Genomic DNA, 72,089 nt, shown 5'->3' with positions numbered 1-72,089 from the left:
TGCCCACAACCCCGACCTGCAAGGGACCATCCTCGGGGATAGCCGCCAGTCCCATGAGAGGCTCCGCCATGGACATTCCCCTGGGCTCCTCACGATTCTTCGCGAGTTCGACCTGGTCCGCGAAGCCCAGGTGTCTCAACCGGCGCATCTCAACTGGCTCGAAGGGTTCATCGAGGCAGCTGTTGAAGATTACCTTCAACTCTGCCTCGGTGAACCCCGAGTAGCGCACGGTGGACAGGAAGTCCATGGCGAAGTCCTTCACAGGGGTCCCCCTCTGGCGGAAGCCGAACAGGACGTGAGCCTGGCGGCTCCTGTACGCCTCATCCGACTCCATGCCTGCTGGGTTCGGTGGTGGTTCGTGGATTCTGTCAGGATTTGGCAGAAGAACCCAAGCGCAGGCAGGCAGTGACAGGGTTAACGAAAAACAATACTTTATTTATTAACAAAACACAAAACAACACACCCTCGATGGGGAAAACAGAACAGCGATAATACAAAACAAAAGACTTCCCACGAGGGGCCAAAACAAAAGCAAGAACAGCAAACAAACCAAACTAAAGAACACTAAAACAACTTACTAACAAAACCGGATTACAGACAGGACAAGGCAAGACGATGGCAAGAAGCTGCACATAACATACGTATACGCAACGCACAATCCACGAACACAAGACAAAGAAACAAGAGGGTATTTATAGGGAAGACAAACGAGGGATAACGACATGGGGTAGGTGTGGGACATTAAACACTCAGGGAAAGATAACGAGGAAACGAGAGGAATGGGGTCAATGACAAGACACTGGAGAGAACGTATATTATTGTCAAACGGACAATAATATGTTTCTCTCCACACATAACCAAAGACTTTGTCATGGCTCTGCTAAAGGACCAAGAAAAACATGACTAAGGAAGCAGAGCCATGACAGTTACGCCATTATTTACTGACTTAGAAACCGCATGACTCTGTGTCTCGTTTCGGAAGGTTGTGTCCTCCTGAGGTCTCATTTAAAGCCTGTTACATCATCGAGGCTGTCTCGTTTAATAAAAGCAGGTAGGAGACTCCGTATGCACCCTAATAATGCGACCTACTTTCACAAGAATTTGGAGGACACATGAGGTATATCCTTCGTTGCTAGAGATAACCCACAATACTTTGCGTCGACCAACGTCTGTTATTTGAATAAACGGCAGCAGCTGCACATTCAATCAAATATGGGGTGTTTATTTGTGAACAGTTTACAATTTGTGTCACGTTTTATTTTTTATCTTGTCAGGCATATGTAGTAATTAAGTTTACAGGTGTTTTAGTAATTTCTTTACATTTTAAAACAGTAAGGCAAAAAAATGCTTTTGGCATTGTTTAGGGTAGAAAGTAACCAACTTTTTACCTCTTAAAATCATGTAGAAATCATTTTAATTAATGTGACAGGTGTGTGAGTGCAACGTGTGGTCATAGCAACAAAGTACTTACTGTTTCCTTTTCTGCCAGTATGTCCTACGAAGGACGTCTCATTTACTTCTAAGTTGAGGATTCTCCATATACCTCATCTTTTAGAGGGTGAGAACTCCAGAGGACACAAACCTCTGAAATTGGCTTTTGTTAAATCCGTCTAATTTGTTTAAATTTCCAGTTAGAAAGGTATATCGGTGGTCAACCAAATTTTGATGCTGAATCAACATTCACTATTAATTCGGTCAGTACATTGGAACGTTTTACATCGGAAATAAAACATTCAATATCGAGATGAGGTTATTACAGAGCCCGTCTGGTCACCCTTCTGTCACGAACGAGGGGAGACAGAACCCAAACGCAGGCAGGTGAAGGGTTAACACAAATGACTTTAATAATAACAGGAACAAAAAACCCACGATGGGGAAAACACACAGAAACTAAAATAAGAACTAAAATCCTTCCCGAACGGGGAATAATGTACACACAAAGAATAGTCCAAATAATAAATCCAAACATGAAATAATAGTCCAGGAAAACACATAATCCACGATGAATAAAGAACAAGGACATGGAACAAGGAGCACGCATACAATAACATAAACAATGAACCGACAAGGACTGGGAATAAAGACAGGACTTATAAAGGGGAAAACTAACGAAGGATAATATGACAACGAAGGATAATATGACAGGGATGGTGACGGGCAGGTGACAAGACTTAACATAAATGGGAACTGGCGGGAAGATGATTGGGACAGGTGAGGGAGATGAAACACTAACGGAAAAACAAGGGGGCGGAGTTAAACGAAAGACAGGAGGACACAGCGAAATGTCACAACAAACCGCCATGTGTCTCCACACAAGACAAAACATATACACACAAGACATGGTACTGTCACAACCCTGTCCACAAGACATGAACACTCCAAATAGGAAGGACAGGACCCTGACACCTTCGGAGAAAAAAAAAACAAGACCCGCAAATCCGTGGCCACAGTTTTGTAATTCATTCCCTCAGTTTAAAAATCCATACTCACAGATTCTAAAACTGTTCCCATAGTTTACAAAACCGTGCTCTCGGATTAATAAACTGTACAAACAAGTTTACAATCCGTGCTCTTGGTTTTGTAAACCGTCCCCTCAGTTTTTGAAATCTGTACCCACCAATTCATAATCTGTGCCCGCGCTTTCGCAATCCGTTCGCACAGTTTTGCAAACTGTAGCCTACTCGCGGAATTGAAGCCTCTGTCAACAGAACAAGCTCCTTCCTACAGGATCATTAACAAATATTGTATACAGTTTAATTTTTGATTATATTATAAATGGTCTTAATGTGTTTACACACGAGCGCATGGCGCATATAAAGAATGCTTTCATTGCCGCGTTTCACTGGCATAAAGTTGGTTTGACATTAAACTTTCGATATTTGTGAATTTAGGGACCATCTCTAAAGTTACATAAAATAGAATTTTCCAACTTCAAAAGCATTTAAAGGGAATGTTTTATAGCCACAAAACTAACTGTACAGTGTTCATGTGTGTGTCAGCTATTATGCTTTTAGAACTTTTAGATTATTGAGTATTCAAATAAACCATCAAATCATATGCACATATTCCTATACGTATATTGAGCTTTAAATAATGCTATATTTGTGCATGAGACTATTATACACATAGGAATGTTTGCATGTGATTTGACGGTTTATTTGAATACATATCAATAATCTAAAAGGTGTGCATTCTATCTGACACACACATGAACACTTTACAGTTAGTCAGGGAAGTCATTGCCTTTAAATGCTATTGAGATTTAAAATTTTTATATTTATGTATGAACCCATACAGCAGTGAAACACATAGGAATATTTGCATTTGATTTAATGGTTTATTATAATGAATATAAATAATCTAAAAAGTGTGCATTATATCTGACACACATGAACACTGTACAGTTAGTTCCCTTTCTGTCGGTCTCTCGACATTGTGTCGAGCCGACAGATGGGGTTTGACTTGAGAACCTATCATCTTCTGATTATTTTGAAAAGGCCAATGAAAATTGGCGAATGAAATTTGCCAGCAGCAAATTACTGCAGCATTTATTCACCTTTTGGTCTTCAGAGCCTACGCATCTGATGATCTTCTGCGGATCTTCGTTGATCTTCTTGCGATCTCACGATCTACCTTCCTGCTGGAATCTACGACGTGGTGCAGCGGACAGTCCCTTCCTGCAGCTACTCTCCCCTGGGCGTCTCGGCAGTTCCGGAGGTGTCAAGAACAAATGTCCTTCTAAAAGAGCAAATTTCTCCAGCGTGGCATGGCCTGCTGCTCTCGTGGGTGCAACGCGCTCATCGAGGAGGGGTACGGACACGATGTCTGCCTCAGGTGTTTGGGTCTCCGGCACGCTGAGGCAGCCTTTGTGGATACGTCCTGCCTGCATTGCGGGCGGATGGCGATCCAGACGTTGCGGTCACAGGTGGCTGTGTTCTTTATGGACACAGCCACCAACCCATCTGCTACCCGTTCCGAGACTGCAAGGGCTACAGCCCTGCCGTCCGCTTCGGTTAGCACCGGGGGTGATATGGGGATCACTGTGAGCATTAAACCGTCAGCCGCAGGCTCATCGCTCGTCTGATCATCCCCCAGGAGACGGTTCTACCCCATCTTGTTCCTCAGTCACGTACTCGGGAGTGCGTGACGAGGATGAGATGTCGCTTGCTGCATCGGAGGGCGACCTGTTGGCTTCCGACCCCGACGACTCCTCGGAGCTCCCTCCCTTGGGGGCTCGAGCCCAGGAGGAAGCGGACATCGAGATGTCATCCATGCTATTCCGGGCCGCCGCGAGCATTGGGTTGCAGTGTACCACACTGCCTCCTCCCCAGCGCTCGCGGCTTGATACGTGGTACCTCGGGTCTGAGTGCGGCTCCAAGCCGCGCCCGGCCCCGGTCCCGTTCTTCACGGAGGTGCATGAGGAGCACAGTAAGACGTGGAACGCCCCCCTCACGGCCCGTTCCCATCAGACCGGCTCTGTCACCCTTACCTCCCTCGATGGTGGGGCAGCCAGAGGCTATGTCGAGCTTCCCCAGGTGGAGCGTGCTGTCGCGGTGCACCTGTGCCCGCAGACGGCGGCCACCTGGAGGGCTCGGCCTAGACTCCCTTCCAAGGCGTTTAAGTTTTCTGCATCCCTGGTGTCGAAGGCTTACACTGCTGCGGGACAGGCTGCCTCCTCCCTCCACGCCATGGCCATCCTGCAAGTTCACCAGGCCAAGGTGTTGAAGGAGCTCCACGAGGGTAGGACTGACCCAGTGGCAATGCAGGAACTCCACACTGCCACTGACCTCGCTCTACGGGCGACTAAGGTAACGGCGCGGGCCCTGGGTCGGGCGATGTCCACCATGGTGGTCCAGGAGAGGCACCTCTGGCTAAACCTTGCGCAGAAGAGGGACTATGAGAAAGTTCGCTTCGGGCGGTTTGGTGACACCGTCAAAGATTTCTCCCAACAGTTTTTGACGGTGAAGAAGCAGACAGAGGCGATCAAACACATCCTGCCCGCCGCGACTCGGCGACCCGCCTCCAGGCCTTTGAGATCCCGAGCGGCGTCTGCTTCCCAGCAGCCCCGGTCCTCCTCGACTCCGGGTCCGGTTCCAGGGCCCCCTTCTCAGGCTGCCTCCCGGAAAAGGACATCGAAGAGGAAACCGCCACCCTGCCAGCAGCCGTCACTGAAGAAGAAGCGGCCTCCTCCGGGGGGACAGTGCCCACTTTCTCACAAAAAGAGTTTCCTCTCTCTCTGGGTCATCACTGCCGCTCCCACTCACGACACGACAGTGGACGGCAACTCGACGTTGTGCCATGGCGAAGCGCAATGTTGAGTATAAACACCAGCCCTCAGCACTCTCAGTCAGACAGTGCTTTGAGCTGCACAAACGCCAGGCAGGAAAAACAGCACAGACGATCTCCTCCCCGGGGGCTCTCCCCTGGCAAGGGATCCGCATTGCTGGCCATCGAACCACCCCCTGCGGGGGCAATGAGGCAGATCGAACCCCTAGTCCCCCTGTCTCGGTTCCTGGGAGCCTGACTTCGGCTTCCCAGGCCGTCAGGTTGGCTGAGGAGGACGATCCGTCTCGGCTACGCGATCCAGTTCGCCAGACGGCCGCCCAAGTTTCGGGGCATCCTCTCTACCTTTGTCAGAGGCAAGGATGCTCCCGTGCTTCGGGCCGAGGTCGCCACCCTTCTGGCGAAGGGAGCGATCGAGCCCGTCCTACCAGCCGAGATGTCCAACGGGTTCTACAACCCGTACTTCATTGTCCCCAAGAAAAACGGGGGGCTGCGCCCCATCCTAGATCTGCGTGTCCTGAACAAGCACCTACACAAGCTGCCGTTCAGGATGATCACGCAGAAGCGCAACCTGTCATCCGTCAGATGTCAGGATTGGTTCATGGCAATCGACCTGAAGGACGCGTACTTTCATGTCTCGATCCTCCCTCGTCATCAGCCGTTATTACGGTTCGCATTCGAGGGGCGGGCATATACTGTAAGTACAGGGTCCTCCCCTTCGCTCTGTCCCTGTCTCCACATGTCTTCACGAAGATCGTGGAAGCCGCACTCCTTCCCCTCAGGGAAAGAGATGTGCGGGTACTGAACTATCTCGACAACTGGCTAATCTTGGCACACTCGCGAGATCTGTTGTGTACACACAGGGACCTGGTGCTCTGGCATCTAGATCATTTGGGGCTGCAGGTCAACTGGGAAAAGAGCAAGCTCTCCCCCGTGCAGAGCATCCTCTTTCTCTGTATGGAACTCGACTCTGTCTCCATGATAGCGCGACTAACTACAGAGCGCGCTCAGTCAGTGTTGAACTGCCTGAAGCATTTCAGGCTGTCAGCGGTCCCCCTGAAACAATTTCAGAGGCTCCTGGGACACATGGCGTCCTCGGCGGGGGTGGTCCCCCTCGGGTTGATGCACATGCGACCGCTCCAACACTGGCTACAGAGTCGGGATCCCTGGAGAGCGTGGCACACCGGCAGCAGGCGTATGGTCACCACGCCTTTCTGCCGACGCACCCTGTGTCAAGGCACGTCGTGGTGACGACGGATGCCTCCCTGCAGGTTTGGGGTGCCATGTGCAATGGGCATGCAGTGGCGGTGCGGTGGACGGGCCCCCGCCTGCGTTGGCATATCAGCTGCCTGGAGTTGTTGGCTGTACTACTTGCACTGAAGAGGTTGCAGCCTCATGCTTCATGCTTCTGACCTCCTCTGGAGTCAGCAGGTGATCAGCTCCCTGCGAGCCACACACATCCCGGGTGACCTGAACCAGACAGCAGACTGGCTCTCTCGTCAGTGGTCACCTCGCGGAGAGTGGCGACTCCACCCCCACGCGGTTCAGCTCATATGGGAGCAGTTCGGCCAGGCGCAGGTGGACCTGTTTGCCTCCCCGGACTCCACCCATTGTCCGCTTTGGTACTCCCTGTCCGATGGTCCCCTCGGTACGGATGCCCTTGCACACAGCTGGCCGCGGAACAAGCGAAAGTACGCCTTCCCCCCAGTGAGCCTCATTGCACAGACCCTGTGCAAGGTCAGGGAAGAGGAGCATCAAGTGCTACTAGTTGCGCCCTATTGGCCCAACCGGACTTGGTTCTCAGAGCTGGTGCGTCTGACAACAACTCCCCCCTGGCCGATTCCCCTGAGGAAGGACCTTCTTTCTCAGGGGAAGGGCACGTTTTGGCATCCCAGACCAGACCTCTGGGACCTCCATGTCTGGCCCCTGGATGGGACGAGGAGATCCTGAGCGACCTACCCCTGGCGGTGGTAGAGACACTCACACAGGTTAGGACCCCGGTCACTAGGAGACTGTATGCCTTCAAGTGGCGCCTCTTCTCGTCCTGGTGCTCTTCTCATGGAGAAGACCCACAGAGATGCTCGATCAGGTACGTACTGTCCTTTCTCCAAGAGAGACTTGAGAAGAACCTCTCTCCTTCCACACTGAAAGTGTATGTTGCCGCTATAGCTGCATATCACGATCCAGTTGCTGGTAAGTCTCTAGGACAGCATGACCTGGTCACCAGGTTCCCGTACCCTCTTGGGACCTCGAAGTGGTCCTGGGGGGCCTCCAGAGGCCCCCCTTCGAGCCTCTAGGAGAGGCCGATCTTTCTCGCCTGTCGATGAAGACGGCCCTCCTGGTAGCGCTCGCCTCCTTTACGAGGGTAGGGGACCTTCCTCATTCCTGACTTGCTTCAGAAGCTCTGAGCAGCTCTTTGTCTGTTTTGGAGGTCAGCAGAAGGGGACAGCTGTCTCCAAACAGAGACTGGCGCACTGGATCGTGGATGCCATATCCTTGGCATACCGGTCGCAAGATCGCCCCTGCCCCTTAGGAGTTAAGGCACATTCCACTCGGGGTGTCGCCTCCTCGTGGGCACTGGCTCAGGGTGCCTCTCTGGCAGACATCTGCAGAGCTGCGGGTTGGGCTACGCCCAATACCTTCGCGAGGTTCTACAACCTCTGCATAGAACCGGTGTCAGCCCGCGTCGTGCAGGGCAACAGGTAGGACCGGCAACTGTTAGGGCGTACGCCTGCGGAAGCCCTTCCCCCTCCGGGGGGAGCAGCGGCTATCTCACCTCACTTCTTTCCCCTCGGGTAAAGAACAGGCATTCCATCCATCACTAAGCACCCTTCCAGGGGGCAGGCTGGGCAGAGCAGCCCTGCCCCCTTAGGCCGGGAACAGTTGAGTTATCTCCCAGATAGCTCTAACCGGACCTAGTGCTCCAGACGTGGTAACCCCCCCTCCGTGGGCTGTTCTGTCTGATGTATCCTCATGAATGGTTCCCACCTAGGCAACCCATGACTTCCCTAGGTGGACTCCCACCTTGCGGTTAACTCCTGCAGTCCGCACATTTTCCCATGAGTTCTCCCCTGATGGTGAGACCATGTGGTGTCTCCACTAATTCCTCCCTTCGGTAGGTAGTGGCCTCTGCAGCGTTTTTCCCCCGGGGGGAATAATGCTTACCCAGTGGCCCTTACGGTGCCGGGCGGCTTCTCGCCATTTAGAGAACTAGGCCTCCGCCCGTGAAGGCCGGTGGCAGGGGCTTCGCAACTTTGTGGTAAAGCTCTGGGTCCCCCTTCCTCTCCACTGGATGGTCATAATTTCATGTTAGCGCCTACGTCTGACTCGCCCAGGCCAGTCAACGTCGCTCCGCTAGAGATTGTGATGCGGCTCAGTGCTGTGGCGTCTTACATAGGAACCCCATTCTGTCGGTTCGACACAACGTCGAGAGACCGACAGAAAGGGAACGTCTTGGTTACGGATGTAACCTCGGTTCCCTGATGGAGGGAACGAGACGTTGTGTCCCTCATGCCACAACACTGGCCGCCCACCCCAGCGGTCGGGGGAGGATGCTTAAGGCTCCTCAGACCAAAGGTGAATGAATGAGCACGCCGGCTTCCCTCTTATACCCGGATATCCGGGGAGGAGTCCGGCATGCAAATTTCATTCAGCAATTTTCATTGGCCTTTTCTAAATACTCAGAAGATGATAGGTTCTCAAGACAAACCCCATTCTGTCGGTTCGACACAACGTCTCGTTCCCTCCATCAGGGAACCGAGGTTACATCCGTAACCAAGACGTTACATCCGTAACCAAGACGTTATGTGTTATATTGTTCAGGTTTTGAAACCTTATTTTTTTATTTATCGTTGTGTTAGCTTAGCACACGGCCTGTCTGAGGTGACCCAACAAACATTGGTCCGACGGCAACGTCGTGTGCCTGGCCGAAAATAGTCACGGTAGGACGGCATAAATTGGTAAAAATATGTGACGCAGAACATTTCCTAAAAATGCATTCAGATACACGTGTACATGTCAACAGTTCTCTGGGGTTGCATGTACAATTGTTACTTTGACTTTTAGCTACGTGTAATTCTATAAATACCCTGTTGTGAATCAGTTGAGAGAGGACGTCCTCTAATGACGTCCTTTACATGTGCATTTTTAGTCCATCATGACCCTCTGTAAAATTCTTATGAAATTTTTGATTACAAAGCTACTGCATTATTCGAGACGTTTTCAGTATAGGCCTACATTACAATTGTATTATGTTTATGAAAGTTATGCATATACATCAGATATAATGTTATAATTATTTCCTTTCACAAGTTAAAGTGGATGATTGCCAAAACTGTGCTGCTAAGATTTTGTAACAAATCACGCAATGTTTCAAAATCCTGCGATCTCGCGAGAGCAATGACACATTTCCGTTTTAGAAAGGCCATGGCAGAGGGGGACTTGGGAATGGCAGTTTGGTTTATTTAGAAAAGTGATGCAGTATTACAAAACTACTGTTGGGTAAGTACATGTTGCATTGTTTTATTAATGTGGTTTAGTTTTACTTGTTGGATACGAAGGAACTGAAAGAAATGATGCGCACATTGTCAACTGCCATGTAATTTGAGTTTGGCTAAAATTAGCAAGCAGGCTGAAAGGTTGTTTCTACACTTGAGTTGTGATGTGTTATGCTTCTTGCTGGGAAATTGATGGCAAAATCATCAAGCCCCCAAACTGTTAATGTTGGCTGAGTTTTGTGTCACAGCCTAAAAACAGTTACATTTAACATTAAGTTGAGCAATTTCATGCAACTACAGGAACAATGTGTAAATAGATTGGGGTTCCCAACCTTCGTCCTTAAGGACATCCTGCCTGATTGTTTGTAAACGCAAAATGTGACTGAAAGTGTCACATTCAGTTTAGAAGTAGTCATGTGTCCAGGTGTGTGTACATATTAATGAACAGATTTTTCTTTCAGGATTCCAAAGGAAGATTTTCCATGCTGTTTGGTTTGAAAAATGAACTTCAGTGAACAGCTGTCAGTCTGGAACATGGCAAGTCTACATATTTTATTAAGAGACTGGATTGTGACAAAGAATATGTCTGTGTGTTTGTGTCTCTCGCTCTTGCTCTCTCACTCTCTCTCTGAAAACAAACTGTAATTTTTCTGAGGTGAAGTAATCCTGAGTAATTTATTTTACAGAATCACGTTAAATGACTTAATGGTAAAATTCAGTATGAGGGTTTGTTTAATTTTGTCTGTTACCAAGTCTGTCTTGTCTCGTCAGTCTACCCCTTGGTGAACACCTGGGGGTGTTCATTGGGGGGGCTTCTGTCATGACTCTGCCTTATATTGTCATGTTTTTCTTGGTCTTGTGGCAGAGTCATGACAAAGCCTTAGGTAAGTCGTATAGCTTTCCTCCTGTGTCTCATTACCCACACCTGCCCATTGTTATCCTCCTTTGTTAGTCTCCCTATTTAATGCCCTTGTGTTTGCTGTTCTGTGCTGAATCGTTTTGTATACTTCCCACGTTATGTGATTAACGTGATTATATGTGGATTACCTTGCCTTGTTTTTGACGTTGTGTCGTGGTTTGTGATTATTGTTTATTTTACCCCTTCGAGGGAAGTGTTTGTTTTTTGAGTTATTGTTAAGTGATCGTGTCCTGTTTTCCCCCCAAAAAAGTGTGGGTTTTTGTTTTCTGTTTTGTCGTTTGTTATTTAAGTCTTGTGTTAACCCCTTCACCGCCTGCCTGCACTTGGGTTCTTCCCCACTCAAATCGTGACAGGGTGGTGGTCAACTTGAAAAGAAGCCATTCAAAGCTATACTATGTAATTTTGGCCTTATGACATTGCAAAAATCTCTCTCTTTATTTATGTTTTTTTCCCTATTTAGTGGACTTCTCTGTAAGAACATCAGGTTTTACCAGAAATGCCACTTTCACAAAGTTTACAGGGTCTTTCTCAAGGGCACCACAGTGGCATTGAAGACGGATGGGGCAAATGCTGTTTTTTTTTACTAAATTCCTTGTCACAATCTAGACTCTTAATAGAAGATGTAGACTTGCCATGATCCAGAATGCCAGCTATTTGCTGAAGTTCATATTTCTAACCGAACAGCATGGAATGCATTACTCTTCAGGTGACTCTTCAGGTGTTTTTGCTACCCTTAAAGATTATTCTGGTGTTATTAGTAACTTTTATTGACATAAGACAGTGGTTCCCAAACTTTTTACAATGGCGTACCCCCCAGGGATTTAACATCATTCTGCGTACCCCCTTTCTTACAGTCACAATTGTGGTCTCAAACATTTTTTTATTTGCATTCTAAATACATGTAATTTTCTTTTATCAAACAATAAATGATATATGACTCATATATAAATAAATGACTCACTGTTTAATGTGATGGATGTGCTTGAAATGACTTGCATAACTCTGTCATGTTTGGTTGTATCGGAGAAAGTCTGAGTCTCAAATCATTCTCTATGCAGAGTCTGTGTCGATATTTGTTCTTCATGTGGGCAAGTGCTGAAAACCCACTCTCACAAAGATACGTTGTGGAGAAGGGCAGTAAGGTTTTCAAAGCACGATCGGCTAAGGCAGGATACTCTGCATGCAAAGCTATCCAGAAGTCTGTCAGTAATTTTTGTGCGAAGTCAATTCTTGGCCTTGCTTTAATAAAGTTTACAATTTTTACAGCATCTTGCAAAACTTCCTTAAGACGTTCAGGCATTCCTTTGGTGGCCAGCGCTTCTCTGTGGATGCTGCAATGTACCCAAACCGCGCAGGGCGCAACTGCTTGCACACATGTTACCAGTCCACTCAGCCTGCCTGTCATGGCTTTCGCTCCATCAGTACAAATGCCCACACAATTTGTCCACTGAAGTCCATGCGATGTTACAATGCCATCTAAAAACGTAGAAAATCTCCTCTCCAGTTGCTCTGCCTTCCAACGGTTTGCAAAAAAGTATATTTTCCATAACTGAACCATCATAAATATACCGGACATATGCTAGCAGCTGAGCCAAACCAGCTACATCCGTTGATTCATCGATTTGTAAAGCGTAGAATTCGCTGGATTTTATGCGAAGCAATAGCTGTTTTAAAACGTCTTCTGCCATATCAGCGACGCGACGTGAAACTGTGTTGTCTGATGACGGCATCTTCTGTATTGTTTTTTTTTAACTTTTTCCCCAAGCATAATACCCGCAATACCAGCTGCAGCAGGAAGAATTAAGTTCTCCACAACAGTATGGGATTTGCCCGTTTTAGCCACTCTGTAACTCACCATGTAGGATGCTTCCAGTCCTTTCTTATTAAGGTTTTCTGACGCTGTTATAAGGGCGTTACTACTCCCGAGTTGTCTTAACTGTCTTTCGAAAAACTCTTGCGGTTTATTTTTCAAAGTCGCATGCTTTGTTTCTAAATGCCTGCGCAAAAACGCTGGCTTCACGCAGTTATGAAAGAGTACTTTTGCACATATAACGCACTGTGGTTTGGGATTTTCGTCACTGCCAATGTAAGTAAATCCATATGAAATGTATTTCTCATCATATTTACGCCTTTTTGATCGTCTTTCTGTGAACTGCTGAACCTGAGTTGACGCTGTAGTCTCCGATGCATCGCTATCTGTGTCTACCGGAGCGGGTGGTTGATTTACACCTGCAGCCGAAGTGCTGTTGGAGGGACCCGGGGTGTGGTCAGAGGACTGTGGATCATCCAAGCTGCTGGTAGTCGATTTTCTTTCTGTGGCTGCGGGCCTAAATCTAAATTCATGTCATTTATCTCAAATTTTGCCTTAGATTTTTTTCTACTTTTTTTAAATTAGCATGTATATAGACTAAAGTAGTTACATATGTGTTTACTATTACACTGTACTTTTGTTATTTTTATGTTTGATTAATGGCTGCTTAACATTAATGTAAAACTCCATTGCTATTGACCAGGGGCCCAGTGATTTCATTAGGGTGACCAAAAAATCCTTACAGACAGAAATTCTTTAACTTCTACTGTAATTTACACCAATTCTTCATTACACATAGTTTGTTGGTCAAAAACATACACAAAGAACGTAAAGTAAACAATTTATTTGCAATGCTTTCATGTGCTAACATTATTTTAAAATAATTTGCTAGCTATCATTTACAGTAAGTTAGCATTTTTTATAGAAAATAAACATTGCAGTACCCCAACTTAAACTTTTGCGAAAATATAATTAATTAATGAAATCCAGTTAAATGTTACCCGCCACAGGCCAAAGAAACCCGATTGGGTAAGTAGAAAACACAGTCATAGCAAAGCTGCAGAAAAATCAGAGACACATGAATACGCTGCGAGCTCTGGTGATGTTTAATGAACTCTGTTTCTCTTCTTTTGTATCATATTATTAACATGAGTTGCATGTATTCAGTCTCAAGAAGAACACAATTTTGAAACATAACAACATTAAACAGTACAATGCAAATAAATGCCAACTCGATGTGAATGCCATGTTTGCTTAATCAATGCCATGTTTGCTTAATCAAGTCCATGTTTTCCAATAAAGTCCATGACTGTGTGATTCACTGAAGCACATTCAGGTGATCAGTGCATTACATTATGCATTTTGTATACAGTATACATGTGTACAATCACATTATATTATACATTCATGTCACAAACAGTAATTTACATCACAAATGTTTTGTCCCTTTTTTTACCTACGTTATTCACTGTTCACATAATCAACAAGCATGAAAAATATTTTTGCCTTAAACAGGTCTAACATTTCGTTTCAGCATGTGTTTCACATGGACGTCGCCATTTTGGCTCAACTCTAGTGCATTCGCCACCATTGTGGCACAACTCAAGTTGCAAGTTTCAACTCTGGGACAAACAGACATTTACGTACTTACAATCCATATGTAAAACTCTTTAAACACACGTAAGAACTAATTTTGCGTACATGCTTGATTATCTGTTGCTGTTTCTTGACATATATGTGCATGGATCACACAAATTATTCATCAACTGCACACAATAACCGTTTCATTAAAAGAAACTGCATTTATCTACACTCACATATATAACAAAAACATTATGACTCATTTCATGTTGTTTCCAGTGGCTAACCAACCCTATTTTGCTCACCTGCAGGAAAATCAGAGAGACACATAAATACGCAGCGAGCTCTTGCGATGTTTAATGAACTCTGACATGAGCTCCGCAGTTTAGTGTCTCAAAAGCACCAAGCGCCCTCTACAGGGGGCACAATATAACACACGTTCAGGGATAGCCCAAAATACATCAGTCAATACTTAATTAAACAAAACCTATGTAACCTTGTTTCGCTTTACAGTTTTGTCTTGTGGGGTGGGGTCTACTTTTCTTATTGATATGGGTCTACTTTTCTTATTGATATACCTGCTCACTACACATTTGTTTTTCGACCCTCTACATAAACAAGACTGTTTTTACTGACCTGGAGCCAGCTGCACCAGCTGTGCATAAGTTATTTAAATGTAGATGATCCGCGTCTCTTGTCAATAACATATTTCTTGTTTTACGTTTAGAATATCTCGTTTTTGTCGTAATTTATGCAGGTTTTTTTCTCCGAATGTTTGCATTATGATTGCTGTAACGTTATATTATGAAACCAATGTCTCTGTCTGTATCTTAAATATGTATTATTTTAATGCCTTCTAGACCTTTGTCCTGCAAATAAAACTGTTTATGCAGTTTGCAATTACAGTACCCATGGATTTGAACAGATTTAATTACAGTATGTTTTTTGAAAGCAATTTGTTTGAAAAGCATTATTCCAATATAATTGACTATACAAACATTATTTCTCATAAGTAGAAAAATATGATGGTGGGTTTAAGTAGGAGCCATACCCCACTATATGCACACAATATGGATTTATTTCACTGTAACCTTTTGGAGAAATACAATATTTTCTACTTAAAATGCCTATAGAAACTATATTTCCAATAAGTAGAAAAAAACGGATGGTGGGTTTCTATAGGGGCCATCCCACTCTATATGCACACCATATATGTTTTTGCTGAGAGTGGTTTGAGTCGGAGCTCTTTCAAACTCATTCTTAATACATCGTTTATTCTTGTTATATCTTAAGACTTGTGTTTTAAATTGTTATTCTCCGAGGGTAAAACATATCCTTAAATATATCCCATACCAAAAATCGTACTTAAACGCACAGATAATTTATTTTTATCGGATCACTCGCTATTAGCCTCAGGCTGTTAGCATTCCCAGCCTGCCTGCTTACTGCTTAACACACTGTTCTCGTTACTACATCACTAATGGCTAATGTTTCAGATGTGTTTGTACCTCTGTGTGCAGATGAGGAAACGATCAGAAGAGGCTGGAATCAGGGATGACTACTGCTGGCAAGTAAGCCTTTTTATTCTCAAACACAAAAACACTTGCGCTTCTCGTGCTAATCTTAACTGTCCTTTTCAGACTCGTAAACTCAGTCCTTTCCGTCTCGCTTCCGGGTTGTTGCTCACTCTCCTCGTCCGCGTCTACCAGCAGTAGTCCCGATCTCTCTCCTCGATCGGCTCTGCCTCAGTGGCTTTTATGCCTCCCCATGCCACTTGCTGGAATGAGACACAGGTGTTTGTGATTTTCGTCTGCCACACTCAATCCCCGCTCGTCTCCTCACTCTCTCAGGGGACAGGACTGCACCCAGCCCCCTGTCCGACGCGTCGGTCTGCAGGAAAAAAGGGAGAGAAAAGTTAGGAGAATGTAGGAGCGGCCCGCCGCACAGAGCAGCCTTCACTTGGTTAAAGGCCTGCTGGCACCGCTCCATCCACTGGACCGGATCTGGTGCTTCCTTTTTAGTGAGATCAGTCAGCGGGTTGGTGAGCTCCGAATATTTAGGTACAAACCTTCTATAATATCCCGCCAACCCCAGGAACTGTCTCACCTCCTTTTTGGTCTTGGGGCTCGGGCAGGCTGCAATCGCTGCAGTCTTATTAATTTGGGGACGCACCTGCCCGTGACCCAAGTGGACCCAAGCCCAGATACTTGACCTCCACCCGCCCAATTGCGCACTTCTTTGGATTCGCCGTGAGCCCGGCCTCCCTCAGCGACCTCAGGACCGCCCTCAGATGCACCATATGCCGCTGCCAGTCGTTGCTGTGGATGATAATATCATCCAGATAGGCAGCAGCGTATGTCGCATGGGGTCGGAGGATCCGATCCATGAGACGCTGGAAGGTGGCCGGAGCCTGAAACAATCCGAACGGAAGTGTCACGAATTGGTGTAAACCAAACGGTGTGGTGAAGGCTGTCTTTACTTTGGATACTGGTGTTAGGGGGATCTGCCAGTAACCTTTTGTTAAATCCAGTGTCGAATAAAAGTGAGCAGCACCCAGCCGGTCCAACAATTCGTCGACTCGCGGCATCGGGTAAGCATCAAATTTTGATACGGCGTTAACCTTGCGATAGTCCACGCAGAACCTAACCAAGCCGTCAGTTTTGGGCACCAAAACTATCGGGCTCACCCAGTCACTGGTGGACTCTTCTATTAGTCCCAAATCTAACATGGCGTCTAATTCCGCCTGAACCACCTTTTTTTTGTGTTCAGGTAAACGGTAGGGTCTACTACGCACCACTACCCCAGGCTCGGTTTCGACATGGTGCTGTATGAGGTTCGTTCGGCCAGGAAGGGGAGAGAACACGTCGGCAAACTCCGCTTGCAGGCGGGCCAGGTCAGTGAGCTGCGAAGGTGAGAGGTGGTCTCCCCCTGGGGCCAGGGCAATGGATTGTGGTTTTACATTTGCCTCCGGCCTGAGATCCTCCTCTGCGGACACCACCATCACCAGCATCACTGCCTCCACCTCGCTCCATTTTTTTAGGAGGTTGAGGTGGTAGATTTGACGTGCCCCCCTCCTAACTGATCGGATAACCTCATAATAGAGATCGGCAACTTGCCGTGTGACCTCGAAGGGTCCTTGCCACTTTGCAAGTAATTTGGAGGAAGACGTTGGGAGCAATACAAGCACTTTCTCTCCCAGCGTGAGTTTTCTCAGGTTAGAGCCCCAGTTATACAGACGGCTCTGTTTGTACTGGGCCTGTAGCAAATTCTCCAGAGATAGCCGCCCCAGTGTCTGGAGTTTTGCTCTCAGGTCCAAGACATACTGAATTTCGTTTTTGCTCGATGAGCTGAACCAGATTTTGGTGGATGGAGGTCTGGTTACAACCTGAATCCACCAACGCCTGGTAGGTACCCCCCCAATACTCACGGGTATCTGGTACAGGCCAGCCGGACCAGGGGCAGCCCGTGGCGTGTCAGGGACCCGGATTAGAGTTCCCACCTCCATCACTGGACACCGATCGATGAAGTGATCTGGGTCCCCGCAACGCCAACAGGCCGGCCCAGACCTTCCCGCCGCCCTGGCGGCAGTGGGTGAGACAGACGGCTGGAGTGAGGAGGCCGAGACAGTCGGTGTGGTATCCGTGGCCTCCATGCCGGAAGGCCGCGTAGACACAGCGCCTCCCCCCTCCATCCGTCCAGATCCATACCCTCCTCGGCCACGAGGAGGGCCTCTTCATGAGAAAGGCGGCCGGGTCCGGGGCGCGGGTACCGGCCGGTTCATTGGTGGGTGGTAGTGTGCGCGGTGTGGAGAGAGACACCGTGGGGAGAGACTCCCCGATTCCAGGGCACGCGATCAGGTGATCCTCCGCCAACTGGAGGCTGAGTCCAGCGATGCCGGTCGGTGGCACTGGACCCACCCCGCCATCTTCCAGGGCAGGCAGGTGATGAATTGTTCCAGCACCACCTTGTCGATGATGTCCCCGACGCCGCTTCCCTCAGCCACCAGCCATTTGCGGCAGGAGTCCCGGAGCTGCTGAGCGAGCAGGTAGGGCCGGCCGGCTTCTGCCAACCCCAGCGACCGAAATCGCTGGCGGTGTTGCTCTGGGCTCCGGCCAACCCGCTGCAGAATGGCCTTCTTCAGCTCAGCATACACTAGGAGGCTCTCTGGGGGGAGTTGTTGCGCCGCCACCTGCGCCTCGCCGGAGAGAAGGGGTATCAGCTGGAGGGCCCACTGGTCCCTTGGCCATTCGCTGGACTCGGCGGCCCAGTCGTAGAGCTCCAGGAACGCCTCGGGATCATCATGTGGGCCCATCTTCTGCAGCATCAGGTGGATCGGTGGGGCCGGTCCGCTGGTACCACCCGTCTGAGCCCCCCGGTGCATCCAGCTCCGGAACGCCTCGCGGTACTCCTGCTTCCTTCCATTACTCCCGGGTTTCGGCACCACTGTAACAAGAATAACACAGAGTAGGAAGGAAGAGGCTGGAATCAGGGATGACTACTGCTGGCAAGTAAGCCTTTTTATTCTCAAACACAAAAACAAGTGGAGGCTTGGGGGACCTCCCGTACTGCAAATAAGAGGGGTTCTAACCACTTATCCCAATTCTTGGCGTCCTCGTGTACGAATTTACGAATCATAGTCTTCAACGTGCGATTAAATCGTTCCACGAGCCCGTCCGTTTGTGGGTGAAAAACGGTGGTGCGAATCGATTTAATGCCTAATAACTCGTAAAGTTCGCGTATCGTACGTGACATGAACGCCGTGCCTTGATCCGTGAGGATCTCACGGGGGATCCCCACCCGGGAGATGATACGAAACAGTGCCTCCGCCACACTCTTGGCAGAAATGTTACGGAGCGGCACTGCCTCGGGGTACCGAGTTGCATAGTCCACCAGGACCAATGCAAAACGGTAGCCTCGTGCAGATCGCTCTAATGGCCCGATGAGGTCCATACCAATTCTATCGAATGGAACCTGCATCAACGGAAGAGGGCGCAAAGGCGCTTTTGGGGTGGCCGGTGGGTTCACCAACTGACATTCACGGCAAGACGCGCACCACCTGCGCACGTTGTCGTGAATGCCCGGCCAAAAGAATCGGGCCATAAGACGATTTAGTGTGTTGCCCTGCCCTAAATGACCTGCCATAGGGTTACTATGAGCCGCCTGGAAAAGCATTTCCCGACGGCTCTTTGGAATCAATAGCTGGGTTATATCCTCTTTTGTCTGAGTGTCTTGGGTCACTCGATATAACCGATTATTCCTGAAAGCAAAATAAGGATAGGAGGGAGGACGTGCAGGCTGAACCGGCTGCCCGTCAATGGATGCGACCTGCTCAAACGCCCGTTTCAGCGTCGCATCCTGCGCCTGCTCCAGGGGGAAATCATCGCGATCCGAGAGGAGTAACCTCTCGATCTCGTGCGTCTCCCCCGAGTCAGGTGCCGAAGGACCCGGTTCCACGCTGCCCGCGTGCACGCAACCCCGCCTACCGGGCTTCTTCTTTACCCAAGAGACATCCGCACAAAGCAGTCCCAACAATTTCGGAAAAGCCGGCCAATTCGTCCCCAGAATTAGCGGATGTCTGAGGTGGGGATTAACCGCCACCTCCACACTATGCTTTTTTCCCCTAAATTTAATAGGCAGCCTCAACAGAGGGTACTTTACCACATCCCCGTGCACACACCGCACCTGAACCTCGCGGCACTTACCCCCTGACGCGAGCCGAACCAGATTTTGGTGGATGGAGGTCTGGTTACAACCTGAATCCACCAACGCCTGGTAGGTACCCCCCCCAATACTCACGGGTATCTGGTACAGGCCAGCCGGACCAGGGGCAGCCCGCGGCGTGTCAGGGACCCGGATCAAAGTCCCCACCTCCATCACCGGACACCGATCGATAAAGTGATCCGGATCCCCGCAACGCCAACAGGCCGGCCCAGACCTTCCCGCCGCCCTGGCGGCAGTGGGTGTGACAGACGGCTGGCGTGGGGAGACCGGGACAGTCGGGGCGGTATCCGTGGCCTCCACGGCGGAAGGACGCGTAGACATAGCGCTCCCCCCCTCCATCAGTCCCGATCCATACCCTCCTCGACCCCGAGGAGGGCCTCTTCCTAGGAAAGGCAGCCGGGTCCGAGGCGCGGCTACCGGCCGGTTCGTTGGTGGTGGTAGGGTGCGAGGTGCGGAGAGAGACACTGCGGGGAGAGACTCCCCGATTCCAGGGCACGCGACCAGGTGATCCTCCGCCAACTGGATGGCTGAGTCCAGCGACGCCGGCCGGTGGCACTGGACCCACCCCGCCGTCTTCCGGGGCAGGCAGGTGATAAACTGTTCCAGTACCACCTTGTCGATGATGTCCCCAACGCCGCTTCCCTCAGCCACCAGCCATTTCCGGCAGGAGTCCCGGAGCTGCTGAGCTAGCAGGTAGGGCCGCCCGGCTTCTGCCAACCCCAGCGACCGGAAGCGCTGTCGGTGTTGCTCTGGGCTCCGGCCGACCCGCTGCAGGATCGCCTTCTTCAGCTCCGCATACACCAGGAGGCTCTCTGGGGGAAGTTGTTGGGCCGCCACTTGCGCCTCACCGGAGAGAAGGGGTATCAACCGGAGGGCCCACTGGTCCCTTGGCCATTCACTCGACTCGGCGGTCCGCTCGTAGAGTTCCAGGAACGCCTCGGGATCGTCGTGCGGGCCCATCTTCTGCAGGATCAGATGGATCGGTGGGGCTGGTCCGCTGGTACCTCCCCCTTGAGCCCCCCGGTGCATCCAGCTCCGGAACGCCTCGCGGTCCTCCTGTTGAGCCCGCAGGATCGCCTGGAACCGGCTGACCTGGTCCTCCCGCAGCTGTAACAGGGCCCGGTGTTGTTCCTGGTGGAGGACCGCGAGGGACGTAATCACCTCCGCAAACGGCGAGGTCGGCGGATTCATCCCCCCGGCCGCGGCACTCCTGCTTCCTTCCATCCCGGGTTTCGGCACCACTGTAACAAGAATAACACACAGAGTAGGAAGGAAGAGGCTGGAATCAGGGATCACTACTGCTGGCCAGAAGCCTTTTTATTTCCACCGCACACACACACAAAGTCACACTGGCGTCTTTCACGCCCGTCTTATCTCCGCTTCACCACAGGTCCGCTTCAACCTTCTCCGGCTCACTTCCGGGTTCCCGTCCGTGCTTCTCGCCTGTTCAGCAGCAGTAGTCCCAATCTCTCTTCCCCAACGACTCTCCATCAGTGGCTTTTATCTCTCCCCACGCCACTTGCTGGAACGAGACACAGGTGTACGTGATTCTCGTCTGCCACACTCAATCACCGCTCGTCTCCCCACTCTCTCTCCCGCTGCAGACTTCGCTGAACCACGCCCCTTCTGCCACANTTGTTATAATTTTTTCTCTAATATCTTGGATTTTATATGTGAAGTAGTTCATAAATTCATCACTGCTATGCTGATATACAGGATCAGAAGTCACTGACGATTTATTTTTTGTTAATTTAGCCACCGTGTTAAATAAAAACCTAGGGTTGTGCTGGTTTTCTTCTATTAGTGATGAAAAGTAGGCGGATCTAGAAGTTTTTAGGGCTTTCCTGTATTTTCGAATACTATCCTTCCATGCTGTACGAAATACCTCTAATTTAGTTTTCTTAAAGTTGCGCTCCATTTTTCGGGCCGCTTTCTTTAGAGCCTGAGTGTGTTCATTATACCACGGTGTGGGGCTGCCATTTTTGTTTAGGAGGACGGTGCAAAGGCCACAACTGGTAATGCCTGCAAAGTATCGACAGATGGTCCTTCAACAGCTGCATAACCACATGAGTCATGTCGGGACGGAGAAAGTGTTACAGTTGGCTCGAGAGAGGTTCTACAGAAACAGACCTTAATACATGGGCATGCACCCATGGGAGGAATCACCTCGAGCACACCCCTGAGCCCAAGAATCTGCTCCTGAGTCAAACCCAAGAATCCGCTCCTGAGTCAAGTCCAAGAGTTCGTTCCTGAGTCAATTCAAGCCCAAGAGTTTGTTCCTGAGTCTATTCAAGTCCAAGAGCCCGTTTTTGAGCCAAGTCCAGTCCACGAATCTGTTCCTGAGCCAAGTCCAGTCAACGAGTTCGTTTTCCGAGTCCAGACCACCATCTGCACCACCTGCACCACCTGCTGGAAAGTCTATGCCACCTGCTCTGCCTCTGCTCTCGTCACCGCCCTTTGATCTGCCTCCACCACCATGGCTGCCGCCTTCAGCTCAGTCAACTCTAGGTGTGTTCGACCTCATGCGGCGGTTTGCAGACCGATCGGCGAGATTAGCCGCTTACAGTCAAGGGAGGAGTTGAAAAAGGAGCAGTCAAGTCAGACACCTGAAAAAAAACGTCGGACACCTGCTGCTTGCCGTAGTGACGTTCGCGCTGTTTTCTTTTCAAAGTGCAAATGAAGTGGATTAGATAGTGGATTTGTCCAATAAACAAACATTTTAAATAAAAAGTAGCAACCATAAACACTTCATATTGTGTATGTTATGTGCTGCTTAACACTGTGTGCCGAAAAATCATGGTAAACATATATTATTAAATTACCAATGTAGTATTTGTTTCAGTTTTATTTTATTAAACAACACAAAATAACATTATGATTATACGAATAGAGTTTTAGCTGTTTTAAAAATATGAATTAATGAGTATTAGTTGAACTGAAGGTGTTAGAATAAACTGGAAACACACTGGATTGTTGTCATGCGGTGTATCTAGCCAATCATGAAGTGCTGTGTCGTCATCACAGCCTGGTGCAGCCGCTCCTGAGATGCTGAGCTAGCCGGCTGTTCTCGAAACGCTCTCGCGGTACTTTGATGCCACACGTGAAAGTCACGTGGTGTCGGCGCCGGTTCAAGTCGGACAAAATTTCTAACCGGCATTCACTGCTTCAAGTCAGCCGCCGATCAGTCTGCGCAGCGCCGCATGAAGTCGAACACACCTACTGTCTCTGGTCCTGCTCTAGATGCCACCCACTAAGCTGCACACTCCACCCTGGCTGCCGCCTCCAGTTTCATCAGCTCCGCCTCTGGCTCTGCTGTCTCCAGCGTGGCCAACTCCTTCATATCAGCCGGTTCCACCTCCTGCTCTGCCAGCTCCGCCCTGGAATCCACCTCCTGCTCTGCCTCCAGCTCCGCCCTGGACTCCACCTCCTGCTCTGCCAGCTCTGCCCTGGACTCCACCTCCTGCTCTGCTCCACGGCCCAGGCCCTGTTCCCCTTCATGGGCCTGGCCCTCCATCCAGCCCCCTGTTCCGCCTCCGCTCCACCTCTCACCTAGATTTTTTGTTAGGAGCGTCTGGGATCCACACCTTAAAGGGGAGGCTCTGTTACGATACAGTGTGTTTTCCCTTGTTCTGTAGCCTTTGATTATCGTGTTGTGGACTTTTAGTTTGTATTACTTCCTGTTCCGGTTTTATGTTGTAGTCCTTTGTAGTTTTTCTTGTTGATTGGTCTTCCCCAGGTGTGTCTTGTTTACCTGTTACCTGTAGTTTTGTCTAGATAAGCCCTTGTGTTTCATTTGTCAGTCGTTGTTTTGGTGTCCCTGTTGTTTTATTGTTTCATGGATTACTTTAGTTCCTTGTTTCTTTATTCTTCTTTTAAGTTATACTTTGTCTTATGTTAAATAAATCTTATATAGCGCATAGATCCGCTTCCTGCCTGGATTACTCCATGTTACAGTTTTATTGTCTTGTCTCAAGATGCACACAGGCACAGTTTTTTCTGAGACACATTTTTAAAAGCTACTTAAAAGTCCTAATTGACCTATGAACTAATCCTGGCTTAGTCTAAGCCCTGTCTGTGAAACCAGGCCTGTCTTTTTTAAGAGGGCTTACTTTGAGATCACTAGCCACCAATACCAAAATAACTTCATACCTCATATACTACATATATTTCATACTTCAAGCCCAGGGATGCATTTTTCTAAACCTTTGTGAGCCTAAGTTGATCGTAGAGAACATGGCCACCAGCTCTACAATAAAAGAAAACACAACACAACCCAGGTTAATTATGTGATATGGTTGAGTGAGTAAAGTTACACTAAGGGTTATTGTTTGCATGTACTTCACATCCCCTTTCAACAACACAAAATGTGCAGCTTTAGAGTTAAACATTGTAATTGAACAAATAAGACAAAAGACATAGCAAGTGTATGCACCATGCAGCAATAAACAGTAGAAATGAAAACCTGCTAGAGTCAACATTAATACTTTGCTACTAACCAATATGAACAGCTGTGGGCGGAGCAACATTTGCAGCCCGCCCCAGGTGTATAGCCACTCCTCTGATCCCCCTGGTTGCCGTGGCACCCCAGGACCATGACTCCACAGACACATTATATCAAACTGCATCCGTGCTTGATTCCAAATGTGCACACTTTCACACACACAAACATACATACAGATGTGCAATTTTGATTATAGCTTTAAAAATCTGTGCCCTAGTGTTTCATGCATCGGGATTGGTGCAGAATGCAGGCTGCTACACAGTATGCAATAACGCTGGGCTCTCACTAAATCCTTGGTGTTGGAGTCTGACGTCATCACGCAACCGTGTTTTTTGGCAAGTTTAACAATCATAGGTAGTTTAGATGGTTAGAGTTAGGTTAGGGTAAAGGTTTCATAAGACTTGAAACACCAAGAATTTAGTCAAAACCACCAAGCCACGCCCACGGATCTCACTCGAAACACCAAGGATTTAGTGAGAGCCAATAACGCTGCATGTTAAGATACTGTGTCCTGCATTTTTCAACAGGACATTCATTTTAAACTTGAATTAAACTGAATACTCTGAGCGTACTGTATAAAGCAATAACTTACGTTATTTTAATGTATCTGTTATATTTTGTTGATTTCCAATATATAATAAAACCTTCCTTTTTAAAATACTGACTTTTTTCTGTTTGGTGATGTGGGCATTGTTTGTGTAGGGTATGGGACTGAATTTGGAGCAACACAAAATGGAACCAGCAAAATACTAAATTTATGGTACTTTATTTTTTCTTTTAGATATCTTTTCAACACAGCATTATGTCACTGTATTGCTTTACTTAAGAGATCTGACCTGTGTATAAAGGTCTGCAGAATGGAGGGACCCACAATGTTTATTATGCTGAGTCTGTATGCAGTGGATTAATATGTTTCTTTTGGCTCATCGCTCAAGCTCCCACTGCACTTCAATATCTAATCCCCATTTCTCCCTAGCTGTTTTACACTCTGTGCTCTATCTCACTTTGTCCATTGTAAAAGAAAAATGTCTATTCCAGCCATAAATCAGAAGGTTGTACTAATCACTGGTTGTTCTTCTGGCATTGGATTGGCACTAGCTGCTCGCATTGCAAAAGATGAGAAGAAGCGATTCCTGGGTAAGGATGTAGTAACAGATAGTAACTGCAAGTAACTGCTTCTAATGATAATGTAGATTTTATTTTAGGATTCAGGCATTTTAATATTCTTATTTTAAGAATTTCTTCATTACTTGTGGATTCTATAAAATAAATGATCTTTGTATGACCAAAAATCTCAATGTAAGGTATAGGTTGTTTGCACATGACGTCACGGCACTGCGCGAAGTGCAGATGGAGGGCAGCAAGTGATTTTCTCCATAGGTATTCACTATCAAAAACTCCAAAAATACCTATGTTTTGCATCGTTTATTATTGTTTAAATTGATGAAACCACAAGGTGTTTTAGCAAAAAAAACACCTTGCTACAGGTGTGTAGCAAAAGTTGATGTTCATGAAGGGGGAAAATGCAAGTGAAAAACAGAGATAAAAGTGGATGGTAAACCTGAATCTGCAGTTGGGAGGGGCCGACTCGGATAACTTTTTAAAATGCTCAACGAAGTTTAACGTAGCTAAACAACGACCAGGTGATCGCTGTCGAACCTTACTTAAACAATAGGCTATGCTGTTAAAAAAACAAGCACTTATTCCAGGGATATATTTGATATCAGTGCTTAAAAAAAGGATTATTTGGTTTTCTGTGGTCGTTGTCGCTGTACATTGTATAATGGACTTTTATGGAGGAGAAACGTTTAATACAAGTTTTTTCACTTCATCCGTTTAATAAGGAGCCGTTCTTTTAACAGAAGCTATTGTTTATTACAAGTAAGGTTTGACAGAAATTTGGGCTTCCCTGGTCGTTGCTTAGGTTGTTAAACATAGTATTTTGAGTTTGTGATGGTGATTTCCTATGGAGAAAATCACTTGCTGCCTTCCAGCAGCCCTTCGCGCGTCATCCAAGCCACATGATTGCAAACAACCTATTAAAGGAGCCTAAATCAGTTAGCCACTAAATAATTTCTGTCTGTTATCTGACATACAAGCATACTGCTGGAATGCATATTAGAAGATAAGTTTAGATGAAATATGAGTTATGTTTATTGGCAGTATATGCCACCATGAGGAACCTGACTAAAGGGGCAGCTCTGGTAGAGGCAGCAGGTCGTACTTTGGGCCGCACTCTGGAGATCAAGCAGCTTGATGTGTGTGATGAAACGTCTATCAAAGCCTGCGTGGACAGTCTGCCCGTGCGCAGGGTCGACATTCTCAGTAAGCACAGTGCTTCCTTTACATTCTCCTCTTGTCTATTTCACATCAAAATACTAACGCTTTACTCACGTTATTATTTTTTTCAATCCCAGTGCACTGGAAAGTACTGCCTTAATGATAGAATGCTAAAATATATATTTACTTATTTACTGTAATTAGACGACCAAAAATAGCTGAAAATTCCAATCAGTTTGACAGACAGTGATCACTGCTTCTTATAAAGACTAACAATACCTGCCACAAGGAAAACTTGATGCTGGTTAACAGCATGAGATCCTGATGATGTGGTTCCCCCAGCAGGCTTCTTAGTAATCTTAATTAGCAAGACTTTTGTGACCAGATAGATTTACAAAAAAGCCATGCGCTTTATAATACAATCTATATCTCATGATTTTCCTGATTAATATTTCTAATGTTTGCTTCACAATGTGTTTTTGTACAGCTGCTTTTTACCAAATATGTGCGAAGTTATGAAATGGCTATATAAAAAAACTTTGTGAAAACTGTGTGTTTTTGTCAGTCAGTAATGCAGGATTAGGATTGATTGGCCCGATTGAATGTCAGTCCATTGATGAGATGAAAACTGTAATGGACACCAACTTCTTTGGGCTTGTGCGACTTCTGAAAGAGGTTCTGCCTGATATGAAGAAGAGAAAAAGTGGCCACATAGTGGTCATGAGCAGTGTGATGGGAATTCAGGGTAAGTCATACAAGTGAATGGTTGCATAAACAGCTGCTAGGATTGTGTCTTTGAAACTGACCAACTATCAATTGTCTAGTTGCATATGGTTGCTGTGTTGGATTTCTGGTGTAGCGAGTGTGAGCATCCATACTTCCTGTTAACATCTTTACATGCAGACTTACACAGTGATAAATATAATACATCAGTAGATAGTGGCAAGCGCAGACAAAAAGGATTAATGAAATCTTATTCCAACAACATTTCAATAAAGCGACGTCAATGTGCAACACAATTACATACAATAGTCATGTTAACTTGTACAATGAGCATGGAATAGGCTATAGAATCCACAGGCACATAAAGAAATACTTTTTTCAAAATGTATATAGGCTTAATGAGGTATGAAGCAATGTAAAACATTTCTGTCATATCCCTGATACCACTTTCTTTTTTTTATTTAAAAAATGCCCATATAGCCATCTAGCCCATCTAAATGCCCATCTAGGCAAAAATTCTCCTTTTGACATACAGTGTTACATGTCCGAGGTAAAGAGGCCCAGACTGGCATCCCAGAAGTTGACTGGCGCCATCTTGTGCAACAAGCCAATTAGTTAGGGCTAATCAGTCTTGAGATGTAAGCCGTGACTTGTGTATGTGAGCTTTTAAAATATGGATGGCTTACTTGGAGATGCACAGTTGTGCAAAGATGGATTTATTTACAGACTCAAAAATGTAAGGCAGACCACAGTGTGAGTATACAGATATATACAGTGCATGGTTACCCAAAAGTATAAATGAAAGAAAAAAAGGAAAATAGGAAATCTATATACATTACAAAAACTTAATAGAAAAATCTGAATATGTATAGCAACAAAATGCAAGTTGCTGTGCAAGTGCAACCAGATTGTTGTGCTGATTTTAAGATAAAGCCTACCACTAAAAATTTTCATATCAAGACTATGTTTTTGTTGGATATGCAGGTTGCAGAGAGACGGACCTATCATACACCCTGCACAATGCGATGGCAGGAGTGACGTAAGTGTTTTTTGCCAGTTTCAGCTCTATGCAGTTATAATTTTCATGTCTAGCAGTATGTTGTAAAAATAACAAATGCACTTGCACCCATCCGTTACAAATAATAAAAATGTTAAAGATTATTATTGTGTACATGGAGATAAAAAATACTTTGAGTAGGTGGATAATGGGCTACAGGTGTAGCGTATCAGTAGCACAAAGCATACTGGAAAATTAAGTCTAAAGGCACTAGTAATCGGGAGATGGTGCTCTCGGCTGGAGTCTAAGAAGCAGATGCATTTATAACAGAGCCCCCCCTCCGAGTGCCTCCTGGCGTGAGGAGGCAGCCGACATCGAGGTTTACCACGAGGACATATCTGGACCGGACCATATTTGTTCCAGCGAAGTACCAAATAACAGTCCAGTGACGTAACTTTGTGATTCCCATGTTCATCATGACGACATTACATTGGACATTGGTGGGACATGGTGATCACCCCCCAAGACATACTTGGACCAGACCATAAATCTGTCGCAACTGCGTACCAAATAATGTTTCTGGGACGTGATGAGTACTTCCCAACGACCAAATGGCCACGTTGTTAACATTTAAACTAAGGGTGGGACGATACCAGTTTTTCTTCTAAGATCCGATTCCGATACATGAATTGTAGGTATCGGCCTATCCCGATCCGGTAGTCCTGCTTTTTCCTGATCAGTGTGCTGTAGAATTGCATGTATTTTATTGTATTGAACAAAACTATAACATATTTATGAAAGTTGACTGAACGTAATGATATATGCTTTATAATGTAGTACTATTTTTTTTTTAAATAAAAACACTACATGAGTAAAAGTGAAAATACTTCACTACTGTACATCTCTACTCTAATGTAAAGTGTAACAAAAGGGCCCATGCCCATCCCGGGTGCAATGATGCACTTAAAGGTGGGGTGGTTGATTTGGAAAGGTGCTAATTTTAGCCTGCTAGCACTGAAATTATAATCCCACCCTCTTTGCGATTCGCCGTCCAAAGCCACGCCTCCTCCAAACACATGAATGTGTTTCGTAAATCCACGTAACGAATTACAAACTAAATCCATTAAATTCTTCTCGAAGCATGTACATACCTTTCCAAAAGAAAGAGAGCAACCATGGTATCGTCTGTCAGACCCTTTGCCTGCCGGAGCTGTCTCCATCATGTAAAAGCTGAACCGATGTTAATTCAAGTTTTTCCTCTTTCATGATCCAGACGTTTTTTGTCACTGCTTTTTCGAAAACTGACTTTCGTTTTGTAGATTTACTTGTTGTCGGTTCCGCAAGAAAGTTAATTGTTGCTGATTGTCCGTCATTTTTCCTATACTGACACAGCGGACGTGAGCACGCTGATGACGTATGATGTCTGCGTGAACAGGGTGCGCAGTGGTATGCAAACTACGTTGGCTGAAAATGTACACATGACCAGACACAGCGTTCGGGCAGGACGTTTTGATTGGGTGAACGTTTTTTGGTCCTACGCCTTTCACAGACGATATATAATTATAAAAATATTATTTTACCACTATACTTCTTAATTGCTATCAGGATGTAAAGAGATTACCAATCAACATGACAAAAAATGTTTCTGGACAGAATCAACCACCCTGCCTTTATTGGATCCGCTTCTCTACACGTATTGCACATTCTGTGAGCTGGATGACACGCTTCATTCATTCTCTTATTCACACGTATTGTGTGCGTCTCGGGCGCAGAAATGATGCGCTTAATACATCCGCCTTGACCCACTTAACACACCTTCTTCTGAAGTTCACAATAGTTACAACTAGGGCTGAAACGATTCCTCGAGTAATTCGAATACAAAAAATCGAGGCAATTTTTGTTGCCTTGAAGCTTCGTATAATCCATTTAACTACAGTACACATGGAGCACTGCGTTTCCCCACAGACCATTATTACTGATGAACGCTAAACTCTATACATGTTACAGGGCTCTCAAGTCTCATGCATTCACCGTGAGACACACGCACTTTAGTCTGTTCACACGCTCACATGTATTTCTCGTGCTGATAAATAAGTGATATCTTATTGAAATGGTGAACTGCTATTTTACTCAGTTTTAGTCTATTTTGCGAGTGAAACTTGTTTTCCGGCTGCATTGAGTCCATAAAACTAGATGCAGACTAGTGGATGCAGAATCCTGTTATTTACACATGCCATCTGTCTGTTTTGCGTGTCTGAGTGAATGAACTGCACGGTTTAATGTGCTACACACATGATGCTCATGAATTTGTCTGCGTCTGTGCTTTATGAGGCCATGAACACATGAACTTCATTTCCACAGTTGCTCTGAGTGTTATTTCACAAACATTTTATTGTTTGAGTGAAGACCTATCGCGTGCGCAAACCGACTGCCTGTGGCTGTGGATTGCTGATAATAACGTTGTAAATAACATTAAGTATCTTAGACTGATCAAATCGCTTTATAAGATGTCAATCGTTATGAGCCGCGGGAATTACTTTCGTAATTGAATGTATCTTCGGACTTTCAAAGATGTGGAGTCTCAGGACGCGCATTTCTTTAAAGCACACCATTCTTAAAGTCTCTCCATAGAGACCTATAGAGTAATATTGCATATGTTGTATATTCGAAGACTCTTTAGTTTGATCACATTTTAAAAGACAGATACGGCTGTACGATTATTTCCGAGAACAGGCGAGCCATGAACACGTTCAGAGGGGGTGGGAGTATAGCACGAGCACACAATACATGATCGCATGATCCCTGCATAACTGTTGATTTACTATAAGTTTGTGTTGTGTAACTTATGCACGTACATGCCGAATGCCAACAAAACACAGACACATGACTCAGTTTCACTTACTGAGTGCGGTTCACGTCCGGCATCTTTTAGCGCTGGGACCGCTCCATCTATCAGTTTCAAACGATCTCCAAATCCAGCGTTATATCCACCGTTTATATAACATTCTTCACTGAAATGCAGTGAACAAACAAACACAGCTGAACTTTGTGAACGCAGTGCTCTCTCTCTCTTGCTCCAGCTGGTTGACGTGTGGGCATGCTCCGTCTCCCACTCTCCCTGGTTGAGGCGTAAATATCATATTTACAACAGCCACCAGGCTGACTAAAGTGCTTTACAGAAGAGCAAGATTTTACCACATATACAGAAACAGATCAGACATTACATAATACAACCTGTTAAAAATGTAAACTGGCCATATCACAGTAGTCAAAAATGTAATACAACCCATTTAAAAATAAAAATGGCCATATCACAGTAGTCAATACACAAGGAAAACAAATACGTTTTTAGCAGGAACTTAAAAACAGACAGAGAAGGGGCTGTTCTAATCTGTAGAGGCACGGCATTCCAAAGGCGAGGCCCTGCCACTGCAAATGCACGCTCACCTCTACGCTTAAGCCTAACGCGAGGGACTACCAACAATGCCTGGTCACAGGATCGTAGGCTTCTGGATGTGGTGTAGAGATGAAGAAGTTCAAAGAGGTAGACAGGGGCTATGTTGTGTAGAGATTTATATACAAAGAGGAGAATTTTAAAGTCTTTTCTCTGACAAACCGGCAACCAGTGTAAGGATTTAAGAACTGGAGTGATGTGTTCATGTTTACGACACTTTAAAAGAAGCTGGCCGCAACCAGTGTAAGGATTTAAGATTTTGAACAAGCTGAAGCTTGCATTTTGAACAAGCTGAAGATGCACAATTTGACACTTAGATATACCGCAATATAAAGAATTGCAGTAATCTAGACGAGACGTAACAAAAGCGTGAACAGCCATTTCTGGAGTCTTAGGTGTGAGAAAATATTTAATTTTGGACAGTAAGCGAAGCTGATAAAAACTGGATCCGATACAACAAGAACTCCTAGGTTACGTACCCATGAGGATCTAAAAACAGATAAACTTTCTAACTCAGGGCTTATACACTGAGAGTTCTCATTGGGACCGAAAACAATTACCTCGGTCTTGTCTTCATTTAGGAAGAGGAAATTTTGGGCTAGCCATGATTTAACCTCCTCTAAACATTGCAGAAGAGAAGTAATCGCAGTGGAATTGTTTCTTTTAATTGGTAGATATATTTTAGTATCATCTGCGTAAAAATGAAATGACACGCCATGTTTACGTAGAATAGAGCCCAGAGGTAGCATGTAGAGAGAAAATAGAGAGGGAGCTAAAATAGAGCCTGGTGGAAGGCCACAGGTCAGGGGTGCAGGAGAAGAGAGACACGTATGACACGTGAGCATGCTTTTCTGGGAGAACTATCCAATACAGGACTAAGAACAGTTGTTACGTGGGGAACTTCATGTTCGAAAAAAACTTTTAGAAACCTATACGAACGCTGGGGGAGTGTATCGAGCACAGACATACTATGTCATAGGTCCAACTCGTTTTTTGACAAGTTAATCATGTCAAGCATTAGAAGCCAGCACGTTTAACAGTGTAAAGAAGTCAGAATGCATGAAACACTGTGGCACCCCACCTTTAATTATGTGGGGGTGTTTTTCAGCAACAGGGATGGGGACTTGTCAGGCTAGAAGAAAAGCTCAACTGCGCAAAATACAGAGATAGCCTTAATGAAAACCTAGTCTAAATCATTCAGAATCTCAGACTGGGCAAAAGGTTTCTTCTCCAACAGGACAATGATCCAAAGCACACAGCTAAAACAATGCGAGAGTAGCTTAAGGACAACTCTGTCAATGTCCTTGAGTAGTCAATCCAATTGAACATCTCTGTAAAAATTTGAAAATTTCTGTCTACTTATGGTTCAACTCCTATTCAATGTTACCTGTGGATTTATACGTACCTGTGAATTGTTACCTGTTTAACCTGTGGGTGTATACTTGCCTAAGGATTGTTACACGTGTACCTATGGATTTATACTTAATTTATACGTATGGATTGTTACCTGTTTATGTGCGGTTGTTACTCACCCATTCTGCTCAACTATAGACTATAGAACAGACTGCGTCTCCAAGCTGTGGTTTTACTTGTCTATCTACCTTTGGATTGTTAATAAACTCTGTTTGCACTTTCACCCCCTTCCCACCTGGTCAGTTCAGTGACAATAACCTCACCAACCCGGATTAAATGGGAAACGTCTTGGTTACGGATGTAACCTCAGTTCCTTGATGGAGGGAACGAAACGTTGTGTCGAACTGACAGATGGGGTTCCTATGGAAAACGCCACGGCGCTGTGCCACATCACAATCTCTAGCGAAGCGACGGTGACTGGCCTGGGCGTGTCAGACGTGAGCGCTAGCGCAAAATTGTAACCTTCCAGTGGATAGGTAGGGGTCCCAGAGCTTTTGGAAAAGGTGGGAAGCCCCTGCCTTCGGCCGTCACAGGCGGCGGCCTTGTTTCTCTAACAACGAGAAGCCACCCAGTACTGTAAGGGCCACTGGGTAAGCGCTATTTCCTCAATGAGGGGACGCGCTACAGAGACCACTTCCTACCGTAGGGAGGAGTTTAGTGGAGACACCAACATGGTCTCGCCGGTAGGGGAGAACTCATGGGAGGAATGTGCGGACTGAAGGAGTTTACCGCAAGATGGAGATCCACCTAGGGAAGGTCATGGGTTGCCAAGGTGGGAACCAATCATGAGGATACATCAGACGGAACCGCCCTGCTGGGGGGTTACTACGCCTGGAGTACTAGGTCCGGTTAGAGCTGGCACCCGGCCTAAAAGGGTAGGGCTGCTCTGCCCAGCCCGCCTGCAGGAGGTGCTTAGTGATGGATGGAATGCCTGTTCTTCACTTGGTGGGGGAAGAAGGGAGGCGAAAATAGAACGCTAACCCACCTAGGAGGGGGGAAGGTGCTTTCGCAGGCGTAAGCCCTACCGGCCACTGGTTTACCCGGCGAGGTCGGTGGCAGCGCGGAGTTCCTGCCTCAACCCTGGGTCGGTCTTACCCTCGTGGAGCTCTCTCAACGCCTTGGCCTGATGGACCTGCAGGATGGCCATGGCGTGGAGAGAGGAGGCAGCTTGGCCCGCAGCAGTGTTCATGCACCTCCGGGAAGAATGGAACCGGGGCCGGGTGCGGCTTGGAGTCGACCCCCCGAATCGTCAGGGTCGGATGCCAGTAGATCACCCTCCGATGCTGCGAGGGACATCTCATCATCATCACGCACCGTTTCCGAATGCGTGGCTGAGGAATAAGACGGGATGGGACCGCCTCCTGGGGAACGGTCAGACGAGCGAGACGGGGTGCGAGCGGTCCGCGAGCGCTTAGCTAACGGATTTACGCTCGCAGTAATCCCCATATCACCCTCGCCGCTCGCCATGGCGGACGACAGGGTCTTAGCCACTGCTGTCATGGCCCGGGAAGCAAACGAGGTGGTGGTGGCAATGTCTGGATCGCCATCCGCCCGCAGTGCAGGCAGGACGTGTCCACAAAGGCTGCCTCAGCGTGTTGGAGACCCAAACACTTGAGGCAGACATCGTGTCCATCCCCCTCCTTGATGAGAGTATCGCACCCAAGAGAACAGCGGGACATGCCACGCTGGAGAAATTTGCTCTTTTAGGAAAAAGGAAATATTGCTCAGACACTTCTGGAACTGCCGAGACGCCCAGGGGAAAGTCGCTGCAGGAAGGGACCATCCGCTGCACCACGTCGTAGATTCCAGCAGAATACCAGCGAAGACTGGAAGACCAGCGAAGATCTGGAAGATCAGCGAAGATCTGGAGATGCTCATCAGATGCGTAGGCTCTGAAGAACAAAAGGTGAATGAATGAGCACGCCGGCTTCCCTCTTATACCCGGACATCCGGGGAGGAGCCCGGCATGCAAATTTCATTCGCCAATTTTCATTGGCCTTTTCTAAATACTCAGAAGATGATAGGTTCTCAAGACAAACCCCATTCTGTCGGTTCGACACAACGTCGAGAGACCGACAGAAAGGGAATCATAGATAGCTATGGAGATACTTTCCAGCAGAGAGACGCTGGAGAGAAAGATCGTCTAAAAGTCACCCCCAAGTGGGTTGCTTTGATTCGGATCAGTATGTGAGTAACATTGGTTTTTCTGTTTATTAGAACCAAGATATGTTGCTGTTTTTGTTCTAATATTAGCTGTGTGACGGAGCAGTTTTGAGCGTCATTGTTTATCTGGAATCCAGATACTTGAGAGAGAGAGAGAGCGAGAGCGCATTGGAGCTAAAACTGGAGAGCAAGCGAGAGCACGTTTTACTCCATGATTAATAAACTTTCAGTTAATCGGCGTGTGTTTGTCCGTTTAGGGCTGCTGTACAAAACATGGCGGCGAATTCAATTTATGTAGGGCCGCTTTGTATGTAAATATAACTAGCTTATTCTAAGGTATTAGACACATAATTGTTCATTACGTTAGGTCTTTATCAGTGTTGGGCAGTAACGCGTTACTGTAGTTTGATTACTTTTTTGGTAACGGAGTAATTTAACGCGTTATAATTCCTAAAATAGTAATTTGATTATAGTTCCAAGCCCAGGTAACTATACGTTACAGGTGCGTTACATCGTTGCCGTTGTATCGTTTTAGCATTTAAATTGTAAAAAGCGAAATAGATTTTTCAAAGTCTGGATGCCTACCTGTCGCACCCGCGATGTCATCAAACTGAAACGTGCCTGCGCGGAAAGTACTACCAAAGCCACTCCATGGAAAGCCTGCCACCTTAAGCTAAAAACTCGTAACAGGCAATGCTATCGCCGCTCGGAACGCAGGCAAGGAGACTAGACACCGGATATGATTGGCTGAGGTGCCTCTCGTGATCGATGTTAGCCTTTATGGTCCAATTGTAAGTATTACAGACCCATACATCTCCCTATCACAAGACAATGATAGGGAGTGGGCAGTCGTGGCCTAATGGTTAGAGAGTCGGACTCGTGACCAGAAGGTTGCCGGTTTGATTACCAGGGCCGGCGGGTAACGACTGAGGTGCCCTTGAGCAAGGCACCTTACCCCCACCTGCTCCCCGGGCGCTGCAGTGATATGTGCTCCGGGTGTATGTGTGTTCACGACTTGCTGTGCGTGTGTTCACTACTCTCTGGATGGGTTAAATGCAGAGGTCACATTTCGGATATGGGTCACCATACCTGACAAATAAGTCACTTTCACTTTCACAATCTTTGGTACTACCAGCGAAAACAAACTCAGCATGGAGAGGGCAACGTATGCGTTCTGTAGCTGGAAATACAATCATTATTTTGAGTTTATTTCTGTCAAAGGCAAGAACATTGTTGTGGTTTGTCGGTCATGTGGAGGTAAGCAAAACCCTCTCTCCTGCGAAAAACAACCTGACAGGGCAGTACAGCACGGTTAAACTTCTGGAGAAAGTAACGTCACCGGGCACGGAGAGCAATGAATCAACTTCTACTGTCGAGTGCCAGGCTGCTATTAGCAACATGTTATGTTTTGTCAGACTAGTTTTTGCTGCTCTAACGCTGTTATATTTGTTAAATGGTGAAGAAATCATCATAGAAATGTGCAGAAGCACTAGTTAAGATATACAAGTTATAAGAAACTAAGGAGAGACTTTTTACATTATGGAGTATGCAGGTTTAGAAATACTAGTTAACATATGAAAAAATGTTTTAAGTTAAAATGTCACAAAGTTTAATTATTATTATTATTTATGACAGGCTTTAGTATGGAATAAGCAGAACGAATTTATTAAAATAATTAAAGACGAGATAGAGTTGTCACGACTCTGCCTCATCTTGTCATGGTTTTCTTAGTTCAGTTTTCCCCGTCGTGTGTTTTTTGTTTTGTACCCTTTGTTATTTTGTAAAATAAAGTTTTTGTCAACCCCTTACCCACCGCCTGCCTGCACTTGGGTTCTTCCGCCACGCCAGCCGTGACAGAATCACCGAGCCTCTTCAGAACCCAGCAGGCAGCATGGAGGAGTCGAGCGAGGTGTTCAGGAGTCGCCAGGCTCACGTCCTGTTCGGCTTCCACCAGAGGGGGACCCCCGTGAAAGACTTCGCCATGGACTTCCTGTCCACCGCGCGCTACTCGGGGGTCACCGAGGCAGAATTGAAGGTAATCTTCAACAGCTGCCTCGATGAAACATACACCAACATTACATTAATACTAGACAAAGAACAATGGGCAAAGGAGAGTACATATAGTGTCTGGATGATGGGGTGCAGGTGTGAAAGTCAATGATCTCTGATGAGGGAGAGGAGCAGGCAAAAACAACGAGGGACAGGTGAGGGAGCGTGGCAAAAGAACATCATTGGGGAAAACAGGACTAGGGACCAACAGGAGTGTCACACATAGCAGCTGTGAGGAATACCAAATGTCCAAAATTCAAACCCCAAATAATTCATAAAAGAAACAGAAAACTTTTTGTTGAACAAGCATTCCATCATGACCTGCATCTTTTTGACTGGCATCGTATCAACCTAATAAATAATGTTAACATGGAGTTTTTTTACAGTACAGTTTTGCACATTTGATAAATAAGCATGCTCCAATGTGAAAAATAAGAGTAAGGACCCAAAATAATCCTTGTTTTACACCAGAGTTAGAAAAGATTTTGTACGATAGAAATATAGCTGGGCTAAAGCCAGAAGTACAAAGGCTTAAGCAGACTGGCTTCACTTTAGGAAACTGAGAAATCTTTGTGTTTCCCAGATAAAAAGGGCTAAGTCTGATTTTATATATTCGAAACATCAAAAAATGTATATAACCCGGCCAAATTTTGGAAAACAATTAAGTCATTGTCTCGAGTTGAAAGTTCAGAGTTTTCCAGTCTTATTACTAAAAATGGTCATTTGATCTCAGAGAAGTCAGCTATTTTGGATCATTTAAATTAACACTTTATATCATCAGGTTCGCTATTTGATGTTAATTCACAAAATGGTTCAACAGCTGACTCACGCATAGTACTTTCAACTAATGTTTCAAGTAAATTAATAACACAAAAATTTGATTTTATTGCATTTTCTGTCCCTGAGGTCTATAAAGCTTTGAGTCAGTTAGATCCAAATAAGTCTGCAGGGCCAGATAAGTTGGAACCATTTTACTTAAAGATGGCGGCTGACTTAATTGCTGAGCCATTTACTTATTTATTCAATCTTATTATTTCTCAATGTGAAATTACGATGATTTGGAAAACTGCTTATGTCTCTCAACTTTTTAAAGGAGGGGATGCATTACAGTTAAACAATTACAGACCAATATCTAAATTATGTGTTTTACTCTTGGAGAAAGTAGTGAATGAACAATTAAAAACGTTTATGGAAATAAACAACATCCTTTCTCCCTTTCAGTCTGGCTTTAGGAAGCAGCATAGTATGGTTACTGCTGCTATGAAAGTGTTTAGTGATATTATAAATGCTTTAGATTGTAAGCAATTTTGTTCTGTGGTTTTCCTTGACTTTTCAAAAGCTTTTGACACAGTCAATCACTGCATTCTTTTAAAAAGACTTGCAAGTGTTTTCGCAACTCTTTTACGGAGAACACAGTGTGTACTTATGAAATATGTTGCTTCATCATTTTTACCAGTCTCAAAAGGAGTCCCCCAAGGATCTTTTCTGGGGCCCATTTTATTTTCCTTGTACATAAACAATATTTGGGATAATGTCCCATATGCTAAGTACCATCTTTATTTGGACGACACAATTATTTATTGTTGTGCAGCATCAGCTTCACAAGCTCTTATAAATCTACAGGCAGCATTTGATATTGTACAGCTTCGTCTGTGTTAACTAAAGTTGGGGTTAAATATTGATAAAACTAAATTAATGATTTTTTCAAACTCTAAAGCCGTGCCAAGAAGTCTCCCTGAAATGATGTCCTCCCAAGGAACCAAAATTGAATGTGTTGAGAGTTATAAATATCTGGGCATTCTATTTGATAGTAAATTAATTTTTAAATTACATATTGATAAATTACTTACAAAACTTAGGCTTAGACTTTACCTTAAAAACTTGATACTGTATTTCACAGTGCTTTACATTTTATTACTGGTTGTAGAACTCAAACACATCACTGTTTTTTATATGATAAGGCAGAGTTAACGTCTTTATATATTCTTAGAAGTTTTCATTGGTATTGTTTTATTTATAAATCAATATGCGGCTTAACACCGTCTTACTTGTTTCTTGGTTTTTCAGATTGAAATTCAAGATACAGTCTACATTCAAACGATTCTTTACACCTTAAATTACCTTGGGTTCGAACTGAGTTAGAGAAAAAAGGATTTATATATAGTGCCTCTTCTGCTAGGAATAATTTACAAAACATCTTAAAGCTGACTGTACTTCCGTCTTTAAATGAGTTCAAACACTTTTAACAAATTATGTGTTTTGTTTCTTGATAATTTGTTGTTGTGAATCATGATTGTGTAAGGTGTTTTGTTGTAAATTTTTATATTTTATATGTATATGTAGCTGCCGTCCTGGCCAGGTCACTCTTGTAAAAGAGATTTTAATCTCAATGATTTTTTTTACCTGGTTAAATAAAGAATGAATGAATGAATCTGCCACTGTTGTAATACGTAAACACGCTGTTTGCGTGCACCGGAAATGATGTACGTGTGTGTATGTTATACGTGAATCTATGCTAAGTAAACGTGTTCTTAACCAAGCTGCATGATGTCTGGTATACTTCATGGTGGCAGCGGTAAAAACGAACTGTCGCATCATCTAATAATTGTTTGTGTCCTGTGAAGTAAAAAACTAAGAAAGCGTGAGCCCGATGCAGTTGATGGCTGTCGAGAAATCTGACACGAATGGCAAACTCCTATTCTCTGATATGCTCATTTGTACACCCGCGGATCTGGAAGCAGCACATTGTCTGCGTTATAAGTGCTAATCGGTCCAAAGAAGACAATATAACAAGGAACATAAACCACTACTAATAACGTGTGTACATTGAAAATACAAGTGCTAACATGTCTTCGCATCTACCAATGATGAACTGGTCCAATCCTGATCTAAATGAAGCAATGTTGTTGTTTCAACAAAAAATGAATCTGTATTTGGAAGATGAAGAAATATCAAATGCAGAGAAACAAGCGAGAAAAATATGCAGAGGCATAGGAGATTAAAGCGACTCAATGCAAGTGGACTTAGTGATACAGACAAGAGAAAGCCTGACACCTTGTGGAATTTCTTTGAAGGACAATTAAAGCTAAACGTAAACTTCAGAATACACAGGCTTCAATTAATGCAGCACAGACAAAAAACAAATGAAAGCATAGATGATTTTGTGACTAGAGCCAGAACCTTAGTACTGAAATGCCAATTCACTGATGAAGAGCTTAATGAACGATTAGTCAAGCTTATTATTGCCAGCATACCCTTTGATGCATTAAGAAATGACCTGTACAGTAAGCCTAAAGGCTATCCCATTGCTGATGTACTAGCAGAAGGAAGGAAGTATGAAGCCTTAGCAGCTGGAAATGAACAAATACAGCAGCTCAGCTTGTCACACACAGAAAAAGTCCATGCTGTAGGAAGAGGACGAACATGTCAGAAATGTGATATAAATCACAAGCCAAGACAGTGTCCTGCATACAACGATACATGCTCAATGTGTGGCAACAGAGGTCATTGGGCAAGATGCTGTAAGAAGAGCAGATGACAAAGACAGCCATCCAGCCAGCACAGAAGGAGTAAGTCACGAACACGCTACAAATACCAAGGCCACTCCAACTAAAGACCACAAACATCAAGAGCCCAGTATCAACACTGTGGATTGCACTAAGGATGATGATGAGTATGCATACCAAAAACATTTTTACTCGATCACTATCAGCGAAAAATTTCTGAACAGCATCCACGTAAAACAAACCAGAGATGAGGCTTACACAACTCTGAATGTCAAACCATCCCACCTGAAAGGACATGGATACACGCTTCGTGTATACCACTGCGCACATTCAAACAGATGTATGGTGCATCATCACAGAGCATGGAACATCTAAAGCCAGCATCCAAAGTAAAGCTAACGTCATATACTGGTGATGAGATTCCTTGCTTTGTAACTATAAACATGCCGTGCCAGTACAAAGAGTCCAGATGGATAGATGCAAAATTCCATGTTCATGAGTTCACCTCGCATATAATAACTACAGATGGGGGATGGATATTATGCGTAGTTGACGTGCTGTCCCGGGGAGAGGGCTCCGAGCTCGGTGGTTCCTCCGAACTCGGAGCGCCCGCCCCTTGTCCAGGGAGAGGGCCCCGGGTCCGGTGTGTGACCGGACTCAGGTCGTTCCCCCCTGTTATGCTGCGGTAAAATAGGCTGATGGTGAGGAGTTGGGGTGGAGGAGGGATGCTGCGAAAATGTAGAGAGAATGAGGGTAAGGCGTCTTGTCTATTTGTAGGGTTTTTTTTCCCGGGCTAAAAGATTATTGGTGAAATTGGTTATTGGAAGCCAGCCGGGTTAGTTATCTGATTGTGAGATTGGTCATGGAAAGCCAGCCGGGTTAATTATCGGAATGGTGAGATTGGTCATTGCAAGCCAGCCGGGTTAGTTATCTGCACGTACTCCTCCCGAACTTTGTTAATAAAACATCATTTGTCAAAGTACCAGGACCAGCTGTAGTTGGATTACCCACAAGTGAGCTCCTTAACCTCGTGACTGTAAATGTTGATGCAATGGCTGAAGGAGAAGACAAGGGACATGCGAAACAACAAACAAAAGTGAACATCCCGCAAGGTATAAAAAGCATCAGCGACCTAAAGGAGAAATACCCAGACCAATTTGACAAAATTTTGAAGGCACAGCAAAGCTCATTCTGGAGGAGGATGCAAGCCCATTCATTGACCCGCCACGTAAATGCAGCATCCACATCAAGGACAAACTACAAAATGAGTTAAACAAACTTGTAAACCAAGGAGTCCTGCGAAAAGTAGAGGAGCACACAGACTGGTGTTCCAGTCTTGACTTCAGCACAAAGAGAGATAGATCACTCAGAATTTGTCTGGATCCACAAAAATTAAATGCAAGCTTGAAGAGGTGTCCTCACAAAATTCCAACCGTGGAAGAACAAACCCCGAGTTTGCAAACGTGAAAGTATTCAGCAAACTGGATGCGAAAGCTCGGTACTGGTCAATACACCTTAATGAAGAATCACAAATTCTAAATACACTTCGAACTCCGTTTGGCAGATACTGCTGGAAACGCTTATCATTCAGCCTCAGTGTATCCCAAGACCTGTTCCAAGCAAAAATGGATAAATTCCTGGAGGGCCTCCAAGGTGTTATCAGCATAGCAGATGACGTTGCGGTGTGTGGAGCTAATGAAGAAGAACATGACAGGAACCTAATAAACCTGATGGAAAGAGCTGTGGAAACAGGACTTGTGTTTAACAGTGACAAATGCACTATTAAGCAGCGGAGCATATCCTTCATCGGAAACCTTTACACGGATGAAGGAATCAGACCAGATCCAGCCAAAGTGGATGATATACAAAAAATGCCAACACCACAAAATAAAGATGACCTCCATTGTTTCATAGGTATGCTGAACTACTTGTCACCTTACATTCCGAAATTTGCGGATAAAGCACACAGCCTGAAAGGACTACTGAAAAGTGAATCACAGTGGGTTTGGGACACTGACTATCAAAAATTCTTTGAGGGCCTAAAGGCAACAGTGACTGTGGAAGCTTGCCATAAGTACTACAACCCAACAGCCAACCTCACACTGGAGGCTGATGCTTCGCAAAAAGGCATTGGTGTAGCTCTGGTGCAAGAAAACAGACCCATTGCTTTTGGCTCAAAGACATTAACCGAATGCCAGTCAAGATATAGCAACATTGAGAGAGAAATGCTTGCTATCGTGTACGGAATGCAGCGATATCATACATACTCATATGGCAAATCATTTACAGTTGTGACTGACCACAAGCCACTTGTCACCATATGCACAAAGCCCCTTCATGCTGCCCCACCCAGGCTACAGCGCATGCTGATCAAAACACAAGGATACAACTACAACATTGTGTACCGTCCCGGAATCCTAATGTTTCTTGCTGACACCCTCAGCCGACTGCCAAACCCTGAAAATAATGAAGACATTGAGCTAGATGAAAGCATTGATGAATTGGATACAGAATTTGAAGACCCTGAGCATCATACCGTTGCTATGGTAAACTTCTCTCCGAGCAAACAGGAAATTCTGAGAACAAAGACTGCAAACGACCCAAAGCTCAGTGCATTAAAAGAAATCATCCATCAGGGCTGGCCAGAGAAACTTCAAGAACTGCCCAAAGACCTGCGCAGTTATTGGCCTTTTCGAGACGATAGAAGCAGGAGTTATCTTCAAAGGCAGACAAATACCAGAGTCAATGATCAACAGCATTCTCACAAAACTCCATGCGGCGCACCAAGGTATTGTTAAAACAAGAAGGTTGGCATGGGAAAGTGTATGCTGGACAAATATAAATGCAGATATCGAGAAAATGTGCAGATCTTGCAGTACGTGTGCAGAACATCAGGTTGCACAACCAGAAGAACCTCTCATTCCTCACAAAATACCCACAAAGCCGTGGCAATACCTGGCATCTGATCTGTTTGAGATTGATGGACATCAGTACCTACTTACCGTGGACAGATATTCTAAATATCCACTGGTTGATGAAATGCCCACACTGGTAAGCAGTCATGCAGTTGCACAAAATTACATGTCTTTATTTGGACGTGCAGATGAGTTAATGACAGACAATGGACCACAGTACACAGGGTAACCATTCAGGAAATGTATAGCTGACTGGGGAATAAAACACACCACAAGGTCACCACACTATCCAAAGAGCAATGGATTCATTGAAAGGCATGTGAAACACATCAAGTCCATCATCAAGAAAACATTACAACGCAAAGGAGAAATACAGGTGGCCATGCTGCAGGTTCGAGCGACACCCATCGATAGTGATTTGCCATCCCCGGCAGAGTTGCTCTTCGGTAGACCCATCACTACACTCCTACCAAGTCACATAGAACCAGGCAAACTGGAACACAGACAGTACCTAGAAAAGAGGACAACGATGATGAAAACACAACATGATCGATGCAGTGGAAGAGACTTACCACCACTATACCCAGGACAGTGTGTAAGAGTGCTGGACAAGGAGAGGAAAACATAGCTCCCAGGGACTGTTGTGGAAAAATGCAAGGAGCCGAAAAGCTACCTGATCCAAACACCAAATGGAAACACTCAAAGTCTAGAAAATAGTAACATTCAATGAAACACCCAAAAAAGATGCAACTGAACAGTCACAATGATTTTGTTGCAAACCCAATCACACAACCTCATGAAACAGAGCAACACAACACCGACACTGAGAAAACAAGACCAAAATGCACAAGATCCGGACGGATTATAATCAAGCCGACACAGTACAAGGACTATGTGTAAATCTGAGAGAAAGTCAGTTGGTAAAGATTGCATCAAATATGGACTGAATAACTCTTCTTCATAAATAATCAAACAGTTTATTATTGTTTATTAATGCTAAGAAATGTGCATTGTGTTAAGACCTGACGTTAACCCTGTTATAGAGTGTTTTGTTACACAGTAAAATGATAATTGTTAAGTTTGTTTGTTTCTTTTTCTTTTCTTTTTTCCTTATATTGTCTTTATTCATAGTCTATAATTTCTACTCCCCTCCCGCCTCGTCTTTGTTTTAGCGATCTAATTAATTGTCATTACTCACACCTGTTCCCCATTACCAGTCTCCTTATTTATGCCATTCAGTTCTCTCACTAGTCGTGGCGTTGGATTACGGTCTGTTTTTTGTTTCATGTTTTTCTACCAGTCTCGCTAAAACCAGTTTGTTGCTCTGGGAAGCCGGTTTAGACGCTTTTTTCCCATTCAGCTGCTCCCTCTACCAGATGGACTCGGCGCACACTCGCCCTCTCTGGATATATTGCTGTTTTGCTTTTTTTGTGTTTTCGGGTCAGGAATACCCTGTGCCCCTGTGTTCTGGGTGGTTCACCCAGGTTAAAATAAATCTTTTCTGTTGCCTTCATCTCCTGCATCTGAGTCCTTTGCACACCTGTGACAGTACAAAGCCACCGCCTCGGGAAGCCACTCACGGACTTCCCTCGTCCGCGCTGCCCGAACTTGTCATGGAATGGAGGGGAAGAACCCAACCGCAGGCAGCAATGAAGGGGTTAACAAAAAGATTTATTAAATAATAAAACAAAAACCCACAATGGGGGAACAAACACTATAAACAAAAGACTCCTATCAAAAAAAGGGAAAAAAAACTTCCCTCAAGGGGGCAAAGCGAGAACTAAAAATCCTAAACAAACAAAACTCACTTTAAGGGACATGCAGGGCAGGGCAAGGCAAGGCAGGAACACAGTGGACATTGAACAAGGAACAACATACGAGAAACAATGTACCGACATGGGACAGTAAAAACAGAGGCTTTAAATAGGGGAATACAAATGAGGGATGATAACACAAGGAGGGTGACGGGCAGGTGACAGGGATCAAACACTAAGGGGAAGCTAACAAGGGAACGAGAGGGCGGAGCTAGAGACGAGACACCGGAGAGAACGCATATTATGTCGTGACAGACAATAATATGCTTCTCTCCACACATAACAAGAGGTTCTGCCATGGTTCTGCCACAAGACCAAGAAATACATGACAAGTGAGGCAGAACCATGACAGAACTCCTCAGCACTGCGATCCCCCTCAGCGGCGAGGGCTCTCCGACAGCATGTCTCTCCTTCCTCCCGGGTTTCGGCACCACTGTACCAATGTTCAAAATAAGGGAGGAAGGAGGCGGAAACCGGCGAACATTAAAGCGACAACGAGCAACTTTTTGACCTTAAAATAATGTCTCTAAAATTATTGTAGTGGTAGGTCAACTTTTAACTGGACAAATTTTACTGCCGTTGCTACCTGAGCAGCCTCCTATCGGCTGAAATTGCACTTGTAACTTTGGTGTTCGGGCCGGTACAAGCCCCGCCTATCCCCTGCTTTACAGCATAGGTCACGTTTTACTTGTAGCCTGGGAGAAGTTAGCCAACAGCAGAGCTAACAGTAACACGAAATGAACCAAAACATCACCATGGCAGGCAAAAGAAAAAGGAGGAAGCAAAGAAAAAAAAGCGAGAGAGTGATCGGACACGAGGCCGGTCACAAATCAATATCGGACGGGCTTACACTTGGTGGCGCGAGCAGCAAGAGGCAACGGGTTGCAAAACGGATGCAGACCTAGCGGGCCGACTCCTGGATTTGTATGTGTTATTTGTACATTTTTTGTTACTGTCCTGTACTTCTGAATGTATTTGTTATTAGTCTGTGTCATTGGCACAACACCGGTTCGCACTTTATAAGCGTAAGGTAGCTGAGAGATAATATATGGTTGCCGGTGCCGATAGCTAGCATGTTTTCGTGTCTCGTCATGAATGTGTGTAACGTTAGTGCTTGTAAATAAAGACTAAACAACCACACTAAACGTGTTGTGGTAAAAAGTAGAAGATTATTTTGTTTAGACCAGTAAACAACGTGAATGTTGAACAGTTCAGTCGTTGATTAGGCTAATGTTGTCGTTATGTATATGTACATGCTATGCGCTTTGCGCGTTTTCATACCGAGTTGACTGTAGTTATTACATATATTACACAAAACACAATGCCTGGTCGCAATTGTGTTTAGTGACTTCCGATATAATAACAAAAGAAAAGTACTATAGGTTACAAAACACATTCAAGTCCATGCGTTGTGTTTCGGGTAAATACAAATGTTCCATGTAGCTAGCACGTAGGGTTGACTACTTACGATACATAAATCTTTGTACTGATATACGAAGAACATATGGTAACACGGACTACTTTACCTGATCGGTGGACATAGTTTGAACGACGTATCTGGGTCCGTCGGCTTAGTAAACAAACTCACGTGTATTGAGCTGCCAGCGGGAAATCTTTGCGACAGTTTTTACGACACTGCATACAGACAATTCCGCTTATCAACCACGTGGGGCAACAGTGAGCAAAAGTTGCTCATTGCCGCTTTAAATAAACTTTTAATAAAATAAACAAACAAAGCATAAACCAAAGTAAAGGGCCTGCAGCCACCTCATGGTCGACTGCCGGCTACACAAACATAACTAAAACACATACAATGTCCAGGCCTGGTCCTCTCTCTTCGTACCTTCCTGTCGCTCCTCCTCTTATGCTTCCGGAGCTCCTCCGTGAGGCCTCGCGTCTTTCCCTCACGGCTCTCTTCCCGCCTCCCTCGTCACATCCTCACACTGCATACAACACACGCAACACAATTCATAATCGTTGCTGTTTTGTACCTTAGCCATGGATTTTTTTTAATTCTGCAGGCTATTGATTTCCTTCCGCTTTATCATCAATTGCATTAAATAGGCCTCTTCCCACGCATATTACGTCGTTGTGAGGCGAGGTCACTGAAAGATAAGCGCATGGCTGAAGGAGGGGAGATGAAATGGAGTGGTTTGTTCTATCAACTCCGCCATCTGGAAGAGATTTATAACGAGGTTTTGTAAGAGTTCTGTGCTTCAGCAGTCTTAGACCAACCCCAAATGCTCTCATTGGTTGAGACGCCCATCCCAAGCCAGTACGGATCAACATCCCACCCCTTCTGTGACCCATGGTTTGTCTGTACGTTTCAAAGCCAGTGAGAAATAGACTTTCGAAATAAAATAATACTTAAAAACTGTGTTAAATATCAGGTGTCGTGATATGTCATGCATTCTGACTTTTTACACTGTTAAACCTGCTGGCTGCTCATGCGAATGGACGTATGATGTAGTATTTCTGTACTTGATAAACGCCCCCAGCACTCCAACTTGTTTCGGAAAGTTTTTTTATAATTCTGGATCCCTGAGCCGTCACAGGGATCCTATTCCTTTTATTGGCCATTCTCCCGGAAAAGCATGGCAAAGCGAAAGAAAGAGTCCGCCCACGAGCCAACCGACTAGTGAGACCCGCTTACCATCAAGATTATCTGCGCTGTATCAAGATGGGCTGTGCTGCAGCTCGTTACTCTTGCGATAGTGAAGTTTAGGTGTGTCTGTTTGTTCACGGCATTTCAGTGATGGATGTTATATAAACGGAGGATATAACACTGGATTTGGAGATTGTTTGAAACTGATAGATGGCACGGTCCCAGTGCTAAAAGATGCCGGACATGAACTGCACGGTGTAAGTCAAATGCGTTAACAATGCGTTAGTGTGACAATAATGCGTTAACTTGCCCATCCCTACTAATAATGTATTTGAATCTGTATTTTACAGGATTATCAACATCGACTTATCCATTTGACTGTTCTTTAATCATTGCCCTGTTGATGTACACAGGTATATTGTTTAATGACATTTATGCTGCATCAAAATTTGCTGTCGAAGGATTCTGTGAGAGCCTGGCAGTTCAGGCACTAAGATTCAACCTAAAGTAAGTTACCATGTTTACCATGTTTGACTTTGTTTGGCTAGTATTCTTGTCAAGATAATATACTGCAAGATTAATTTTGAGACATCTATGGTCTTTTTGGAATGCTTTGAATATCTTAAATGTCACCTAAACTTTAATCTGTGCAGTATAAGCCTCATTGAACCTGGACCAGTTATCACAGAGTTTGAGCGCAAAGTGTATGAAGAATGCTTGAAGATAGACCTCTCCACAGCTGATAAAGTGACTGCCGACATGTTTACTAACATCTACTTGAAGAATTACAGCCAGATATTTGAGACTCTTGGACAAACACCAGAGGATATTGCAGAGGTGCTTACATGCCCACACACACACACACACACACACACTACAATATAATTTTACTATCAACTTTATTAGACCACCGCCGCTTTGTGTCAGGGCCGTTACTGGTGAGGTGAAAGATGGAAAGATATAAAATATGTAAATTGTATCCATGATATTTTTATGAAAACCACAAAAACATATAATTAAGGAAAGAAAATCTAAATAACTGCCACTTCTCCCTCCCCTAAAAAGGGTTAATGGTTTAGTGTAAAAGTCATGATTATTGGCAGCGACCCGTCCCTACCCAGATGGGAATGATAACAATAGCCTATGCATTTTGATTTATTTTATGACAGGCCAACATGCAGCTTACCAGCTTTGATATCACTTTACAACTAGGTTCCATTTCTAAACATTAGTTAGCCAACAATGGGTAATACTCCTACAGCAGTTCTTCATCTCAATAGTTCATTTCAACGGATTTAATAAATATTTAAAAACCATTTAAATATTAACTGTCGTATTTGTTAACATTTATCAATGAACTAACACAAATAAACTACTAGATTAGTATAGGTCTTATCTAGTATTTATAGGCTATGTAGAAGAACTGTTTTTATCAATTATGGGTCATTTCCAAACTTAAATTGTTTTTAACTTTTCAAGATCTGGAGAAGGTCATTCATGCTTTTGAACCTCACGATTAGACAGATGTAATTTGCTGTACTCAGGTCTCCCTGAGTCATGGCTTTCACGCCTCCAGCTAGTAGAAAATGCAGATGCAAGGCTGTGGACAGGGGCTAAGAAATATGACCAGGTCATCCATATTTTAGCTTTGCTTCATTTAGTTTCTGGCCCAGCTTAAAGTTCAGTACAAGATTCTGTTGTTATTAATTTTAATGACCAAGCACCATCATATTTGAATTATCTTCTTATCCCTTTGTCATCTTCCAGACTTTTAAGATCCATTGACAAGGGCTTGTTACATGTCCCCTGCTGTAGGTTAAAATCTAAGGGTGACAGAACTTTCTGTCTCATTGCCCATCATTTGTGGAACCAACACCTTCTGGACATCCATCTTGCATCTTCCATTATTGTTTCTAAATCGAGGATGAAAACTTATCTTTTCTCATTGGAATTTTAAAATTATTTCATTTCATTTTATTGCTGTCTGTTTTGTCCGATTGTTAATTGATATTTTATTTTACATTGAACAGCACTTCGGATAGTTCTGTTATGTGGAAATGTGTTTTATATAAATACAATTTACTTACTTACTCCTACTGGAAAAATCACTTAAATAGGTTTTAAAATATTTTATTAAGTTCATAAAGCTGTTTATTTTGGTGATATTTATTAAGCACTGAAATATTCTTCCAGAGTGTGAGGATCTGGTTTATCTGGATTCAGTTGTTCAACCATGAAATATGCCTAATAAGATTAAGGCTGGAAATGAAATTAAGTCTGGTTTTGAATTTATATTTGTTTGTAACTCAAAATAATAATATGATAATTATTTAATTAATTTTTTAATGAATGCAATTCATTCAATTGGAAACCCCTTTGAAGTAAAATTACTTGGAAAATCAGACAAAAACTGGTTATTTGCAGAAAACAAAGTGTCTGTGTGATGCTTGATCACTGACGTACTTACAAAACAAAAAGGGATTTTAATAATTGACAAATCTTATCAAAATTTAAATACAACACAATTAAAATAGATTTTTCTTTTATGTTCAGACATTTATTGAACTTTATCCCTGACATTTTGACACTAAGAATGGATATAAAAGGGCTGTCATTTTCTTTTGATACATTTTATTTTACTGTTCGCTCTGTTTTTGAATAGTAAGGGAGGCAGCGTATAATTGTATACTCACACATGGGGACTAGTATAGATAGCGTCATAGAATTGGTAAGGCAGACAGCTAGATGTTTTGTTTTGTTTTGTTTTGTTTAATGTTTTTGCATCTAAGATATATAAAATGTATTTTTATTTATTATTTTATTGATATAATCAAAACTGTTATGCGAGTACACCTGGTGCTCAGATTCCGAGAAGCTGCCAACCAACTGAGCTGCTGAACCTGATCTACATAGCAGCAGATCTACAAGTGGTGGCACCAACGGTACAGGGCCAGTGGCTGTTAAATCTGAAGACAGCGGGGCCAGCTGGAGTGTGGCTCCCTGGGCATGCACAAGGCAACACGACACGAAAAATCCAAGCATCTTGACAAGCCTACACGACCACATCGAATATCCATCTTGACAACAGAAAATAACTCCAAAGAACTAATATCTTCAGAGAATTAGGCTCACCTTTCATCTACGAGCAGTGCCTTGGACAATAGATGATCACAGCCAACGAGAGTTAAAGACTCCAGATTCCAGACGATTTCCGTTTGATCCATATTCATTGGAACAAGCTCCTTGGACAGAGGACAACAGGACAACAGCATCTTAGCAGCAGCATATACCACAATAGCTAAACAATACCCATTCTCTATAACCACACTTGGAATGAACACAGTTGTTGGTTGAACAACACCTAACCTTAGACACGTGCTTGATAGAGCCACAGGACATTTAACAATACAGCACACCAAGTTTGGCTGCTATATCTGGCGATATACCAACACCTATTACAATCTAAATTAAGACATTGTGTGATCATGGAGCTTGACGTTACAAAGACTGAAGACAAAAACTTTGACACCCTAAATGACACTACAATCCTGTGAAATGGATTGACACTTTGCAGCAAACGACAGATCAACGATGGATTCAGCACTACCTAAGACACATGGATGGACTACCCTGGTTCTCCACATCCTTATGCAATGAACATGTTGTGGAGGCAAACCAAACGGCTAGAATCAACAATCCAAGGAACTGTTATGTCTGTGCACAGTTTCCTCACAGCACAGCGGCAGGAGACTGGTGGCCCAATCAGGACCCAGACACAGCGGCAGGATTTGACTCTCAAAGGAATAGCAGCAGCGTCCTTCACAACATCTGACACTTTGTATTTCAGACAAAATGCCAACAAAACCATTGTAAAAGTGAAGATTATCAACCGTGTGTTTGGTCAAGTGGCTACAGTTCGACACATACAAGACAAGTTGGTGTGTTACGAAAGATCCAAGGGACTACGTCGTGTGGGAAAGATTCCAAGGGAAAAGTGCTCTATTGTCTATAATGAAGCCACAACTAATCAGACTAACCGACAGATGTGTCTGACATGTCTGAGGATGACAGCGTTAATATATCCTTTAAAAGTGGACATCAGTGAATGGAATCGGCCTAATTTGACACAAACAATCATGGCACTTGAGTTCTTGTCGTGCACTGAATGGATCAGGAGTCAGTGCTTAGCAGTTTGCTCCTCACTACATATACCAGATGGACAAGGAGCTGGAGTGTTACAAGAACATTACTGGCTGTGCGGTTACAGAGTATACTTATCACTACCTAGAGAGTGGACAGGACTGTGTTCCTTGGTACAGCTACACGGTGGAGCGATCATCATACCACATGAAATGATAACACAACAACAGAGGACACGAAGAGGACTGTTTGATTTCCTATCTAATAGCCCCGTGCCAAAGAATCATCACATCTGGACAGTGGCTGAGAAAGTTTCAGCTGCTTTTAGTCCTATGTTGGGAGTAAGTTCGTTGATGAATGAAGTTGAGATCACCAGATTTGAACTTACATCGTTTATGAATACCACGAACATTGTCATGAAAGGCATCAAGGAGGAGCTACGTAGACTACGATTGACTGTGTTGCAAAATCGCTTGGTCTTGGACCAATTGACAGCAGCAAAAGGAGGAGTTTGTGCTGTCATTGGGGAAACCTGTTGCACCTATATTCCAGAGAACAACGCAGATGGACATCTCATCGATGAAGGGATGAAAAACATTTCATTGATGGTTGAGACTTTGACCAAATCTGAGGTTACCTCAGATACTTTTAACTGGAACTGGATCAAGGGTGTTTTTACCAATATGAAAAATGTAATGTTACTTGTGGTTTGCATTATTGCATTTCTTTTATTGACATTATGCATTTGGCCATGTATAATGAAGTCATTTCAGCGAACAGCTGCAGCCGCTGTTCCGAGCCAGATGATTGTGTATGCTGTATCACAACATAGCATGGATAATACTCACACATATGCTAATATTTACTAAGGGTCAAAAATTATATTAAGTTTAGAGGGTTTAAAACAGAAATACTCATGGTATTAAGTATTTACAGAGTGGCAGAAGGATTTTTAATATTGCTTGCTAATAATAATTTCACTAAGCACACGTTTAATTTTTTAATTTTTAAGAAAACACTTTTGAGCACTTTTATCTATTATTTGATATTGCATTTTATGTTAGTATGAGATTCCCATAGTTAAGGATAACATCTGATTGGAGTGTGAGGCTTTTCAGCCTCAAAGGGGGGGTTTATGGTGGTTTTTCTAGACATATTATTGACTTTTCTTATATTCTAAATATATTACTGAGTTTTCTTATATAAATATGCTTTCTTATATAAAAAATACATTTAAAGGTAGTTAAGAGTTCATGTTACTTCTCTGATCTTAACAAGGGCTACGGGAGTCTTGTATGAGTTTGAGCACTTGAACACCTGGTACACACCAAATATCTTACTCACACTAAGACAGGAACTGCACGTACACCACACACACTTTTGTAGAGAAGTTAATTAAAAACGCTGGGTTGTTTTCATTATCACTAAACAATGAGCTCATTTTTAATAAAACCACACACTTTTGTAGAGGAGTTTAACTTATCAAGCCAAGGACGCTGGGGTGCTCATTATCACTAAACCATGAGTTCATTTTTATAAAACCAATGTTAAATCATGTATCGTCCGAAAGCCCCCGGAAAGGTGTCAAGATAAAGAGCACATGACATACTATGTGTTGATTGACAGGCGCTCCCTACGATTAAATCCTAATATGGTAGGCCGGAAATATAACTGCTAAGCGGGCGCCTGAAATGTAACTGTAGCGAGTGATAAGGGGATGGACTAATAAAAATAAGTGATGTCATGTAAAACCTGATTAGTTTGAACTGTGATAACAACTTGAGAACAATGTATAAAAGATGGAGTCAGACATGTATTCGTTGGACATCATTGGACATCTTCAGATGAACTCTGTGTGTCTCACTTTGATTGCTCGAGCAAATAAAGATTGAAACCTCTTGAAACCTGGCTCTCTGGTCTTCGTGAATTCTTTCTACATTGGCTGATCGACTTTTCGCCACGACACTACCTTTAGGCTTATTTATAAACACAACTTTACGCCCCAACGTTTTCTTATCTGGACATTTCACATTCATAAATGCAAGTTTACAAAGGGCAAACCTATTTTTGTAGTGCTTGAAAAAGAGATTCAAATGTAGATGTGATGTCAACATCTAAAAATAGTAAACCCATTAAAACGGTTACTATTAGCTCCTTTTACAAAACTGCATATCCTATGGATATGTAAAATATGTGTAATTTAGTTGTACACTGATGAGTGTGAGCTTGTTTAAGATTTTAAATAAGAGAATCTGTCAAGATTCTCCTTATGTGTGTGCTGCAACCAGAATTTTTAATCTTTCCGGATTTTAAAACGCCTGTAGTCTGAGCCAGGTTTAAGATTTTAAATAAGAGAATCTGTTAAGATTCTCCTTATGTGTGTGCTGCAACCAGAATTTGAAATCTGTCAGGATTTTAAAACTCCTGTAGTCTGAGCCAGGCTTAAGTCACACAAAGGCATGAGCGATGCTAACTGGTTTGCGCATCTGGAGAGTTTTGCCCGAACAGGAGTTTGGCCATCTAGGAAGGGGAATAGACCTTCTCCCCGACAAAAAAGATGGCATGAGTTGTATCAGAAGGTAAATTATGCTGCCAGATTCATGGGCGAACTCATATGATAATACATTGTGATTATTTACATATGTAAATACAATATAATATTGATATAATTATGATGACTTGTGGCTGTTTTGAGATAACGTGGACAACAGTGTCATAGCTATACTTTATGTTCACAGATAGAAAAGTGCCCTCTGCAAATGAGGGGGCAGACCACCCTTCTGAAGGAAGCTCAGATTTGTTTTTGTGGATTTCACAAGGTAACTTCAATTAGCCTAGTTCAAGTTGCATAAATAGATGTGTTTGCAATATCAATGTGTCTTTTTATCTGAAATCACATTAAGAAGACTTTATAATATTATGTCTGGTATATCTTTGTGCATGTATTACAGGTTCATCCACCAGTCACAGTGGATGCATCACAGAGCACACATGCTCAAAGCACACCCTCCATCAGTGATGTGTCACATTCTGCAAAGATGGCCAAACTGACATTGTCAATGGTAAGCAGACCTTACTATTGCAGGTATCAATGCAGACATTGAAACATCTCAACCTTTTCCTATAGTGTTAGAGTTTTGTTATCATTGACTATGACAAACCTTTTCAGTTTGAAAAGTCAAGGTTTGGAGGCTCACATGTGGCAGCAGCAAAACCCAATTTGAGCACCCAGAGGAAAACCTCTCAGGTTAATATGAAAGACATCATGACTTTATCAAGACATCATCACATGATCACTACATCATTTTATTTCATTAAAAAACTATTTGCAATTGATCCCCTTAATAGATGAATCATAACGTTTGACTCCACAGACATTAGAGGACTCCAGTTCAGCCGCAGCTTCTAGCCCACCCTCTGATCCTCGTCCTCCTCCATCCCCCAAACCTCACCGGCCTGTCATCCAGTCCTCCTCTTCCTTCTTCCTTCCTCCAGCTCAGAGATCACAACGCATAAAAGAAACGGCAACACCATCGACTATTTCTGAGTTTGCTGTTGTGAGCAGTGTTGTGGTTTTTCTTCCTCTAATTCTGAAGAACGACTCTTGAGTCAAGGTTTTGAAACCAAAAGTAAGTTAGACTTTATTGTCACAAAGCTGAAACAAAGCAGAGTTGGATTGCAATGCAACTAACATCTCTTTTTCCAGCCCATCTTAAATACTCGTCTTCTCAGGCACATGCCACTATTATTAATTACCATAGGAAGTAGGAAGAAAGGGTCTATTCTCTTACAGCCCAATTTGGTCACAAACACATGTCGGAACAGGAGGCCTATTCTATAGCATCCTGATTTGATTTTCAACACGTGACTATAATCATGTGAGCGGCAGACTCAATCATGTGAGCTGCAGACCCTCTCCCAACTACATCGCATAGAATAATTCAAATACATAATGGTAGAATAAGTTTATACATATAAGGGATTATTTTGGCTATAAAATCTTCAACAGCAGCCCAGTAAGATGTCATTCAAAATATAAACATGCCTTTGTCATTTAATGCTGTCGTAGCTTGTACTTAAACTAGTGTTTTTGAAAATATCAGCAGGTCTCATCTCAGCCAGAAGACCCTGTGGATCTCCCACTACTGTGGCCACAGACAATGCCACAGCAGGACCAGAAGTGGGTGTCGGAAGCACTTTTTAGGGTTGGTGCAAAGGGAAAGCTGGAGCTGCGTGAAAACCTACAGTTGTGGTATCACCCCCCACAACCAGCCCTGTTGTACCACCAAGCTCCAACACCTGCTAGATTTTTTTCACAGCGGCTCTTGCTCTGGATGCCATATAGGCTATGGAAGGTGCGGCTCCAGTGTACTAACCCTGCCTGTGCCAGGCATCATCTGTGTGGTGGTGGTCTGCACAGGAGGGTACGACAGGTGTTAGATATCGACAGATACTACAACCTGGTCACAGAGACCCTAATCTGTACCAGGTGTAGAACCAGCTACCTGTCCTGGAGTCATACTGTGCTGCAGCAGTTGGACCTGGCCCATCGATCTGAATTCAGGGTCATTCTCACACGTAAGTAATTATTTTGGAGTCATGTTCACTCATATGCTACCTTTTTTGAAAAATATTTCCTAGATACCTGAAAAAAGATACTTGAATTAATACCTTTTGCCAAGGTATGCCTGTGACATTCGAGTTCTTCGCTTGTTGCGTGAGAGGGGCATGGGGAATGGCCCAGTGAGGATCATCGGCCAGCTGAGGGAGAACCACAGTGAGGAGTGGTTAAAAAGTGTGGCTCGGTACACATCAGAGTGTGTGGCCTTTTTGGATAATCCTGGCCTGAATCCACTGCACTTCCAGGAACCACCACCGCTTGCTCCAGTACCCAGATACAAATGGCTCCTCACTGTATACAGTCAGGACATCCTCAACAGACTCCATCACATCAAGGCCAGCATCACATCCACGTATGGATCAATTTTAAAAATGGATTCAACTAAGAAGGTCAGAGGAGCTGCTTTAATGACTGTACCCTTATCTATAATGTATTGGTATACCAAAAGAGCTTTATTTGTCAATGTTACTGATTTGAATGTATGTTGTATTATTTGCTATGTTTATTGTTTCTTTCAGATCACCAAGAAGTTGAGTGGGCCTGCGAAAGGCACAGCACAGTGGCTTACCTCAGTAGGCAATGAGGTAGGTCAGGTGCTGATGAGTGTCCTGACTGCAAATGAAGGGGCTGGGTTAGACCTCATGGCTGCAGGGCTCATGGAGAGATACCAGAGAGCTGGTGTTGATCCTCCCACTATCCTGTATGTGGACTGTGACTGTTGCAAGGAAGTGGGAGAGACTAAACTGAAGAGGCGGTTCAGCGGCTGGCCTGATGTCATCGTCCGTCAAGACATTTGGCATTTTATGCGACGTCTGGCAGTAGGATGCACCACAGATGCCCACCAGTTGTACCCTACTTTTATGGCTAGGTTGTCGTCCTGTATTTTTGAGTATTTTTGAGTAGGACGCAGGGGATCTCACTCTGCTGAGAAAGGCCAAGAGGGAGCAACTCACCCAACAGGGCTGGCCTGCAATGACGGAGGCAGAGCTTGACCGTCATATAAGCAAAGATGAGCTGGCCCAACACTGCAGGAGGAGAACACGAGGAGAGGAAACCACTATCCGCCTCCTTGATATGCTCATCAGACAGCTCATGGGTGGCAAGGGGAATGATGCCCATGGTATTCTTCTCCTTGACAGTGTGAGGATGCAGCACATCTGGCATGTCCAGAGGCGGCAAGTCACCTGTATTCAGGACCCTCCAGATGTGCTGCTCTACACAGAAACTGGAACCCTAATCAAGGGCGGGATGGTTCTAAAAACGTATCTGTGTGCCAGAGGCTCCACATCCCTGGAATCATTTCACTGCCACCTAAACAGATTTATTCCTGGTTTGTCATGACAGAATATACCACATCTTGCCACTAATTCCTATTTATTTAGATATTTGCAGTTAACAGATAATGTTTTCTCTTTTGCAATTTCTCAAAACAATGTTTGGCTTTCTATTTCTTTTTCTAGGGAACAGCACAAACAGCCTGAACTTCCAGATTTACCTCCTGGAAGGTTTGTTACGCTGGAATCTGGACCGGGCTGCAGCTGCTGTTCCAGGTGTAGGTTCAACCCTGCGTACATACACAGGGGAGCTAGTTTACTCTGTCAATCAGAACTACAATAAGTTGTATGGCAGGAAATTGGTCCCTAACTTCACTCCACCTGCAGTACACACAGGTAAAGATATTTTGTTAAATGCAGTTCCACTCACCGGCTCTCATCACTCTCACCCGTAGCTCCTTTTCTAATTAGTACTCACCCCTGTTCTCGTGTTTACCTCACACCTGCAGCTTATTCCTTTTTTGTAGACCTTCCTATTTATCCCCTTTCGTCCTCTCGTCTTGTGTCAGACCGTACTTGTTTCTTTCTCCTATTCTGACTGCCCCGGTGCTAGCGTGTCTAGTACCGTAGAAGCCTTTTTGATCCTAGTCCTAGTCTTGCTCGTCGTGATTTCTCATTTTTTGTGGCTCCTCGAAGCCGTTTTTCTTTGTCCCCTGCTTAGCCACCTTTTCTGTTATTTTTGCTCTCTGTCCCGCAGCGCTCCTGGACCCGGATCTCTCCTTCCACACTTCTACCGTCCAGTCACACTCGGCGGCTCCTGCTTCACGGGTGCCGCTTCTCTCCATTGCGGGACTTCGCTTCGGACCGAGCACCCTCCCGTGACTATTTCCTGTCCGGTGGCACCACGGACATTATTGTGTTGCCTTTATTTTAAACAATAAAGTGTACTGTTTCACCCACAACTGAGTCTACCGTTTCTGTACCATGACAGTATGTTGCTAACAGGGAGCACCAGAGGATTTACTGCATTTGCAGAGTACATGCAATAATGGCTGAATACATGCAATAATGGCATAAATGTGCTCGTCCCCAACCTAAGTAAAAGCTTTACTCTTCACCACTATGGTAACCCCCCCAAAAAATCACAGACAACAGAAAATCTTCTGAATTTTAACATTACAGAACAGTAAACACTAACAAGTGTCCTTATCTGCAAAAAAAAACACACAAATACAATAGTACTTTAACCATTTTAAAATCTAAATCCAGTCATAAGAGCAAAGCATGCTGGGAACTCAATCTGCTGTGTAGTTTCAGTTAGTCAATGAAAATGATTCGTGTTGTCCCAACACAAATGGAATAAGTTATGTCAAAGAGTTGCCTATTTATGTCACTATTACACATTGAAATTGTGCTTAAACAAGAAACCAATACAAATGTGTTCTATCAAACTATATTGATTAAGTAAAACAACCAACGATTAAAAATCTTTTTTTTTGTGCATTAAGCTTAATAAGAATTATTAATTCGCAGTCTCAGTTACTGCACTCAAAAAAACGATTCAAGCCCGTCTTTCATAAGAAACATTAAAATTATGTTGACTTTATTAAAAAAAAAAAATTATAGCAATACATGAAAATGTTTCTTTATTCTGACATAAAATGAATAAATAGTGTCATCTACGAGATTCATTCTAGTATGACCAACTCAAATTAATTTGGTTTTGGAGGCTCTGTTTGCGCATGAGCAAAATAAACTCAAGGAACGAACTCGAATGTGTGGCCGCCATTTTCTGCTGTGGGATGAGGAGGGATGAGGAGTTACGACGGATTCTTTTGCTGTTTAATTCGTTATTGGTAAGTATACGATTTTTTGACTACTAAATACTATGTCGTAATTTTGAGTGAAATATACAATAGCGTTGGAAGATAATTTAGGTGAATTGTTCTCCTCAGTCTCACTGCCGCTGCTTGCTTCATGCACATTGTCGCATTCCCGCCCTTTTATAACCTCCTAAATTAAAAATGTCGCATAGCACCAAATCTAGCGTGTTTTTTGATAAACCTCAGCTTACATCTAGTGGGAAATTGTCATAGTACTGCCCCGCGAGTCCTAGGTCTCGCTTTCCCGCCGCACGGATCTCTTAATCGGCGTCTACTGACAACAGAAACGGAAACTATGTAAGAACATCTTTATTATGCAATAATCTGTATTAGATTACAGACCGTTCAGATAGTAGAGGCGAAAGGGGTGGGTCTGAAGTTGCAACAGTAAAACTATGTGATGACACATCATCCAGCAGTTCCACAAAATCCTAGCGGAAGCACTGGAATACATCAGTTGGTAAAATATCTGTGAAACACAATGTATGCATAGGAATGTACACTAGTGCCTGAGTTTGTGCCCAGAAAAGTGCCCCAGTTGTAATACAAAGGGCAAATTTCATTGAAAAAGGCTGAAATTTTACAGAATTGCATAATGAACCAGATCTAAAAGTTGTATTTATTGTTCCCAAACTTAAAAACATACATCTCTTTCACAGATTTAAGAAAATCACGAACTGAACATCAGCCTTCTAGTGATAGTAAGTCATATTTGCTCAAACAATCTGATTTGCTTATTTTAAATATCTAATTTTTTATATGAAATCTAAATAATACTTTTTATTCTTCTTTCAGGATTGTGAATGTGGCAGTGCAAAGAAAGCTCCTGGGCCTCATCAAATCTCATGTCCTAGGCTTGTCGAACGACTTGAGGGTGAGTAATTCATAACATAATTTTTCTTTAAATGAGTAGTTCACCTCAAAAATGAAAATTCTGTCATCATTTACTCACCTTCTTGACATTTTAAACCTGTATGATTTTTCTTCTTCTGCAGAACACAAAAGAAGCAATTTTGAAGAATTTTGGTAACAGAAAACCGTGGGTCCCTATTGACCTGTATTGGTTTTGTGTCCATGCAATAGAAGTGAATGGCGACAAACAGTTTTGATTCAGTTCCATTCTTCAAAATATATTATTTTGTGTTCTGCAGAAGACAGAAAGTCATACAGGTTTGAAATGGCAAGAAGGTGAGCAAATTATAAATTCATTTTGAAGGTGAACTACTCCTTTAGTGGGGAAATCACATACACTTATCGTTTATGAAGTGGTGCTGCATAATGTTGAAACAAAACACAATATATTTTGAGCAATAAGTGGTGCTCTAATCGAAATTGGAGTTATTTGTTGTATCAAACGTAACCTTATGTCATGTAATCTTCTGTGTTTTGTCTAGGCCTCAGCCATTGAGGATGCAAAAAGTGGCATTGCAAGCACAATCATGGGGATTTACACAATCCGAGGAGAAGGTTCTACAAAACCAGATGATGTAGGAATAGTGATCGAGGGCATCAAGGTTTTGAGTAACCTAGACTGTGTGATTTTTGCAGAGGTGGGTAGTAACGCGCTACATTTACTTCGTTAGATTTACTTGAGTAACATTTTGGAAAATATGTACTTTTTAAGTAAAATTAAAAGTGTGTAATTTTACTCTTACTTGAGTAAATTTGTAATAGAAAATCTGTACTTTTACTTCGTTACATAACTTACATTGCGTGACGTTCCTTCGTTCCTTCATTTTAAAATATGCTTTTTAAGACGCGTTGTTTATTTCAAGGTTGTCGTCTCTTTTTGTGGGCATTCCCGAGTGATCGAATCTTTTGAGTCGATTCTTTTGAAAGCATTAATTGAACAATGGGCAAAACCACTTGAATAGGCTAATGAATCAGTTCAAATGATTTGTTCAGTTCGCAGCACGATCTGAATCATCTGAAGCAGGATTACTCACTCCTCGTAGCGCGAAACTTAAGAACACGCAGAACACAAAGAGCATTGGATGAAGTGGATATGAATCTATATCTATACAATCAAAACTGCAAATGTGTCATATTGTTTGCCAGCAATGATAAATGCCCGCCATATGCGCGCACCCGCGCGACCTGTTCGTCAGACACAGCAACATGCGCGTTACCTGTCAGACACAGAGACGTGGGCTTGCAGAAATATACATTTGAAGAACAGAAGGAAGAAAACTTGTTGATGGGCGTGTGGTTCACTGTTTACTGTTTGTTTACAAGTAAGAGCGTTTCACAACACACACGTGACACAACACGAGAAAACATGAGCTTTGTTCAAAAATGTGTATTTCATTTAAGAGAGCACTGCAGATGTTCTAGATCATCTTAGGAAATGCTCTGAGTTTAGTTCATGCTTTAGTTTGACATGGTCTATTATTCTAAATAAGTTGTGTAAACTACATTGACATCAGGACTAGATGAAATTTACAGAAATGCTTGTCTCTTCTGTGTTTGTCTATTCTTTAGTCTCTCTAGTATATTGCAAAGATATCTGCTTATGATAATTAAAAATATTGATTAAAATGTAATATTAAAATATTGGCGTTAATATTAATTTTATGTAGTAGGCCTATATAATCAGATACAAAGTAACTAAGTAACTAGCTACTTGAGTAGTTTTTTCATTGCATACTTTTTTACTTTTACTCAAGTAATTTTTAAAATAGTGACTTTTACTTTTACTTGAGTAACAATTTCTCTAGTTACTTGTACTTTTACTTGAGTAAAGATTTTGGCTACTCTACCCACCTCTGGATTTTTGTATTCATCATGCTGTACAGTCTAATTTATGCTCTTGACCAAAGCCTTCCTGACAACCTCAAGAACACATTTTTTAGGAGTTTATCCAAAAAATCATAATGAACTTGGATGGACATAAGATGACTACAAAGATTCAGCATCTTAAAATTAAGCTGTTTGCATGACATGCTCATTTTTTGGGACATTTGCATGAATTGAGGATTGATGAGGATTTCTATATCAATGTAAAACACCTGTTGCATCAAATAGCCAAGGGAGGATTTTATGTGCATCTATGTTATTTTTTGATGTTTTTCATATATCTGATTTTAAGTACTTTACATGCTGATAGACTAAAGACTAAAGTAAAGACAATACATGTATTTCTAGTTGGTTATTCTAGTCTAGGAAGTCATTAGGCTTCAGAAATGTTAATTTTGTTGATGTGCACTTTTATACTGTCACAGATAGTTTAAGCTAGTTTGTTTAAATGATTCTCTCTATAGTGGAAAAATAAAAAAGATTTCCATACAATTTCCAGTGTTTTATTTTGAGTTTTGCAAGCATAAAGATCACACATAAACATACATTCAATTTGACAAAATCGAGTTGGGTCAACCCAATTGCATTTCATTGTATAAGTCTTTAAGTTTTATCTAAACTGTATTTATTAAAATTGAGTTGCACCAACTCAATTCAATTTTATTGATTTTTTTTATTCGATTTATTTATTAACGAGTCTGTTTTTTATGAGTAGGACCAACATATTAATTGGATGGAAATCCTGCCCTCAATTAAATTGAGTTCAACCAATGAATTGTTTTTTTGAGTGTGTTACGCAACGTTACCAAGGAATGCAGGAGAGAGTAGATCCACAGGCAAAACACTTTTAATTTGTAGTGTGGCCACACCCAAAACCCCGACCTGCAAGGGGCTGTCCTCAGGGATGGTTGTCCGCCCCGTGAGAGGCTCCGCCATGGACGTTCCCCTGGGCTCCTCACGATTCATCGCGAGTTGGAGTTGGTCCACGAAGCCCAGGGGTCTCAACCGGCGCATCTCTGCTGGCTCGAAGGGTTCATCGAGGCAGCTATTGAAGATAACCTTCAACACTGCCTCGGTGAACCCCGAGTAGCGTGCGGTGGACAGGAAGTCCATGGCGAAGTCCTTCACGGGGGTCCCCCTCTGGCAGAAGCCGAACAGGACATGAGCCAGGCAGCTCCATACCTGCTGCCTACTGGGTTCAGAAGTGGCTCTTAGATTCTGTCAAGAATGCGAGGTGGAAGAACCCAGATGCAGGCAGCAGCAGTGAAAGGGTTAACAGATTTTATTTAAACACAAAACAGAAACAAAAAACCCTCGATGGGGGGGAAACAAAACTATAACAGAAGACTATAAAAGATAAACAAAAACTTCCCACAATGGGGCAGAACGAGAACTAACAATAATCAAAAACTCAAACTAACTAACACGGGCAAGACAAAGCAGGAGAAGGCAGGAACTCGAGGAAAACGCACACAACGAACATCAGCACATACATACACAATCCAAGAGCACAAGACAATGAAACACGAGGGCAATTTAAAGGGAAGACAAACGAAGGATAATTGACGAGGGCAGGTGGGAAACATAAGACATGGCAGGGAAGCAATACATGAAACGAGAGGGGCGGGGCCAATGACAAGACACGAGAAAACACATGAGATGTCATAACAAACAACTCATGGCTTTCTCACATAGAACCTAAGGGCTCCGTCCCGATCCTGCCACATGACTAGAAATACAGAACCAAGAATGCAGGACCGTGACACATGGCACTTCAAAACAAGCAATGCAATGTGTCTCACACAAAACACGTGGGACTGTCATGACCCTGCCACAAGGCTAGGAAAGCATGACAAGGAGAGGCAGGATCATAACAATATTTACTGTTCTATAGTTAAATGTGTAATGTTTTGGACTACACTGCACAGTAAAATATAAAATATAGTTCGACTGTCAATTCATGTTTAAGGGGAAACTAATACAGAAATGAGATTCAGTGCTGTATTATAAATAAATATAACAATTTATTTATATATATTTGCTCTATAGCGTGGAGGGGCCCCGCACATTGCCTTTGCACAGGGCCCGTGACTCTGTGCTACTCCCGAATAGGCATTACAAGTATACTAAATATATTTGTTATAGAGTGAGATGGTGGAAGCTGCTTAGGGCAGTATATAGTGTGGGGGGCAGTCTAGCGCTGTTTAACACATGCTTTAAAGCAGCAAAAAATAAGTCTTTTGTATGTATGTTTTTCACCTGTTGCACTTGTCTCATGGATTAAACAACCCTGATTTTGCAATCCTGCTTCGCTCAAGTTATTACATTTTGGCGTCGAGGATGAAAGCAAGGTAAATGAGTGGGATAAAGTAATTTTTTGGAATTGGAGCCTGTGATTCCATGCAAGTTGGAGCTTTGTGGAGAAAATGGCCAACCTGGTAGAAGCATTCACACCATTTGATAGTCAATCCCAATCTTGGGAAGAATATTGTAAAATACAGTAGCATTTCTTCGAAGCAAATGAGAACATCAAAACAATCAAAAAAACATCTCTGGAAGTTCGTTTGGAAGTCAAACATACAGTTTACTAAGGAATTTACTCAATCCAGTTGAACCACGAGCAAAAACATTTAAGGATAAGGAAGCTGTGCCAAGGTTTTTTAAAGCCAGACCAGTCCCTTATGCAATGAAGACAAAATTGGAAGCTAAATTAGAACAATTATTACGAGAAAACATCAAAGAACCAGTTAATGGGCTCCCAATGGGCTGCGCCTGTGGTACCTGTTTTGAAGCCAGATAATACAGTAGGGGTGTAACGGTACGCGTATTCGAACCGTCATGAGCTGTCACAGGGAAAATTCCAAATGAAGTCATCATTCCTATGCCCTACTCCCTTCGAAGGGCAGAGCCCTTGGAGTTTAGACTGGCGTGAACAGGGCATTTGCGTGCCATTATGTAGATGTTTGAATTGCACTTTGCAAAGGGAGCGGCGTAATTTCCTCATTATCTCCACCCTTTGCCAAGTGCATTTCAAACGTCTACATAATGGCACCCACATGCCCTGTTCACTCCCAAGTCTAAACTCCAAGGGCTCTGCCCTTCGAAGGGAGTAGGGCATTTGAATAATGACTATATCAATCGTTAACTAGTGCAACGTATGCTTGGTACATGATTTTCAGGGGGGAAAAGCGTTGAATGTTTTAAAATAAAAGCAGTTGTCCACTTTTTGCCTTTTGTTTCAGTCTTAGGGAATTTTATATTAATATTTAGATACTGTATATCGGCCTATATATCGGTTATCTGTCACGGTCCTGCCTTCTTGTTTCTGAATTTCTAGTCGTGTGGCAGGATCGGGACGGAGCCCTTAGGTTTTATGTGAGAAAGCCATGAGTTGTTTATGTTTTTTACATCTCATGTGCTTTCTCGTGTCTTGTCATTGGCCCTGCCCCTCTCGTTTCATGTATTGCTTCCCTGCCGTGTCTAATGTTTCCCACCTGCCCTCGTCAATTATCCTTCGTTTGTCTTTCCTATTTAATGCCCTCATGTTTCATTGTCTTGTAGCTCGTCCGTTGTACCCCGTACCTTGTGCTGTGAGTTGCATGCCCTCGTCGTGTTTCCTGTGTTTCTCGTGCCTACCAAGGAGATTACCTTTGTGCTTACCTGTCTGTATAGTCCTCGTGTTATGTTCGTGTTCCTTTTGCCTTGTCTCATAATTTAAATTACCTTGTCTCGTTTTCGACGTTGTGTCGAGTTTTTTTGTATTATTATTTATTTTTCCCCCTCTAGGGAAGTGTTTTCTTTGAGTTCTGTAGGTTAATCGTGTCCCGTTTTTTCCCCATTGTGGGTTGTTGTTTTTGTTGTCCTGTCTATTAAAGTATTTGTTAACCCCGTCATTGCCACTGCCTGCATCTGGGTTCTTCTCCACCGCGTAGCGTGACAGTTATCGGCTTCCAACGTTAAAGAATTATCGGTTATCGTTATCGGCCAAAATTTACATATCGTTGCATCCCTAATATTATATAATAAAGAAAACCCTGTATGTATGTATGTATATTTTTAATGCATATAATAAAGTTCACATTTGACAAAAAAATAAAAGATTGAATGTGACTGAAAAATCCTTCGTTTTTCCACTTTGGCGATGCATCGCCTCAATCGCCCTAATGGAAGAGCCGCCCCTGCTAAAAACGTGGCATTACAGGGTATCTGTCAGCTGCTTTCTTTTTCGATAACATATGTTTTTGTGATTTTTCACAGAACCTGAAAATTCCTTAATTCATGTATAATAATAATGATTAGTAGTAGTAGTATTATGACAATTATGAAGATGATGATATTAATATTACTAATAACAATAATAACCTGTTAATAGATTGTTTTATTATTTTAATAACTCAGTTCCCCATGCACTCAGTTGCTTAGTATAATAAATTGGTGTTAATAAATTACATGCAATTATAAATTACTATTGTACTGTATATAGCATTTCCCACACACACGCACACATACTCTCCACTCGAATGTCTTTTGTTGAGTATTGGTATTTATTTGACTGCCCCCACGTGGTCAATAGAGAGACATTTATTTCCACAATCGGACCTAATGCACATATAATATTTACATACATTCTTAATCATCAGATTTTAAACGAGTCCAACGTAAGCAACAGCTGGCGCAACTGATTCTAATTGTTTTGTACAAAAGATTAAAACTAGACCATAACCGTTCTCTAAAAATTCTCTTAAAGGGTAAATCCACACATCCTTACATTTTGCCATACAGTCTAGACTCTAGAACTTGTAATCTTTGCTACCTTTATTTTGAAACCCTTCCTAACGAATGCTATTAAACAAAAATCTTCTCTCTCGTTTCGACCCAGATGGGACTCGAACCCACAATCCCCAGCTCCGGAGGCTGATGCCTTATCCATTAGGCCACTGGGTCGTTACGCAGAGGAATGCGAAACAACTTGTTTTGAAGATCTAACCTGTTATTTAAGTTTAAATATTGAGTGGATTGTCATCTACATGTAACTGTGTTACTATGAAAATTTGTCTTTCTTCTAGTCTGAGCTCTGGGTGTTAGGTATTATCAAGTACCGCGAGGTTTTGTGGTTTCTATAGAAACCATGGCACTGTGTTTTTAGCTGTTGCTGTCAATAACGTTAACGTTACGTGTTTGACTAAATGCCGCGATGCGCAAACCGATCGTAGTACGACGTCAGTACCGCGAGAGCAAATTGTCCCGAATACTTTCTAATCGCCTTTGACATGCCTCGAACACGCATGTAACGTATTTCGTCCTATATTTCACCGTTTGTCACAACTCCCAAAGACCACAGTTGCAATTCCTATGTTTTGGCGCGGAGCATCTTGGATGTAATGTAACAATGAGCGTCTCCTTGAGGTTGCATTGTAGCCAGTCAGTCTGCCCGAGTTCCGACACCGCGAGGGAAGTTCCACGTAGGAAGTCGAGAGTGTCCTCTGTGCAGCGTGTGAGTATTACCGCCCATTTCTGCGTCATCAATGTTACGAGCATGAGGAACTGCTACTTCCTTGCAAACAAGTTGCAAACAATACTTTCAAACGGGTTAGCTGTCAGTACTCTGTTTTAGCCGTCTGTATCGTCGTTGGTATGTAAAATGAACGAGTTTCTTCTTTCTGTCCATTATTACGTATATTACAGTGAATTACAATATACATGACTAAAGCTATGTGGCCGGATATTTTAGCGCTTTTTATGTAACGCGTTATGAGTAGTTAAATATCTGATCAAATTCTTTTATTGTTTTCAACAGAACAAAATGACGTCCGGGACTGACAATGTCATCCGTTTAAATCAGTTTAAAAATAAAGGAATAGACGCTAATGTAAGTCCTCTATACAGTCTACTTGTGCAGAACATATTTATTAGAATTGTTGGAGGATAGTGTTTTCTTTTATCTGCAGAAATTAAGACGAAGAAGATTCGAGTTCAACGCGGAGCTCCGAAAGGCGAAAAAAGATGATCAGATATTTAAAAGGAGAAATGTGAGCTGTGTTTCAGATGATGCCGTCTCACCGTCGCAAGAACGCAGTCAGAATGCACAGGTACAGTTGTTGTATGAAGGCGGACATTAAATATCTGGATTCGCAACCCAGAGTAGGTTGATTGTGTCCTTACTTCACACTCAGGGACTGTTACCGTAATGCCAGTACCACAAGTCACTCTAGATAAAGGTATATTAAATGATGGCAAATAATATACTGTAAGAGTCTAAATAATTCTTATTTTACTACATTTTGACAGCATTGGACTCTCAAGGATATTGTATGGGGTATAAACAGCCAAACTATGGATTATCAGTTACAAGCCACATATGCAGCAAGGTAGGAGACTGCACAACTAAAGAAATGCAGCCCTTAAACATCTCTATAAAAGGTTCCACCTAAACATTCTTAGATCAATAATAAATCCTACCGCTTTACCTCTTAGTAATATTATGTTCAGCCTGTGTTTATCTTAACAGCCATCTGTAATTGATGTCCACAGGAAGCTTTTATCAAGAGTAAAGAATCCTCCAGTGGACCAAATTGTGGATGCTGGCCTTGTTGCTAAATTTGTGAGTTTACTGGAATTGGCTGAGTGTCCTGCCATTCAATTTGAGGCTGCTTGGGCTCTGAATAATATCGCATCTGGGACCACTGAGCAGACAAAAGCTGTAGTGGACGGAGGTGCAATCCCAGCTTTCATTAGTCTGATTTCCTCTCCTCATCCTCACATCAGTGAACAGGCCATTTGGGCACTTGGGAACATAACAGGTATGAAAAGGTGTTTTCTAATTGTCTGGACTGGAGGTTGTCCAGAGATGAAAAAATTGTGATTGTGTTATTTGGTATTTGTGAGTGCCCTGATAGAAGTTTTTCATGCTGGACTTTTTTAGGTGATAGAGCAGCATACAGAGATGAAGTAATCAAGCATGGTGGCATTTTTCACCTTCTGTCACATCTTAGCACCACTGACTTGTCTATTTTTACAGTAAGTTTTATACATGACAGTTAATTCATGATGCCAAGTACTTGTTTCCAGATAACTGAACACATGACCCTCGTGTTGTTACCACTATGCTGTACCAGTTCAGCTAACGGAACACTTTATTTTAGAGGCACTGTATGCTTTTCATTTGTAGTGATTTCTTCTTTCATTTATTAATTTTAGCTCACCTACCTGAGGAATGTCACTTGGACTCTCTCGAACCTTTGCCTAAATAAAGACCGTGCCCCGCCAATGGCTGCAGTTAAGCAGATGCTGCCTGCACTGCTCCGTTTGCTTCACCACAGTGACAGAGAAGTGCTTGCTGACACATGCTGGGCAGTTAAATTCCTAACTGATGGCCAGAATGAGCGTATTGAGCTGGTTGTTCGTGCTGGTCTTGTGCCTCGTTTGGTGCAACTTCTTAGTTGTGGGGATACTGAAATTGTGGTAGGTTTACTGATACATAAAATCAAAAAGCCATTGTTATGAATTTACTGGGGTTTTTTACATTTCTAGTTTTCTTGTTCCCAGACTCCATCACTAAGGGCGGTGGGTAATATAGTGACAGGTACAGATGAGCAGACCCACAGTGTGTTAAATGCTGGTGCTTTGGCTGCTTTTCCTTTGTTACTGCGTTATCATAAGCCCAGCATTCAGAAAGAGGCAGCATGGACTCTGTCTAACATCACTGCTGGAAAAGACACACAGATTCAGGAGGTTATCAATGCAGGCCTAGTGCCTCCGCTTGTGGAGCTCCTAACGCAGGTTAGACGACATAACTACATGAACACAGTGGAATTTCCATTTCCATCCTTTTAAGACTTGATTTTAAGTTTACTCATTTTCTGTTCAGGGAGACTTTAAGACACAGAAGGAGGCAGTATGGGCAATTACAAACTACACAAGTGGTGGAACAGTGGATCAGATTGGGTGTCTTATTCAGTGTAATGTTATTGTGCCATTACTCAACTTACTGTCAGCCAAAGATATCAAGATGATCTTGGTTGTCCTGGATGGCATTTTCAATATTTTCATGGTATGTTCTATGAGTACTACAGTAGAAGTATAAAACTTTATTTATTAAAGGGTAGTACAGGTGCTATAGCATATTTTTTAACATTAGTATTGGTCACTCTTTTGGTCTGTCTGTGGGTTTTACAATAATTTTTTATAATTATTTTTTGGAGCTTGTGACTCCATTGAATTATAAGACCATCTGACATTAGCTGATCAAACACCTCTAGCAGTAAACCTAAGCAGTACCCCCACTTCAATTGAATATGTGCAGTTGCAAAACCAACACTGGTACTTTTAATTTTCATTTTATGTGTAATAAATATCAAGAACTAAAAAGGAGTATTTAACCTTTTTATAGAAGTAATATTTTATTATAGTACCTTTTACTCAAGTGCTTAATTTGTGTACTTTGTTCACACTGATATTTGTCTTTGGTACACAACTTTGGTTTAGTGTCAATGAACGGGTTCATGATAGGATTTTGGGGATAATTCAAGCTAAAAAGTTTGGCAACCACTACTAAAGCAGGTATCATTTAGTAACAGTCTGTCACACACACACATCTTAGATACTCAACTGAAATTGTCTATCAGTATTGTCTATTAATAATCATTTTTGTTAAATTATCACTATGCTGATTTTTAGGCAGCAGAGAAGACTGGAGAAGCAGAAAGATTGTGTCTAATGATAGAGGAGTGCGGTGGATTGGACAGGATTGAAGCTCTGCAGACACATGAGAATGAGATGGTCTACAAAGCTGCTCTCAGTTTGATTGAAAAGTACTTTGGCAAAGAGGTGAGTGTTGATTGAAGACAAAAAAATTGAAACAAAGTGCCTTATATCTTCTTGATATAAGACTCGAGCTTTATTTTTGGACATGGTGGCTTATCAAATTAATGTGAAAGCGTTAAATGTTTTATTTAAAGATCAGGTATCACACGCAGTTTCTGTCAATCTCATATTAATCTTGAGTACCTACAGGTACATCTAAAAAAATTAGAATATCATGAAAAATGTCAATATTTTTTGTCACTCATTTCATATATAGATTCAATACACATAGAGTGAAATATTTCAAGCCTTTATTTCTTGAAATTTTAATGATTATGGCTAA

The 72,089-nt window shown here is 43.4% G+C and overlaps 3 protein-coding genes and 1 non-coding gene across 4 annotated transcripts in view; 3 read left to right on the top strand and 1 right to left on the bottom strand.

The window, feature by feature from the left end:
• Positions 1–25,334: 25,334 nt before the first annotated feature.
• Positions 25,335–56,866, top strand: zgc:109982 (uncharacterized protein LOC553564 homolog). Its single transcript, XM_057338950.1, has 10 exons — positions 25,335–25,448; positions 26,475–26,636; positions 27,157–27,336; positions 48,644–48,737; positions 48,884–49,067; positions 55,109–55,189; positions 55,322–55,432; positions 55,540–55,617; positions 55,745–55,999; positions 56,474–56,866. Exons 1-9 carry the CDS (start codon positions 25,337–25,339, stop codon positions 55,976–55,978), a joined length of 1,236 nt encoding a protein of 411 aa, XP_057194933.1. The 5' UTR covers positions 25,335–25,336; the 3' UTR covers positions 55,979–55,999; positions 56,474–56,866.
• A 10,949-nt stretch (positions 56,867–67,815) lies between these two features.
• trnar-ccg (transfer RNA arginine (anticodon CCG)) lies at positions 67,816–67,888 on the bottom strand. Its single transcript has one exon. It is a non-coding gene; the product is annotated as a tRNA-Arg (tRNA).
• Positions 67,889–68,114: 226 nt separating this feature from the next.
• Positions 68,115–72,089, top strand: part of LOC130556259 (importin subunit alpha-1-like) — an 8,934-nt gene continuing 4,959 nt past the window's right edge. The window contains exons 1-10 of the mRNA XM_057337057.1: positions 68,115–68,438; positions 68,742–68,813; positions 68,893–69,033; positions 69,233–69,312; positions 69,476–69,744; positions 69,867–69,961; positions 70,142–70,405; positions 70,490–70,723; positions 70,812–70,994; positions 71,621–71,774. Of these exons, the coding sequence (XP_057193040.1) occupies positions 68,334–68,438; positions 68,742–68,813; positions 68,893–69,033; positions 69,233–69,312; positions 69,476–69,744; positions 69,867–69,961; positions 70,142–70,405; positions 70,490–70,723; positions 70,812–70,994; positions 71,621–71,774 (1,597 nt within the window). The 5' untranslated portion in view covers positions 68,115–68,333. The remainder of the gene's footprint in view (positions 68,439–68,741; positions 68,814–68,892; positions 69,034–69,232; positions 69,313–69,475; positions 69,745–69,866; positions 69,962–70,141; positions 70,406–70,489; positions 70,724–70,811; positions 70,995–71,620; positions 71,775–72,089) is intronic.
• ccdc40 (coiled-coil domain containing 40) overlaps positions 71,664–72,089 on the top strand; it is a 23,087-nt gene continuing 22,661 nt past the window's right edge. Inside the window, exon 1 of the mRNA XM_057337055.1 lies at positions 71,664–71,770. The gene's annotated coding sequence lies outside the window, so the exon portion shown is untranslated. The remainder of the gene's footprint in view (positions 71,771–72,089) is intronic.

Source organism: Triplophysa rosa, linkage group LG7 (genome assembly GCF_024868665.1).
Source record: "Triplophysa rosa linkage group LG7, Trosa_1v2, whole genome shotgun sequence".
In the NCBI taxonomy this organism is placed as follows: Eukaryota; Metazoa; Chordata; class Actinopteri; order Cypriniformes; family Nemacheilidae; genus Triplophysa; species Triplophysa rosa.
The sequence above is the reverse complement of the archived record's forward strand: the minus strand, read 5'-3'. Positions and strand labels throughout refer to the sequence as shown.

What these genes read in the sequence shown, in the direction of transcription:
- zgc:109982 (XM_057338950.1), top strand. Translation starts at nt 25,337, where the DNA reads ATGTCTATTCCAGCCATAAATCAGAAGGTTGTACTAATCACTGGTTGT. An exon ending in GCGCAGGGTCGACATTCTCA is followed by an intron (nt 26,637 to 27,156) that starts GTAAGCACAGTG and finishes TGTTTTTGTCAG; the next exon opens with TCAGTAATGCAGGATTAGGA. An exon ending in GCACTAAGATTCAACCTAAA is followed by an intron (nt 48,738 to 48,883) that starts GTAAGTTACCAT and finishes TAATCTGTGCAG; the next exon opens with TATAAGCCTCATTGAACCTG.